Source organism: Gymnogyps californianus, chromosome 1, assembly GCF_018139145.2.
Source record: "Gymnogyps californianus isolate 813 chromosome 1, ASM1813914v2, whole genome shotgun sequence".
Lineage (NCBI taxonomy): Eukaryota > Metazoa > Chordata > Aves > Accipitriformes > Cathartidae > Gymnogyps > Gymnogyps californianus.
Genome location: NC_059471.1, coordinates 53,829,967 through 53,902,055, shown reverse-complemented (window position 1 = coordinate 53,902,055; position 72,089 = coordinate 53,829,967).

Sequence of the window (72,089 nt, the reverse complement as noted above, 5' to 3'; positions counted from 1 at the left end):
TACGTTGTTTATATCTTTGGTTTTTATTTTAATCATCAAGACACTTCCTATCTAATATTTATCTGTACATCTGGAGGAGCACCTATTTTCTGTGAACATATTCAGTGGAGATGATATAGAATACACACACTGACAGCTAGAATAATGCTGTCACTCTCTTTTTTAAACCACTGATGCTTCTATTTTTTCTGCTTATCTTTAGAATTTCCCCTTCTGATACAGTGCATAATACATTGTGCTTCTCCTCAACAGTCCATCTCGTCTCTGGCTTTGGTAAAGGTTGCTTGGTTCTCAACAGTAGTAGTGTTAAATTTAAGTAGGTTGACACTGTGATTCAGGCCTTACCGAAAGCTCTGATTTATTCATTAAAATTAAAACTTCTGTTGTAGGTATTTGGAATGGGAGGCAGGGAAGAAGGGTGGAAAGGGAAGAGTTTGCTAAATGGATATTTTTCAGTGTATAGAATAACTGAATAGGCTAATTTTAAGCCTTTTAATTTCTCTGAGCTTCAAGAACTCTTTTTCTGAATGAGAACATCTGTTCCAGCACCATTTCTGCCCCTTCTAGCTCAAATCATTCCATGACTGTGGCTAACAGAAGAAGTATTTTCCTCTGCTGTTTCCCATCAAACTTTTAAAAAAAAAAAAAATCACACAATTTGTATATTGATTCTCCCACCTCCAAACCAAGATCTAATTTTGAGTGAAGCTAACTCATGGCAACAGATATATAAAACCCCCACCCTCACTAACTATTCAAATTAGGTTTTTTAATATTCAGTTAATGAGAAGATTTTATTTAATTATAGTTATTGTTAATAGTTGAAAATTAAAGTGGAGTTCTGCTAGTCATTCAGGACCTTAAATCAATTGCTAATTATCTATGGCTTTCTTTAGCTTAACTGGCGAAAGAAACGCCAAAAGGTATGCTTGAGCTTAAGACTGTTACTCTGTTTAGTAAAGCCTCATCTTTATATCATAAAAGTATTTCCTAGAGGGACTAATTACAAGACACTATTCTTTGAGAATACTTTTCCCCTCACAGAATTAAGCCCTAATAGGCCTTATACATTACATTTATTCAAAACATATGCATTTTCCAGGAAGCGCTGACTACGAACTGTGTTAAAGACTGTTTTTTGTTTATTTAACTGTGTTCCCAAGGAAAACAAATTTTAATGATTATTTTATCTGTGTTTGTTCCCCCATCAGTAATCTCTGAATCATTTTTTTCTCATTCCAGGCAGAACTGGGAGTGAGTTAGGGCTCTCTGAGAGCGTTAGCTTCTCTGGAGCGTCACAGAAGTCAGTAGCTGTTAGGGAAGATACAAGCTATTGTGCATGAATAAGTTTTTTGAATACTTTTTGGCACTGTAATCCAATTACTCCTGCTGAGCACCGTAGTGTACATGACACCGTTAAAACAATCTTGAGTAAAGACGATATCAGTATATAGAAATATTACTAGAATTCTCTTGAAAAAAACCAAACCAAACAACAACAACAAAAAGCCAGCCATCAGATGCTTAGATGTAAGAAACTATTAGCTCCATTGCTCATAAAACTACCGAAGTGCTTGGTATACTGTAACTGTAACAAGTTCTGAGCTTGAAGCACCCTTACTATAAAATGGAAGGGGAAAAAAAGTTCTTTAAAAACATTTTGCAGCTAGAATTTTCAGGGCCAAATACGATTCATAAATCTTATGTCATTAAATAAGCCCAGAGCATCAAGAGCCCCTGGTGGCCCTTCTGGTAGGAACCAGAAATGTTACCTTTAATTAGCCTCTGCCTTTGTCTTGCCTACCCGTTTTTCTCCCCACATGGTTTCCTTCAAAAAAATACCCCACTTGAACATTTCTGTTCTGTTTTATAATATGAGAAATAAATACTTTATGTGAACTACACGGAGTTGGTTAGAACTGGTTGGAGCCAATTGGAGCCTGTTCCCCCACCCTGCACTCCTGCGACTGTCACTGCGTGGCAGGAGCTGCCGCTGGCTCGGGGAGCACCGCCAACCAGCCGGGGCAGTGGCCTGACTGACCTGGGGTGGGAGCAACAACAGCCCTTTGTGTCATGGGATGGGGGGGCACCTGCTGCCTCCCCCATGGGGCCCCTAGAAGGCAGCCAGCTGGTGGGGGTGCGGGAAGCCACAGAAAGGTGTCACCAACTTGAGCAGGAATTGAGGAAGAAGGGCCCTGGCCGCGAAGATCAGGCTGCTCCCCGATGAGCCCTGCCATGGCACTGGCAGCTCAGCACAGCTCTCCCCTGCTGCCTGGGGATGCGGGAGGAGCCAGTCATAGCACCCAGAGAAACCATCCTAACATCAGAGAGAGGCTGTAAATACCTGTTGGGGGGAGGGGGGTCGTATAACAATTTTAACTGTCTTATTCATGAGGCATTGCTGTATTAATCTGGACTAGAACTTTTCTTATTGTTACAACTGGACTATAAACGTGTTGTATTTCAATTACATTGTAAAGTTTTCATGTAGTCTAACAATTAGTTCTTTTTCCACGTATGTTTAGTATTTTTCTTTTTGCCCATGACAAAATTTGAATGCAACGGTCTGTAGTTTCCAAGATCCTCTATCTTTTCTTGCTTGAAGACAAAAGAGGCGTTGTCTTTTTCCAGGCCTCACACACCTGCCCTCTGTCTGCCACCACAACTTCTCCAAGACAGCTGAAGGCAGCAGACTCATGGTGGCTTTGGTCACCTCCTCTACTTCCTTGGATACATCCTCTTCCATCCTGAGTTCCTCTATATGCCTACTTTTCATAAATGATTCCTACTTTGATCTTTTTCCAGAACATGTGATACTTCCCTCTCCTAAGCTCTGTCACCAAACACAGCAAGTAGACTTGCTTGAGAGCTGACCTTGTCGAAGATTCAAGCAAAGAAAAGAATCACAGCTGAAAATGCGCATGTGTGTATGAGTGCATACATACATACACACATACATATGATGTTTCCGTCTCTCAACAGTCCTTAGTGCTTGGTCTCCACCCTGGATTACATACATACAAATATATAGATCTCTGAAACTTGCAAATTGCTAAAACAGGACTGTTCAGAAGACTGACAAATCAGCCCAATTTCAAACTGTTAAGCAACACTTCACTGGATTGACATCCATTAATAACACATATTTTCAGTGATCAGTTCTTACTTGTTATAAATTATTGCTACCTGTTGAAAGCAATTAGTCCTTAACACACATATCCTACAGTAGCTGTGAGCATACATGACCACAGAGACGACACTATGTGCTGATGTCTGTGGTCCTTTATCATTCTTAGTCAGTGAGGTCAGTGTGATCAGGTTGGAGGCTTCTTCCATGAGGGAAGCAGGAAGTGAAGGAGGCTTGTCTTCTTTCTCCTTCTCCATCAAATCCTCCCTCCACTTCTACTCCAGATGTTTCCATCTCTAAACAGTCCCTAGTGTTTGGCCTCCACCCTGGATTACATACTGCAGAATGTTTTCAGGGTGGGGGGTCACTTTCCCAGGACTGGGCAGGTGATTTATTCTGTTGCTTGATGATGTTTTTGTTCTTGCATAGCTGCTGCTGCTTGCCTTTTAAAAACAAAATCCCCTTAGGTCACATTTATGCAGGGACCAGCGATGGACCATCGCTGAGTTGTGTATGTTTGTATGTATGTCCTCTGTTTTCTGGCTGTGCTCATATTTTCAAGGCTTTCAGTGCTACCAAAAACTGAAACTGCACATCATAGCAAGAGGCACCTGGTTCCAAACTGTGGCTCATACAGCTGGTTCTCATAGTTAAATGCTACTCTAGTGTTTCTAATGTTTTCAGTACAACAGGCCTACTATCACAAGACTCTATCTAATTGTCTAAAGACCTCATCTTAGCTCTTCACTTCATCAGGTGGTCTGTACCAGATGCCCACCACTATGCCCTCCTTGATGGCCTCTCCTCTGATAAAGATCTCAATTGTCTGTAATTAATACATATTGTTACATTGCTGTTCTTACAATACTGTGAGACATGTATTGTTCTTATCATACATATCAACAGCTGAGGGCTGCCCCCCTTTCCCTTTGGTGTCCCAAGGAGCCAAACCTCCATGATGAGGAGGAATGTTCACAGGGCCCTTACAAAAGAATATTATTTCTAGGTATATTTTCTCCACACCTGCTTCACTCAGATGACCTTACAAATAAGAATATTAAGAGAAGATGTCCATCTTTTAAATAATAACCTGCTGGCAAGAATGTTCATACCAGCTATCAACATCCAGATTGTCAGTTCCCCCTCTGCCTGAGGAGTGAGTCAACCTCTCCTACCAAAGCTCCTTACCCTCAAGTGATATAGCACTATCAGAAATTACACTCTCCACCACAATTTTTAGCCTAGCTTATTGTTCCTCCAAGAACATAAAATGTTTTAATATTTTTTTCCATAATTTCATTTTCTTTCTATTTCCATTTCTCTTGCTTTGCTATATCAAAGTAATATGAATGGGTGTAACTAGTATGAATATCTGTCACTTTCTTTACTGGTAAAATGATTACAGTTTATATACTATAAAAAGGTAACATATATCATGTAGTAATATGTTGAAATGGTTATCTTTTCATTTTCTCAAGTAGCATACACATTTAAGTTTCCATCAACACAGTAAGTTTCTAATACCGTAGAGAATACAACTGGGAAAAGGTTGTAGGTCCCAAAAATGTGGAACTTTCCATAAGCATGTTTTATAAACTAAGATACATTTTGTGTGTGAAGTTTCAAAATTCAGGTCCCTGAAGTGATTTATATTAAAACCATGAACAGGCCAAATTCAAGTAAGTATCTTCATTTAATTGTTTACTTTCACAGCTGTCTTGGTTTTAGTTTTTTGTGTGTGTGTGTTTTATAGGAGAAAATTATGTAGACCATGTTTCTATCATAATTACCAAGTATTTCTAAATATTAAACACCCTAGCAAGTTGGTTTTAAATTTCAAGCACTTAAGTTTGAAATGACTGGTACTTAGCTTTCAATCTGTTACGCAGCATATTCTGTGAATGATCACTTTAATTTCCTTGTGAAGTAAGAGTGTTTATGTAAGTGTGGGTGAGTTGTTAAACTACTTCATTAATGCTATTTTCTTCTTCCCTACAATCTTGAAAGGTATACAAACACAGATTGCAATAAACACATTTCATATCAAGGACCTGACTAGAATTCATATAAGAAACTTCCATCAAAAAGTAACATAGGTAATCTGTTAAAGAAAAATTAATTACAGATGTATGTTACCTTACTCTGACAGCACGTTGTCCATGGACACACTTAATGATAAAATGCAACTTCCCAAAAATAAATCCAAAAAAATAGCAAAAAGAGTAAAGAAGATGTGGTTTATCATAAGAAGAAAATGCTCTAAGGTAGGAACCATTATTACAAAAATGACGAGGAAGAGAACATCACCATATATGGGGAAACAAACAGGATTTTAAGGATAGCAGATTAACTGACTTCAACAGCAGGAAGGTTTGCCATTTGAAATTATTGAGTTGTCAAAGCAAGACGGCAGAGTGTAATAAACACTATTTGTACCTTTGAAAATCTTGCCCACGGATTTCACAAGTATTTAAGCCTGAGATATAACATTTAATGGAAGTAATAGGTGAATAACATATTATCAAATATTTAGCTTCATCAAGGAAGCAGGCATTTGAACATTTAAGGGATAATTAAAGATAATAAGCGAACTAGCTTCAGCATATATACTTTTGATACAAATCTGCAGGTATGTTTCAAGGAATATTCTGAAAGTTACTACTATTCCTCATGACATTGATACCATTCCTTATGTTGTTTACAGCAAAATATTAGCTAATACACTTCTGTTTTGAAATGACACCACATGTAAATTGACATTTACATATAGACTCCTAGGTATAAAGTCATAAAAGGAAATGAAATATTAATTGGCATTGAGAAACTTTCTCAACACATGGAACACATGGAACTTTCTTTGACGTACAAGATTAAGACCTGGGAAATCTGTCTCTTTAGTCCTTGCTGTGAAGCAGATTTCCTAATGTGTTATGTGTCCTTGACTGCAAAACAAGTATAATAATATCATTTCATAAAGTTTCATAGAAGTTTGGTATTTTTATCAAGCATATTTCATAGTATATTTCATACTTTTATGATATAAGCAGCCAGAAAGGCAACCTGGTTAGAAGGGAAAATTACTGAGAAAACAAAAATGTCTGCTGAAAAATACTGACAGAGAAATGGCCTGCCAGACTGGGAGCTGTGAGCTCGGGAACTAGACCTTGGAACCAGAACCGTCCTTGAGAAGGGCAGTGGGCCTCTTCGAAGTACAGACAGGTTACCTAGAAACTGGAGACATCCTGAGAGGCTATCAATAAGTGCAAAACCAGGAAACTGTAACAGCAGCTTATAATCTGAAAAGGTATAAAACAGTCTGGGAAAATAAAATTGGTCTGAAAGAACAGAAAACATAATCATCTATTCACTGTTGCAGGTGAAAAATAGAAATTAACAACATCTATTGGCTGCTCAAAATGGTGGTGTCCTATGTCCTCTTATGTCTCCACTATATAAAAAGGACTTAATTTTTATCCAAAATGGAGCCTCTCTCTCACAGAATTTTCCAAGCTGCACATACTTTCCCTTTTCTAAAAAGGGAATTCTCCACACAAACTATCTACAAGATCTTGGACTCTCCCTGGGGACACATGGATGACTCCAGACTTTGTGACACAGATCATCTTTGAAGTGAGACTCTGTCTGCTATCTTACTGTTCCTCCTTTGGGCCCACTTTTGGAGTCAGTTTGGTTTGCTTTCACACTTGCGGGATGGTTGCGTCCCCTTCTGAGACTGGTTTGTCCTTCCCTTTCAGATGATTTGGCCACTCCTGAAATCTGTCTAATTCATTTGATACTGGTATTATAAGCAAGTAGATGGACATTCCATTTAAACTTTGGAAAAGAAAATCAATATTGCTAATAAATACTATAGGAATCATCGCTAAAGTCTTTACTGAGATCACCTATTCCCCATCCCTAAGGAATGCTGTATTGGGTTTGCATGGCAAGGTTTTGGTAGCAGGGGGCTACAGAGGTGGCTTCTGTGAGAAGCTGCTAGAAGCTTCCCCTATGTCCGATAAAGTCAATGCCAGCAGGCTCCAAGACGCACCTGCTGCTAGCCAAGGCCGAGCCCATCAGCAATGGTGGTTGCGCCTCTGGGATAACATATTTAAGAAGGGGGAAAAGTTACCGCACAGCAGCAATTGCAGCGAGAGAGAGGAGTGAGAAGATGTGAGAGAAACAACTCCGCAGACACCAAGGTCAGTGAAGAAGGAGGGGGAGGAGGTGCTCCAGGCACCAGAGCAGATATTTCCCTGCAGCCCGTGGTGAAGACCATGGTGAGGCCGGCTGTCCCCCTGCAGCCCATGGAGGTCCACAGTGGAGCAGATATCCACCTGCAGCCCGTGGAGGACCCCGTGCTGGAGCAGGTGGATGTCCGAAGGAGGCTGTGACCCCATGGGAAGCCCACGCTGGAGCAGGCTCCTGGCAGGACATGTGGACCCATGAAGAGAGCAGCCCACAGTGGAGCAGGTTTGCTGGCAGGACTTGTGACCCTGTGGGGACCCACGCTGGAGCAGTCTGTTCCTGAAGGACTGCACCCTGTGGATGGGACCCATGCTGGAACAGTTCGTGAAGAACTGTAGCCCATGGGAAGGACTCATGTTGGAGAATTTTGTGGAGGACCGTCTCTTGTGGGAGGGACCCCACGCTGGTGCAGGGGAAGAGTGTGAGGAGTCCTCCCTCTGAGGAGGAAGGAGCGGCAGAAATAACGTGTGATGAACTGACCACAACCCCCATTCCCTGTCCCCCTGTGCTGCTGAGGGGGAGGAGGTAGAGAAAATCAGGAGTACAGTTAAGCCCGGGAAGAAGGAAGGGGTGGGGGGAAGGTGTTTTTAAGATTTGGTTTTATTTCTCATTATCCTACTCTGATTTGACTGGTAAAGTAAATTATTTTTTTTCCCCAAGTCGAGTCCATTTTGCCCATGACAGTAATTGGTGAGTGATCTCTCCCTGTCCTTATCTTGACCCATAAGCCTTTTGTTATATTTTCTCTCCCCTGTCCAGATGACAAGGGGAGTGATAGAATGGCTTTGGTGGGCACCTGGTGTCCGGCCAGGGTCAACCCACCACAAATGTTTAGCATCTTTACAGAATATATCAGATTTAAAAAAAAAAAATCAACTGTTTCTCTTCCTTCTTTTTTTTTTTTTTAAGTTGAAATTAGGCCTTAGAGGTTAATATATAAAAAAACCCAAACATTTTATGTATTTTATGATAACAGTACTGGGAGGCACACAGCTAAATTCCCAAGAATTTTATTGTGAGTGTATCTTATCCTGAAGGAAGATTGAAATAAAATGATATAGTGAGGAAAACAAAATTATAGATTTAGCATGGTTTTTTGTTTCTGTGCATACATATATAATATACCTCTGATTCTGTGATATGTGTCTTTTGGAATAAACTTAATACTGATAAATTAACAGAGAAACAATAATGCCCAATGGTGTGATTAGCAATTTAATATGCAATACTAGCACAGTACAGCTGTAAAAATTATATGCAGTGAGCTAACAGATGAAATAGCAGAAAGTGTTGATTCAGAAGTCCTAAAACTATTCAGGCATTTATGTATAAGGCTTGCCACAGACTTCTATGGAATTATTATCAGAAAACCATAAAGCCCAGTAAAGGAAAAGGTTGAATTATGAGAAAGTGAATGAGAAATGCATAAAAATAAAAGATAAATATATTCTACCTAACTCTACAGATACTGGTTTCACCTCAAACAAATTAAAGTCAGTCAGTTCCTTAGTGTTTAAGCATACCTTTTTTTCTTATACGCGAGAGAGAATTATTTTAAAAAAAATAATAAATGGTTCTGTTGTTTTTAAGAGAAAGAGTACTGGGACCTAGTTGTCCGGGTGACCTCACTGACAATTTTAAATGAATGTTTTAATTCATGGATATTAATTAGTAATAAATAATACTATATTTTTTTTCACGGAACAGACTGTGGAGTGTCATTGTTTGCCATGAAACAGATACTGCATTCTGCCTTCAGTATTACCTCTTTCCAATGGAAACAGAAGCCTTTTTTTTAAATCAGCTGTGTGTAAAATCCTTGTGAATGGCTAGAGAATGTTAAGGGAATCTAGTAAGATATCACTTAAATGTGTTTGAATTCACTTCTACTCAAGAAAGAAATTCACAGGGATGCATGCCCTCAGCATTATGGCATACCACTACATGGCACAGTGCTGCATTGTTGGCTCAGTGCTTCTTTAAAAATATTGTGAGTTTGTGTATTCCAGATTCTTAAATACAGAGCAAGGACACATGTTCAAATCTTGCTAATGGTTATCAATATACAGGTGGCAGGAGTAACTGGAAGTGATGGCGCACCCTTCCCACAATTCCATGAGCGCTGTTCCTCTTCTCTATACAACTCTCTCACTCTAACCCCTGCCTAAAGGTGGTTTCCCACTTACTGGAAAATTGGATGCTCCAGTTGTCAGACTACCACATCTCAGCTCACTTTTATGAGGATCTCCATCCATTTACGTATGTTATGCATATTCTGAGAGTGCTTACTTGATGGTCTTCAGCCATTTCACTCCATTTTCTCAAACACAAATCATCTGATGAAATGTGGACAACTATATTTGAGTAGTCACAGTTGCTGAAATAAGGACTACTAGGAAGCAGTTCTTCTCATTTTAAGTTAGACGTAACTCTAACCATCAGATGAATCATTCCCTGAATACATTTCTCTCCATTTTCTTGCAAAGACAACATAGAAGGACCCAAATTTGACCCTGCCTTAAGAAGAAGATGGGAGTAGATAATATCCTGAGGTTCCTTCCAATTCAAATGATGGCAATTTCATAAAATTAGACAAATCCAATCTTCAAGAACTTCGGTTTGGTTTCCTAACCAGACTTATGAGTAAGGCAGGATGACTGGCTACTGTCTTGAGAAAATTAGGCACCTGAGACTTCTAAAAGAAAAAAAGATTGATTGGTTACTATCTGGGCTGTACCAGGCCCAGCTCTGGTACAGCCCAGCTATGTAAAGGGGGCTTGGGCTGCTGAGACTGAGCAGTGAGAAAGTCTGCGTAAAGATGAGAAAGTCACAGGTACACTTGGTGGTGGGACTGATGAGATGGGATCATTAGTACCTCAAGAACTCACGAGGGAAAATAACAGAAAGAAAGGTGTAAAACCCTAAAAACCCAAAGCCAATGAGGCCAGGCAGGTGGCTTGGTCCTGTCCAGAACTGGTTGGGTATCGCTGGTGTCAGGTTGGGCCTGGCCATCAGCATCCATAGCATTGACAGTGCTGGGGCAAATAGGGATGTTTTTCAAAGTACAATTTCGTTTTTTACTAAAGGTAAATTACTGATAACAAGAATTAACTTTGTTTAATAAAGGAAAATAAAGTTACCCTTTAAAAGAATATTGAGACTGTTTTCTTTAGAGGAATTACTGTTTTAAGATTAAGTCATTTTGTAGTCCCAGTATTAGAAAATCCTGCATCACAATGTCAAACTTGTTCTGCTGGTTTTGCCTAAAGAAGAAGAGTTTAATTTAGATTAAAGATATTCCCTTCCTTGGGTTTTTTTCAACAATTCCACCTCAGGTATATAAATGCCTTCAAAAATTAACTTAATATACTAAATTTTGTAATGTTTGTTTATTCACAAGTAAATTTAATTTTTATTTGTTTATAAATCCGGTGTTATTTTAGAAAGGTGTTTTTTTCTTTGTAATTTTCTTTTTCTTGTGTTAATGGTATAAATCACACTGCAAAATATGCAGCTCTTTTCCAAATATCCATCTATTTAGTTGGTCATATTGTTTTAAAGGACTTTTGTTAAGAATGAGACCAGAGTGCATTTTTGAGTGAACAGCTACTTTTAGTTAAAAAAATAAAAAGTGAGTTATGTTTGGTTTTCATCTTTTCAGGGAGAATTGTTTAAAGAACCAAGACATGCAAAATCGATCCTGAAACAACGGTATTAAGCATTATCCAGTTACTAATACATAATAATGACTGCTTTCTCAGCCACATCTGCTTAAATAAATCTTTTTCTTTAGATTTATTCTATGCAGTATATCTAAGATTGGAAAAACTACATAAAATTATTTTGTGATTGATACCGCTCATAAGTGGTTTTACTTCCTTTTTTTTATTATCACCTCATTTTTCAAAATACTGATTATCCTGTCTTTTGTATCAATCTGTTCTCTCTTCTATACTCTTTTCTCTGTTGCTAGCTCTACGAGGCAAAAAGTCCAGATTTATACAATTAGTGTATCCATCTTCTGCTCTAGCACTTCTACTCCAGGTTTAGACAGCCATTCACAAGGCCATATGAAGACATGCATTATTCATTCTTTCTTTATGTGATAATTTCCTTTAAACTCAGATTTAGGCACATTAATGCATACTAGACTTTTACCAGTGACTAAGAATCTTACCCTACTTATTTAACCAGTAGACTATGTAAATACTTAGTTCTATTGGAAGGCTTACATTTCACACTTATTTTTGTGGACATTCGTCTATTTTCTGTTATTGTAGTTGTTGTAGATAATTTGTTCTTTCACTAAAAAATATGCTGTAAGTTGTTGTTTCAAATTGTTTACACAAAATTTCACTGCACTCAATGTAAATAAATGAAAATTTGTTAATAACAATCACTTGGCTTTTTTTTTTTAACAAAACAAGAAATTGAACTGATTTGTCAGAGTAGAATGAAAGAAAGCAGTTATTCCTAACTGAAAGTTGTTGCTGAGAAAGCGTTTAATAAATTGCATTTTATTAAAGTGAAACTATTTTTAGGTTGATACAAATGTGTTACTTTAAATGTAAATGTTTAGGTTTTCTTGGGTTTGTTTGTTTGGTTTTTTGTTTGTTTTCTCTAGGTAAAAAAGTCTGTAATCCGTAAGTGCAATCCATTTACTTGTTCTATGTTCCATGTTTTGGACTTGATAGCTTCTGAAAACATTTTCAAATTAATTTTAATTAACTAGTTTTGCAAGGGATTTCTTGGTAGAAACTTAAGGTTTTTTACCTAACCAATGGCTTAAATTTCATGTAAAATTTCTTCTGATAGTGTTATATTACCGTCTGTCACAGATAATTTTAAGGGCAAAATATCCTCAAGAATAGAAACACACCATCTAGTGACATAAAATCTACTATTTTTCTTTTAAAGTTGGATGGGCGTAGTGGGTGGGTAGCAATTTCTGTTCTACAAAACACACATACATGCAGACACACACACACAGAGTCTGCACAGAACATGCTCACATCAGCCAAGGCCTCTGGTCCCGGTACAACTGGTACTCTGGTCTCCAGGGAACAGGATGCTCACTCCAGCTGGTCAAAGTGTAGTCTGGTGCCTGGCCTTTACATGGCTGAGTTCCTCCTCGGACTCAGCCTTCAGCATGGTGCTGGATATTCATGGATGTATTTCCCACCAAGAGGCTATTGTTTTCACTATTTACCATTTTCTGTCTTAGATATTCAGCATAAATGGACAATGGCCTTGTTGGCCATATCACCCCAGGCCAAAGTCTCTTACTTTCTTGATATCTAAACCCAATTAGCAGTCAATAGTCTAAAGTGTATTATCACCTTTTGACTTTCCTGCCCCCAATGTGTTAGAAGGAAATAAAGTTAGTAAGAGTTTCTCTCTCATTTGTTTCTTTCACAGGCATACTTAAATCATTAGAGTGCAGCAGATGAAGTCCAGAGCTTTTGGACACCCCCCCCCCCCCCCCCAAAAAAAAAAAAGTATCTGTGTTTGTTTGTTTGTTTGTTTGTTAGCACATACCAGAATCATTTAATGATTTAAAGCTGGGCAGATGCAGTAAAAATCTTATTTGTCTGAGCATGCTTCTAGGTAATCTTCACCATATGACAATTTTTAAATATAACCAAACACCAAAAAATGTTGTATAATATTTATGACCTATTTATCATACCTTTATATAACAGCAGCTGTGTTCAGTTTGTTAATATTATCTAGTATAGTTTAATGTAATTTTTTAGTTTTGCTAAATAATAAATATCTGTGAGCCTGTAGCTAGTATTTGACAAAGAATGAAATACACTTCACCTGAATAGATTATGAAGTACACAACTTACTTGAGTTCCAGTGAACTACCAGTGTACAGTATTTTAGCTGGAATAAGCAGCCTGCAGGAATATCTATTTGTACCCAAAGGTAAAAACTACAATCCTCCTTTTTCATTTTTTATATGATTAGGAAGCTCTGTTTTCCATTTAATCTTCGAAGCAGCCTCAGAAATGAGGTCATGTTTTGTGCTTCATTTCAGAACACCCTTCTTAAAAAAAAAAAAAAAAGTTTAAAATATTTCGTTTCAATTCAGGAGCAATTTCATGCAGTACTTTTAGTTCCACTGCACTAGGTTCCAACCTTTGCGTTACTTATGTATCCAATATTCCCACATTAATTTATTTTCATCAGATCCTGCCTTACTTTGCTTTTTTTTTTTTTACTTTTTTTTTCTTTTTTTCTTTCCCACGTCTTTGCTAGTTTTACAAATAAATCAAAGCACAAATGCACCCACGAAGTCAAGCAAGACACAGTGGAACTCTATTCCATGTTTACAAACTAATATCCTAATATTCACGCTGTGTTAAATTTCTTCCAGTTCTTATGCCTGTTCATTTTAGCAATATTCACAAAAGATTTTGACATGCAAGACAGTAATGAATATTAAGATTCATATTAATTAACATGTGTTAACACTGCAGAAGGCATATATTGTTATTAGAATCCATTGTTTAAGATTATTATTTATTTGAAGTTTTGATATAACTTTCATAAGGATTTATGGTTTCTCATCTATCTGTTGTGCAATTTCATACTTCTTCCTCAGATTACTGTAGTAATTTGACTTCAAGGTCATTTCTGCTATAATTCCACATTCTTTTTTTTTTTTTTTCTTTTCTTTTTTTTCCTGGTTGGTATGCATCATGATTCTTCCAGTTAATAAGTACCTTCTATTCTGGATTGGAATATCAAAACTTGAAAGAACTCTATGCATGCCAAATAGAAGCTACAGTAGAAGCTCATAGTAGTACAGCTGCCCCTGAAGGTCTAGTTCCGGTTAAAAAAATCCATGGCCAAAACTACTTGTTACCTATTTTTATATTCTATTGAACTGAAGAATAGTTAGTATAACCAAACTATAATCCTGGAAGGCTAAATTTTGTAATTTCTAGGAGTTAATGCACATTTTCCTTTAGCTAGGCAAGTCCTTTAAAGCTGAACTGTTGTGAGTCTACTTCCATTACCTATCTGACAGGGTATATTTAATTTTAATAACAGCAAACTCTCCTGCCATAAATGAAAAGTAACATTCAAATTGCATACAGCTTTTACTGGTAAAACTCGCCTTAAAACAAATCTGTCTTTTTCGTTATGATGCATTGTTATTACTATTACTTTTAGCCTCATTCTTCCCATTCTTTCTGTTCTTCTTATCCTTCCTTGAAAAAAAGATAGTCAGTCAGTTTGGGGCCAGCCTCAGCTATTCACAAATTCACCTTCCGGTTTTCTTCCACATAAGACTTAAGTGTTTTTAGGGCACATTTAATAAAAGGCAAAACCAAAAAGAGACAGTGCTGTCTCTATGCCAGTTCAACACATTACTCAGTCATTAGAGCACTCTTAAATCTTACTTAAATACTTTGTCGAACTGAATGGATTTTATAATACATTCCCTGCCTTCTGACATGAGTCACATTCAGTCTTTCCACTTGACGCTGTTCCACTTGGCATTCTGTGACCTGAATGCAGAGCAGCATTACACCATGGTGGTGAGGTCACTAAGACAGTAACTTATTTTAAATCTGCTTCATATTTGATTCAGAACAGAGACCTAAAAATGCAAAAGGTTATTTCATGGAGTAAAGCATAGATAGAATATATAGAGAGGAGTCCATTGTTGTTTATCTCTACTGTAGTAGGGCTTAGCCTTAGTAAAGCGTTTGACACTGTCTCCCATAATATCTTAATAGGCAAGCTGGCAAAATACAGGTTAGGTAAGTGCATGGTGAGGTGGATTGAAAAATGGCTGAATGGCCTGGGCCGAGAGGGTTGTGATCAGTGGTATAGTCCAGCTGGAGGCAAGTCATCAATTTTGTACTCTGTGGTCAGTGCTAGGACCAATGCTGCTTCACATCTGCATTAATGACCTGTATGCTGGGACAGAGTGCATGCTCAGCAAGTTTTTGCAGATGGTATAAAACTGGGAGGAGAGCTTGATATGCTAGAGGGTTGTTCTGCCATCAGAGGGACCTCAACAGTCTGGAGAACTGGGCTGAGAAGAATGTCCTGAAGTTCAACAAGAGGAAATGTAAAATTCTGCACACTGGGAGAAGTGACCCCAGGCACTGGTACATGCTGGGGGCTTGCTGGGGGCTGACTGGATGGAAAGCAGCTCTGCTGAGAAAGACCTGGGATTCCTGTCAGACAGCGACCTGACCATGGGCCAGCAGTGCACCTTTGTGGCAAAAAAGGCCAACAGAATCCTGATCTACATTAGAAAAAGCATTGCCAGTAGGTCAAGGGAGGTGATCCTTCCCCTCTACTCAGCACTGGTGAGGGCACAGCTGGAGTGCTGTGTCCAGTTCTGGGTGCCCCAGTACAAGAAAGATATGGATTTACTGGAAAAATCCAGAAGAAGGCCACAAAGATAATTAAGGGATTAGAGCACCATGGGAAAACTCACCCAGCCTGGACACAGACAGGATTGACAGACTGAGAGCTCTTTCTCAGTTCCATGGGTGGTAGTGCCTGGCCATTCTTGGTGGAGCGATTTGTCTGGTTAATTCCAATAACAAACAAGACTCTGGCATGCTAACTAGTTATGCGACTCCCCAGTGGCCGACATCGGACTTCTTTAAGGGACCAGTGGCATTCAGCAACATGAGATAGAGCAACAACAGGTCTGTGACGCCCTTTACTGTGAGAGTAACCAGTCACTGGAACAGGTTGCCCAGAGAGGCTGTGGAATCTCCATCCTTGGTGAAATTCAAAAGCCATCTGGACATGGTCTTGGGCAGCTAAGAAGCGGGGGTTGGACCAAATGACCTGCAAAGGTCCCTTCCAACCTCAGCCATTCTGTGATTCTGTGGTCCTTCATATGAGGAAAGGCTGAGAGAGCTGAGACTGTTCAGCCTGGAGAAGAGAATGCTCAGGGGGGATTTTACCAATGTGTAAAAATGGCTGGTGAGAGGGAATGAAGATGAGGAAGCCAGACTATACTCAGTAGTGCCATCTAACAGGACAAGAGGCAATAAGCACAAGCTGACATGCAAGAAATTCCATTTAAACATACCAACCCACTTTTATCATGGAATAGTCAAACCCTGGAAGAAGTTGCCAGAAAAGTTGTGGAGTGTCCATCCCTGGAGACGGTAACAGATAACTTAGGTTAGGAGAGATGGCTTGAGATCGAGTCCAACCCCCTTGCTCCAAGCATGGTCAGCTAGAGCAGATTCTCCCGGTCTATGCCCAGTTGCATTTTGAATATCTCCCAATCACCATGACCATTCCAAGATAATTGAGAGTGGCCTTACAGTAACATCAGCCAACTCCCTCAGCACTTATGGATGCAATCTGTCAGACACCATGGACTTATGTGTGTCAAGTTTATTGAAGTGCTCCCTCACCTAGTTCTTGTCCACTGAGAGTAAGTTTTCCTTGTTCCAGACTTTTCCTCTGATCTCAGGGGCCTTGGATTCCTGAAGGCCGTTTTTCATGGTAAAGACTGACGCAAAGAAGGAATTGAGTACCTCGGCTTTCTCCATATCGTTTTTCACCAGGTCTCCTGCCCCATTCAGCATCAGGCTCATATCTTCCCTAGTCTTCTTTTGGCTCTTTATGTACTTGTAGAATCCTTTGTTGCTGCCTTTCATGTCCCTTGCCAGATTAAGCTGCAGGTCACCTTTGGCTTTCTTTAATCCTATCTCAGCAAGATCAGACAGTAACTTTAAACTCCTCTTGGCTTGCCTACCCTTGCTTCCACCTATTGTACACTTCTTTTTTACATCTGAGTTCAGTTAGGAGCTCCTGCCACCTTCGCTTGATATCCTACTTGTCAGGATGGACCTTTCTTGAGCTTGGAGGAGATGATCTTTGAACATCATCCAGCTGTCCTGGACCACTCTTCCTCTCCAGGGACGAATCCAATGGGATATGATCCCAAGCAAATCCCTGAAGTGATTGTAGTCTGCTTTCCTGAAATCCCAGGCTGCGCTCCTTCTTTTTGCCCTGTTCCCTCCTCTTAGTATCCTAAAGTCCACCATCTTTTGGTCTCTGCAACCAAGGCTGCCTCTGACTTTCATATCCATGACCAGTTCTTCCTTGTTCATAAACACCATATCCAACAAAGCACCTTTTCTTACTGGTTCCTCAAATACCTGTATTTGGTAACATGGGTTGGGTTGTTTTGGGGTTGTTTTGGGGTTTTTTTGTTTGTTTGTTTGATATTCTTATCAAAGGTTTGTGGGGACTGGATATGGTTTACTTGTTTATTTTATAGACTCACCCTTGAAATACAAAGAAATAAGGAGCAAACACCATATATGAACATGCTTATTTCTTCATAAGAAAACAAATGAAAAATGGAGTCAAGTGAGGAATCAAGCAAGTCAGAGCCACAGGCACTGTATTGAAATGTGAAGTCTACTTTTTACTATGGTAGCCAAACACATGCTTTTGATTTCTTGGGGGGTGGTAGAACACTGTAGGATGTTAAACCTCCTCATTTTACTGGTGATGTAGTTGCTGTTTTTCACACAGTGATTCAGTTCCGCTAGCACAGTTTTGAAATCCATTCATGTTTTCACTGAGACCTTTATGTATTTTCCATTGCTTCTGGGTTCTGAAAAACACAAAAGAAAATAGGGAATATCAGAAATATCAGTATGTGAGGGAAAAAAAATCAGTTTATAAAGAATACTTGAACTATCAGCTGCTGGATTCAACGGACATACGATAATCTGTTCTAGCAGTTCATTTATTTTTTATGTCTTCAAGGTTTTATTTAACATTTTCCTTACCATGTCTACAACATAAAAACAATAGGTCCAACCAGACCAGAGGTCAATCTGTTTCATTGCCCTGTCTTTAACAGTGAGCAGTAATAGATGCTATGTGAACAGAACAAACATATATGTGTAGTGTCTTAGAATACTCTTCCAATCACCACGCTTTTGGAGGTCAGGAGCTTCCTGAACCACGTGTCCACATTTAATAGTATAATATGATCTTGTAGTTTTCTAAAGAATTCTCTATTTGTTATTTATGTAATCATTTAACAAGTATTCATAGTCAAGGTTTTCATATTCAAAATTCAAAAATATTCATATTCAAAAGCTTTTGTTTTATTTTGTTCATAATTCCAAAGACGAGCATTCAGTTATTAAAAACCCTCCAAAATCAATCCAAAACCAAACAAGTTTGCAAATGTCCTAAGTGTTTGAGGTTTCTTCCATTTCTGAGACTGATAAAGTATACTTCAAGTGTCTTGACAGATATTCATTACCCTCCCCTTAAATACAGCAGCAATAGATATTCAAAGTAAGGAACACTCAAAAATTCTTGTGCTTAGAAGGTTTTCTAACTGTTTAATTTCCAACTCCCTGATAATTACACACATTATTTCTTGACCTATCCATTCCTGCAAAAATAAATAATTGCAGTCAAAAGAAAAGTGTTAAGACTTTCTTTAATCATCCCTTTAAAATATCACTTTCAATAATTTCCTACACCTCATCACTTCTAAATTTGGTAAGTATACATTGGTATACAATCATCTCTTCCAGAATTTATTTAAATACTGAAACTAAAATTTCCGCTGAAAGTTTAACAGTCTTCTTTCTTACATATGATAGTCTTTTAAATATACATAATAATGAGATTTGACTTTTGTGCAACAGGATCACACTGTTGACTCGATTCAGTTTATCACCCATCATATTCCTTGAGCATTTCCTCCAATCAGTTATTTCCCATTTTCCACTTACGTCTTTGATTTTTATTGCTTAAACACAGTACTTTGCCCTTGTCTTTACTGAATTTCATCTTATTGATTTTAAACCATTCCTCCAATTTATCAAGATAATTTAAATTCTCGTTTTGTCCTCAGAAATTGCAACCATTTCCAGCTCTGAGTCACCAATAGATTTTATATGCACCCTTTTTATTGTGTTATCTAAATCATTCATGAAATTGTTTAATTGAACCTGTTAGATGTACTGGACTCCATCTGAAATATTACAATAGCTTTCTTGTGAGGCACTGTTAACTACTCTTTAAGGCACAGGTTTTTAGTGAGCTGTACAGTCATCTTACTGCCACTTAGACCTCATTTTCTAAGTTTACTTATGAGGATGCCATGAAAAACAAAACCAACCAACCAACCAACCAAACCAAGTATGTTACCTTTCTCTTTTTCCTCTTATCCACTAAACCAGAAATTGTGTTGAGGAAAGAATTTAAAATTGTTTGCCTTGATTTGTTCTTGACAAATCTATCAGTATGAGTATTACTACAACACTAAAAAAGCCCAATCTTGTATCAGGATCTTGCAGTGAAAACAGCCATGCAAGCAGAAAACAGATGGATGATCCCTGCTTCATGACATTTACGAGTTAAATATAGTACAGGAGATAACAGATGCACTCAGACAAGGGAATATTCAGAAAAAAGAAGGCAATATAGGTCAGTGAGAGAAGGAATGATCTGTGCACAATAGCAGTCTAAACATCATTGTACTTTTTTCTGATTATAGATATATCTTCATTTTATAATACATATTCTTGCATTTATTCAAAAATATCTGCATATATTTTTCAGTCTTCTTTCTTTAAACATACTCCCAGATCTCTGCAGTCCAAAAAGCTGCTGCCAGAATAATTTCTCTTATCTGAGGTTCTGCCCAGCTCCCTCCCCATACCATTTGAAAAATTTCAGTAGTTTCCAATTACTCTCCAAGTCAAATTCATATCAGTTACTTGGTTAGCTTACTCCACATTTCTTAACACCTTGTCTTTACTTCCCACAATTCTATTCAAAGGATGGCAGCCTTTATTGCATCTCTATGTTTCTATAACAAGTGTCACTTGACAGGATCTAGATTTCTAAATAGATCTTGAAAAAAGCCAAAAAGTTAAATACTTGCTTTTAGAAGAATGATCCAAACTGCCTAAATTTTTTATGTATTTAGTGGAAAAGGGCTGCAGCTCCTCGGTGCCTCCAGAGGATATTACTTAGATTTCTGCTTCTTGTCTGTGTGGGAACCTATATTTCTCTGAACTCCTGCTCACTAAGATGGAAAACTTTTGGATCACTGAAATTATTTTCTGGTGGTCTAATATAAATAGTTTTTGTGGTTTAACCCTGTGTTCTGGTTTCGGCTGGGATAAAGTTAATTTTCTTCTTAGGAGCTGGTACAGTGCTGTGTTTTGGATTTAGTATGAGAATAATGTTGAGAACATGCTCATGTTTTAGTTGTTGTTAAGTAGCACTTATCCTAAGTCAAGGATTTTTTCAGTTTCCCATGCTCTGCCAGCAAGCAGGTGTGCAAGAAGCTGGGAGGGAGCATGGCCAGAACAGCTGACCCGAACTAGCCAAAGGGATATTCCATACCATGGAACGTCATGCCCAGTATATAAACAGGGGGGAGTTGGCTGGGAGGGCAGATCGCAGCTCTGGCATCGGTCAGCAGATGGTGAGCAAGTGCATTGTGCATCACTGGTTTTTTTTTCCTTTTTTCCCTCCCTTTTTTTTTTTGTTATATTCCTTTTCATTACTATTATTAGTAGTAGTATATTTCATTATTACTATTGTTAGTATTATATTTTACTTTAGTTATTAAACTGTTCTTATCTCAACGCACGTGTTTTACCTTCTTTCCCGATTCTCCTCCCCATCCCACTGGGAGCAGGGGGGAGTGAGGGAGCAGCTGCGTGGTGCTTAGCTGCTGGCTGGGGTTAAACCATGACACCCTGGTAGGCAGCTAACACACAGCAACTCGTTCACTCCCCCTCCTGGGGGATGGGGGAGAGAATCGGAAGAGTAAAAGTGAGAAAACTCTCTTTCTGGCTTGAGATAGACAGTTTAATAGGTAAAGCAAAAGCTGCATGAGCAAGCAAAACAAAATAAGGAATTTGTTCACTGCTTCCCATCGGCAGACAGGTATTGGCCATCTCCAGGAAAGCAGGGCTCCATCACGCCTAACGGTTGCTTGGGAAGACAAATGTCACTACCTCAGACATCCCCCCTTCCTTCTTCTTCCCCCAGCTTTTATTGCTGAGCACGATGTCCTATGGTATGGAATATCCTTTGGTCAGTTGAGGTCAGCTGTCCCAGCTGTGTACCCTCCCAGCTTCTTGTGCACCCCCAGCCTACTCGCGGGTGGGGTGGGGTGAGAAGTAGAAAAGGCCTTGATGCTGTGTAAGCACTGCTCAGCAATAACTAAAACACGGGTGTTTTGGTCACAAATCCAAAGCATAGCGCCATAAAAGCTATGAAGAAAATTAACTCTATCCCAGCCAAAACCAGTACACTACTATCTCATCCGTTAATCTTCAAACCATGTGCAGAAGCCAAAGTCAAATTCTTTCATGTCTCTTCCTTCTGAATTTTTCACATAATTCTTGTATTCCCAAAAGGGTAAATCGCACTTTAAAACCTTATAGATTATATATTCTCTCCCAATATAATAAATTCTAAGCCATGTCTTCACATTCGTGAGCAAGGCATCTAATCTCCTGGCTCACATAAGACTGGAATCCACCTTCATATGGATTTGAATGCAGCTGGAATATGTTACACATAGTCTAACTCGATATTATTTTTCAGCTTCTCTAGGGACTTCTTGTTCGCTCTCATCATTAGGATACTTGTATACTGTGCACATCTAGTGCTGAAAGCACTTTGGAGGGAGAATTGGAGGCTTTGAAACTCTACAGTTTATCTTTCTACTGCTCAAAATATGAAGAAGCCAAAGAAGGACAATGCATGAAGTGATAATGCAGGCAAACTGCAGTGAAAGTTCATCCTGCTGAAGTATAGTAGAACTGGGAAAGACTTTTGGCATTTTGTAATTTTTACTCCTGTGCCTTGCTTTAGAATAGAGGTTTCTATGTTAGTTCTTTATTCTGTCAGAACCAATACATTTAGTCTTCTTTTTTTTTTTTTCTTTTTAAGCTCTGAACCTCTACATTTATTGGACTTTCTTTTTTTCACTTTTGCTATTAGGTGTCTGTCTTAATGAGAATAATGATTTCCCTAGTTCGGACCATATGAACAGTTTCATACAGAAGCCCATTTTCTGTATGTTGCACTGATGATGTCAAATCTTCCTAGAACAAAGAAAACCAAACAAAAATGCATGAATTATAATGAATTGTAAAATACTAAAATATTTTGCAAAGCTATGTCTATAATGTTAAATAAAAGATGGCCTAGGACCAAACTCTGACCCTGCAGCTAAATGGCCCTCTTTGGCTTACACCCATTCCATTAAGAAGTACCTCAAAAGCAGATTTATTCTGGATAGTTAGTTGGAAATTTCCTGAAGACAGCCAAGGATTGAGATAACATTGAAGAATTGTGGATAAGGAGGTGACTGAGTTCTTGAACTCAGCCCTTGGATGTCTGATAATGAGCAGAACAGAAGTATCATTTTATGCAGTAAAAATATGAATAATTAAAATATTATCCTGGAAAAAGTGTCTACTAATGTAGTGAACTTGTCTTTTTTTTAATAGAAGGATTTTATGTATAACAAAACTGAAAAAATAAAGCTCATATTCATGAAAGCTTCAGGTTTTTTTTTTTTTTAAGAAAGGATCTCTGAAGACTATTTTTGTTGCTTTTTCTTGAACACTGCTATCTGTTCTGCCTGGTTCCCTTGGTATCCCTTCAAGCAAACACACCGTGAGAAACTATTTCAGCATGGGGACTGTAGGTACTGAATACCTCTGCATATTTCTCAGAAAGGAATTTAAAAAATTATCTGACAATACAAAATGTTTCTCCTTTCTTATACAACTTTTAAAATAAATATTATGTTTATATACCTGTAAGTATTCAGAACAGATGAGGGCAACGTGTAACACCACAGAGCCTGCCCACAGTATGTCCAGTAATGGAATATAAATGTATAACTTACTGCCACTTTACGTTTTTGTTGGACTTTGGTAGTTTATGAAGAGAAAAGAGATAGACACCAAAAGCAAGCAAACAAACAAAAAAATTCCCTTTATTTCTCTGCTTTTGCATACTATCAGTTCACTAAATAAAAATGTACTCTAAAATTTTGTTAAGATAAGACCTGGCTTAAAGCTGTGCATCAAACACTTTTTGTAATGTTAACATTACAAAATACTCATATGACACTTCTTTGTGCAGTTAGTTCCATATATACAATTAAATGTCAGAGAGAGATGGTCTTTCACAATACTATGAGTTAGGAGTAAATTGAAAGTTACACAATTTCATTTTGTTTCAAATAGAGGGATGCTTAGTTTCTGCATTTCCTTTCTGTGTTTCAGGTTTTAGTAAGCCAAAGTCCAACCTCCTGCTCAAAGCAGTTCAGCTATGAGATCAGACTAGATTGCTCAGGACTTTATTCAGTTGGGTCTTTAAAATGTCCAGGGTTCATTTGTATTGTCAAATGGGTGGTTTATGCGTAATTTTTTAAAAGTCTTGTCATGTACTCATGTACAATGATTGCTGTGACTATAATTCATTTGCTACCCCTATGTATGGCTCTGGCCTTCTTTTCAGTACAATCTTTTCACCAGGTTATCAGCACTACGAGGAAATTGAATTGGTGTCTATAGTGATACGGACAGAAGATTCCTAAATCTTATTAAAACCTACTAAAAAAGTGCAGGAAATATCACCTCTTCTCTGGACTTCAAAGCCTATCAAATTGACCTCTATGTATTTCTAATCCTAGTGTGTGATAAATGCCATTGAACCTGTGGCTGCATTGTGGCTGTGGGGAATCTCATAAAATACCTGTTGTGAGGGACTGACACATCCAGAACGCATTCAGCTTGCCTAGGTAAAAGGTACTAGAAACATTTAATATTTATTTAAATGGTTTGGAATCCACAATATTAAAGAAGGTGAGGTGGATTTTTTTTTCCATCTAACTTAACTGATACTTAATGGAGGCATTAGGCTGTAGGGTCCCAAATTCAGCAAGGATCTTAAGCATGCCTATTCTCATTTTTAAGTGTGAAAGCATTTAAATATCCATGTTAGGTACTTTTGTGGCCCCTAGGATTGCAGTATCTGAAAATGTCCCAATCTAAAGCAGATTGATCTTTCCTGTAGCATGTTTCATATCGAAATACTATTTTCTGAATAGCCTGCTTCAGGTCAGTTCAAGTATCCTTAGGTTGGTCAGGGGATTGTTAAAATATACAGTATGATTAAGGCTCTGTTTACACTGGAAAATAGTGTAGTGTGATAGGAGTGGATTGGTAGAGTATAAGCCTTTCAAAGGGTTTTATCTGAGACTAGCTTGATCCAAATAAAAGAATGATTGGAGCCCATTCAGTTTAGTCCTGGTTTATTTTCAACGGAAAGAAATGCAATTTGCAGGCTCCAAGATCAGCCTGCAGTGCAAATCAAAGCACAGTAGCACAGTAAATGAGAAAATGTGGGAGATTTGCTTCAGAAACTATGTTCTGATTCAAACTAAAAGAAATTGATGTAAAACTCTGAATATATACAAAAATCCTCTCTGTTGGAGGAAGGAAATGAGTTGCCTTAATGTTCTCACTCCTTGAACAAGATGCTTACAGATGACCAATAGAATGCAATAGATGAACCCACCTAGAATCCAGTCTGCTTCTTAGTTTAGACATTGTTGTGACGGTGTTAGAGTTCATCCTTTTAGTAACTTTTCAATAGAACTATTTAGATGCATAGTAATTATTTCTTTTCAGACTACGTTTTCAGGAAGTGGGAGTTGAAACTTCATAGTCCTTTTCAGATTAGAACCTGTTTCATGAGAGGACCTTCTCTCTAGGTTCACTCTCCATCCTTCACCTTTAAATTTTAATACTGTGTATGTAAGACTATATGTTTCATAGGAGCTGGAGAAGAACAAACATGGAAATTCTAATGATAACCTAAATGTTGTGCTCAGCTAGTGTCCTGGGCTTGGCTGGGATAGGGTTAATTTTCACAAGAAGCTGGGAGGGGGCACAGCCAGGATAGCTGACCTGAACTAGCTAAGGGGATATTCAATACCATAGTGACGTCATGCTGTCATGGTTTAACCCCAGTCGGCAGCTAAGCACCACGCAGCTGCTCGCTCACTCCCCCACCACCCCTGGGATGGGGCAGAGAATCAGGAAAAAAACCTCGTGAGTTGAGATAAAGACAGTTTAATAGGACAGAAAGGAATGAAAAACAATGATAATGATAATAATAATATGACAATAGTAATACTAAAAGAATTAAACTATACAAAGCAAGTGGTGCACAATGCAATTGCTCACCACTCACCAACCAATGCCCAGTTAGTTCCCGAGCCGCGATCCGCCCCTCCCAGCCAGCTCCCCCAGTTTATATACTGGGCATGATGTCATATGGTATGGAATAGCTCTTTGGCCAGTTTGGGTCAGCTGTCCTGGCTGTGTCTCCTCCCAACTTCTTGTGCCCCTCCAGCCTTCTTGCTGGCTGGGCATGAGAAGCTGAAAAATCCTTGACTTAGTATAAACACTACTTAGCTACAACTGAAAACATCAGTGTGTTACCAACATTATTTTCCTACTAAATCCAAAACACAGCACTATACCAGCTACTAGGAAGAAAATTAACTCTGTCCTAGCTGAAACCAGGACACATGCTCAGTATAGAACTGGGGGAGCTGGCCGGGTGGAGCGCTATCGCGGCTCAAGAAGGAGCTGAGCATAGTGTTCCGGGTGGTGAGCAATTGCATTGTGCAACACTCGCTTTACATACTCTTTTGTTAGTATATTGTTATTATTATTCCTTCTCTCCTTGTGTTGTTCTATTAAACTGTTCTTTTCTCAACCCATGAGGTTTTACCTTTTTCTTTCGATTCTCCTCCCCATCCCACCATGGGGGTGGGGGGGAGTGAGCCAGCAGCCACGTGGTGCTTAGTTGCTAGTTGGGCCTAAACCACGACAGCTAGGATGACAGTGTGAAGTTTGGCCCCTGCTTCTTTTATCTAACTGTTGTGCAATTTGGTATACTACTTACATAGAACTTGCTTAGCATAACTTGCTTAGCATTAGAAACTAAATTTGCTGAAACCTTAGGCCTCAAGCTGTGAACTTTTACTTAGATACGTTGAACTTTTACCTAGTTAAGTAAAAGAAGGCCCCAGAGCCAGTTCAAGCCAGAAGATAAGGAAGATACAATCATCAGCAGAAGCTGCAACCTTAGACATAAGAAAAGAAATGGCCCACCTGGAGACAATGAAAGGACCCAATGAAGAACAGGAAAACACCAGACCCTAATATTACTTTTGGTCTGAACTGTCATGTGAGGGGTAGGGAACTTAGATTGTAAGGGTATAATAGCTGAGGGATTTCTTTGTTCAAGGTCCCTCTTCGGAGGCACCCAGCTCCAGCTGTAGAGCTATTAATAAATAAAAAGCACTTTTATAGAGGAATCCATCTTTTGGCTTATTGATTCAGCGGAAACCCGAGAGTGGCATGTGTAATTTCCATAACGTAATGTTGGTCTAATCTAAGACAAAAATACTCCAGTGACAGAACTGGAGTATCTCACCCCATCCCTTCTTCTTCCCCATTCCAGCTGAGTTTGTTATCCTCCTAGTTTCTTGCTTTTTCTTTTTTTTTTTTTTCCATAGCTATACACATGCATCCCTCACCCAGTCGCAAAACTGGGCAAGAAGCAAATACAAATTATTCTGAAACACTGGCTTCTGACCATGTGTGGATAACTAAAGTGGAACCATGTGGACAGACAGGTAAATCAGGAAAGTATCTTGTAAGATTTAGTCACATTGTTTGGAGATTCTGGTGTGCAGTGAGTTTGGTGGAGCAGGGCGCTTAAAAAGATGTGTTAACATAACTCACACTAAAGGGCTGTATTTTTCTAAAACTAAATATGGGAACTGAAATCAAAGAATTTCAAGAATACGACCATGCTAGGAAATTTAGGAAGTATCAGGACTCAGAACTTCATCAAACACAGGAACTCCACGTTTCTGAATGCTTACTGTACTAACATCTGTACCCTGAGACAATGAAAAGTCAATGATACTGAACATTCTATGCACAAAAGTTTCATTCTTGTCAGTAAAGACCACAGGATCAAATTCCTAAAAAAACCCCTACTAAAATAAAAAAGTAACTTTCTAGTAACGAACATATGAATGTCCAAGTAATATCTTGTCTTGCAAAGTTTGTACAAGTGTTCTTCATACATTTACATAGTCTATTTGTTCTGAATGGGACAGCTTATTTGAATTAAAGTTACTGTAGTTGTAGCCTGTAATTTACAGACTTTATAGATTCTTGGAGTTTCGTGCGAAAAGGATAATCAGAACATATGGGTGAGCCTCCTATATACCACTGAGTTTCACCAACTTAAGTTATGAACTTGACTGCATGCAAAGTTTGCAAAAAAGTACATTAATAATTCTTTCAGGTGCATTTTAGGGAATGTTGATGAAGTTCAATTATTCTCTAAATATTTGACAAGGTAAGGAAAGCTATGAATAATCAGCATGGAGTAGCATACCTTGTACTTGCCAGGCAGATCCTCAGCAGTGTTACTGACAGTCAGGTAGACTTTTTTTCCCCATGTTACACAACATCAATTTTTGTATTTCTTTAATATCACTAGTCACATTTTGGTGATATAATGATATTTTTATTTGTTATTACTGGAATGATTAGCAGAAAATGTAGGAGAACCTTATCGATTAAGTTTGCAAAATCCTACAACGCATGTTGATTGCAGTTACTTTGTAGTAATTTTGCTAATAAAGTTTCAACCATCTATGAAGTTTGGATTACAATAATTCTCAGAAAGTTATTGACTTTTTGTCTCCAAATGTAAAAAATGTCAGCCCATCAACTGAATAATAGGAACATATATTGCAACCCACATTCTAGGGTGCATCAAACACAGTATAGCCAGCCAGTCAAGAGAGGTGATTAGCCCACTATATTCAGCGTTGGTGCGGCCTCACCTTGAGTACTGTGTGCAGTTCTGGGCCCCACAATTTAAGAAGGATATTGAGGCACTCGAATGCACCCGAAGGAGGGCAACAAAGCTGGCAAAAGGGCTGGAAGGAATGTCTTATGAGGAGTGGCTAAGGACTTTGGGCTTGTCTAGTTTGCAGAAAAGGAGGCTGAATGGTAACCTCATTGGTCTCTACAGCTTCCTGAAGAGGGGAAGTGGAGAGGGAGGTGCTGATCTCTTCTCCCACGTATCCAGTGATGGGACATGTGGGAATGGTTCAAAGCTGCACCAGGGGAGGTTTAGACTGGACATTAGGAAGCATTTCTTTACCAAGAGGGTGGTCAAACACTGGAACAGGCCTCCTAGAGAGTTGATCGATGCCCCAAGCCTGTCAGTGTTTGAGAGGCATTTGGGCAATGCCCTTAATAACATGCTTTAACTTTTGGTCAGCCCCAAATTGGTCAGGCAGTTGGACTAAATGATCATTGTAGGTCCCTTCCAACTGAAATTATTCTATTCTATTCTATTCTATTCTATTCTATTCTATTCTGTTCTGTTCTGTTCTGTTCTGTTCTGTTCTATTCTATTCTATTCTTGTCCTTTTTAGATTTCACCTTCTTGATTTCAGACCATTTCTCCATATTACTAAGATAATTTAGAATTCTAAAACTACATTCCAGAGTGCTTGCACTCCCTACTGCTTCAGGTCATTTGGAAACTTTTAAGTGCACTCTAATTCTATCCAGACTACAGCTGAAAATACCAAACAGAACAAGTTCCAGCATAGGTCCCAGTGAATCCCCACTAGAAATGCAGTCTGATAGCATAACTACACTTCAGGTAAAGCTGTTCAGTTGATTATACACCCACCTTTTTGTTATTTCATCTACTTCATCAGGGGGTTTTATGAAAATGTCATTTGGAAGTAAAGTTCCACTACAGTCAAAGTGAATCAGTTTTATTATTTCTTTTATGAGCTCTGCCAGGTTTTCTATGAAAGGACTAAATTACATTAGTTTGACACAGTCAATTCCTGACAAATCCCTACTTGATAACTCCCAACAACTGTATTTTTATCCTCTCTGTATATTTTTATTAAGTTTAGATATTTAACGGAATATTCACAGGCTTTTTCTTATTTTCTGCAGTGTTGAAGCTAAAGTAACTTGTTATTAATTCCAGAGTCCTCTTTTTCTTACTTTTACATATAAGTCTAATGCTTCTCCTTCTAAACCTGTAACATCAGCAAAAGCTGAACAATATCATTGGTGGTTCAAAGATTATTTTAGTTAGGTCTTTACATGCTGGAATTTCACCAAGGCATTTTACAATCTAATTTATATAGTTATTCTCTAACTTCTTCCTGCCTTATTCAGGTCTATGCTACTATCCTACTGTTCAGTCACAACTCAACTATTATGTTCTAGAGATCAGAACATCATGGCTGATTCAATGATCTTTCCTGTATCACCTATTTTTTTTTATACTTCCCGGTTAATTAAGGTACCTATAGTTTCTTTTATCTTCTTCTTACTTATGTTTTTCTGTTGATTTTATGTTCCTCACAAGTTGTAGCTCATCTTTGAACTTCTAAACTTCATTCCTACGTGCTTGATTGCTACTTCAAATTTATTTATTTACTATAATCTTATTTATATTTTTCTATGACTATGTTTTATGTTCAGGCTATTAAGAGTTTGTGGTATACAAAATTTTCTTACCACACTTCCTAACTTTATTTAACACTGAGAAAAGCTACTGTGTTCTGTTTTCAGTAATTCTTAGCTCTCTTTTTATTTGGGTGTAAGCCAAGGAACAAGTTATTGATGTGTAAGTTTGCAAGAAAAATAACAGTTACTGAATAGCCACTGTGCATCTCCATGGCTATGGTTGTCCTTGATAAATATGAAGAAAAGCAACAAAGTGTTCAGAGAACAAAAGAATAGGAGACTTACTGTAAGGGATGAAGATAACAAATAATTCAAAAACCACAAAGGAGCTGTCATGTCACAAAACGAAATTTATATTTATTTAGTGGTATGGGTTTTGTATTTCTATATCCTCAGAATGATTTCTCAGGTGACCTTTTTTAAATATCGCAGTGAGATTTTCAATCATTCAGCTATTTCTTATTCCACTGTTAAAACCTCATGCCAGACAGAGATATTTCATATATATAACTTTTTTATTTATGTTCTCTGGCATACACTTATACAGTTATCCCAATTCACTGATATTTCTACAAGGCAGAGCTACAAGGAAAGCATGTTCTAAAACAAATGTTAAAGGTGTACCATGTTGTGTAGAGGAAAATTTATTGGTTTTGGCTAGTTCTTCTAAGTCAGGAAATGGTCATTGGGATATACAGTCATGTTTTCTATTGTTCTAAAGGGCATAGATGTATTATGATTTAGGTTATTCATCGTATCTTTGCCTTTTATTTATTTTTGGTTCTTTGAATTGAGGAGATTTTTATCATCTCTTTGCAGCATGGCATTCAACTCTCAAAGGCTGGGATGTGGAACAGTCTCTAAAAATGCTCCATTTTAGTCTAAAATTGACACTTAGTCAACTGAATAGGTCTCCAGACTCCACTGACTGTGCTGATTAGAGCACCATTGACTGTGAAAGGGAACTTCAGCACCATGCTCATGTCTGAATTATGGAAACTTGCATTTGGATGTATAGAACTGGAGCTGAATCAGTGTCTTCTTTGGTGGTGCCTTAGAAACTATACATATTTTTTATGACATGATTATAATAGCATTTTCTGAGACTCTAATGCCATGAATGAATAAGATAATGAAGTTGGCATGGCAGTGTTTCCATCTCCTACCTAATTAAATTAAGCATAACGATGTAGTGATGTTCTAGTTTTGTTTAGTTTTGAAACTCTCACTACAGAATAGATTCCTCTATTGTCCAGTCTTTTACAAGTGTGAGCAATTTCTGGATAAAGTAGTTAGACATCTATCTTTCACCTCTTTCTTTCTTTCCCTTCATTGCCTCATAAATATGTCTTATCCTTTCTAGGTAATAAAATATTTAACACAAACTTGGTAGAGTGCCCAGATTTTCTGCAGGTCCTATATGTTTGCTTGTGTATGTGTATCTATGTACATATAATAAAGTGCCAGTTAATAACCGATCTAATTTTCTAACAATTCTCCTGTGTTTCTAATTAGTCTTTAAGGCTATACAAAGGCTGAGGCTTTGTTCTCTTCTTTCTTCCTTCAGCATAAAGACAAGAATTACAATACAGTGGGACTGAACTTAGTGTTTTCTCTTTCCATTGTCTGTTTTTCACTCCTTATCTGTAACAGGAAAGTGAAATGCATCCTATTTACTAAATTAACGCTCCTTGTAGCTCTGACAGGGAACTACAGAACAGGGAAGTCTTAAAAAAAAAAACTTTTCTTTTTCTCCAAACTGTCTCCAGCTCACCAACTATTAGTAGGTATGTATATGCATATTATACGTTAATTTAAAAGACACACAAAAAAAGAAAGGTACAAATCTCACAAATCTCACAAATCCACCTTTTTCTCCATAAAAAATCTTTGTGGTCTAGGCTCTAAATAAGGTTGTTCAGTATGAAAAGTGAATGGTTAAGATAGGAGAAATGTCAGCTATCTTCTGTTTGTGATAACTCACTTATTCTTAGGTATATACAAGGTACAGATTTTGGAAGGCCAAATGTTTTTGTTCGTATTTATTCATATTACTCAGATCTAAGGTGCAAGAGGGGAAGCAGAAGACTTGTGAATGAAAAAACTTTTTTGTGCATCTCCATCATGTCCTACTCGAGAACATTTTTTTGCATTTTTCACTTAAGGATTAGCATGAAACCTTCTCAGAAATTATGAACTTAACCTTACCCTCACACCACCATTACTACACACCATGCAGTTTGAGCATGTGATTCAGCTAGACAACACTCAGACTTTAGAGAGTCCAAGCAGAGGTAGGAAAAGAGGAAAAAAGACAAAGAAATAAAAATCCTTAAAAGTCTTTTTGGTTTTCTTGAGGGGCATCTCTATATATTCAGTTATATGGACCTACATACATTACAAATGTAGAATATTTTATATAGGGTTTCTTTCTTCCTGATTTGAGAGCAAAAAGATTCAGAAAACCAATTTTTTTCCCTCGGGTTAGAAATTATTTCTGAATGAAGCAAAAATTTTAAATGAGCGGAAAGAAAATTATTGTGTGAGTTGTTTTGGCAACAGAAACACAGCACTTAATGTAAATACTAATAAGCCACTTCACACAGAGAAAGCTATTACAGCAAATAGAAAGGGTCTTAGACTTGTTAGCAACAAAAAGGTTTCTTTAAGTAAGTGCTCTTCAACTATAATAGTTCCATTTGGTCTCAAAAAGAGGAAAATGAGAACTTGGTTTATTTTTAAAGAATAAATAAAATATTAAATCCAGAATAATGACATTTTCCAGAAAAGCAAATAAATTGTAAAATAGGAAAATGTAATATTTGTTTTAAATGTGGCTTGAGTGTATCTCAAACTCCATCGTAAAATCAAATTCCAAAATATAGATGCCTCAATTTTTAACCTTATAAGTCAGTCACATCGATTTCATAGGGATCAAACTTTGTATGTTCTGTTAAGTGAAAGAAACAAAGGAGAAAAATTTCAAATAACTGCATGAAACAAAACATTTTTTAGCATCCATGCTTTACTGTAATAATAAGTGTTAGAAAAGAAATAAATTAATAAGAGCTAGGTAAACAGAGTAATGAGCAAATTTCATTACTTTTTCTTGGATTTGTTTTTTCTGTCAAGATAATCTCCTCTTGTTTAATTTCTTTCTCCTGTAGATGAAATAATTTGCAATGTTCTATTACTATTATGAAAAGGTCTTTTAAATTATTATTGTTGTTATTGTTCCCTTACTATTACTGAAATTTTGCTCTGTTTCTGTGTAACCAAAATTAAATATTTCTGTTATTATCACATGGGTGTTTTTTGAATTATGATCACTGAAAGCTAAACTGAAGGTTTTAGTGCATATTTCAATGTTAATTCTCTTCTGTATTTTGCTAGGAAACATTTTTTGGAAAAAAAAAATCTGCAAGATATGTAACTAAGTGTTCATACACAAATGAAGTATAAATCTGTTGTAGTTCAATATTATCTTTTAAGAAGAATAGCTTCTTGAAGTGTTAGTTTTAAATATGGTTGTGCTGGGGTTTTAATTTATTGTTATTTTAAGAATTAAACAGGTAATAAATAAGAAAAAGTCCATCACAAAGTATGAAATTAATTTAAGATAAATTTTGGTATTGGCAATACAAAAAAAGCTGATTACTTGTCACTCATCAGAGCTATGATACTTTATTTTTACCCTGATATGTCCAAATTAGGAGTACAGATGCTTCAGTTCTTTTTGTAATTGTTTTCAGATTGATAAACATCTGGTTCAGCTCACCTAAGATACACACGGGAAGGACCCTGAAGATGTGCGTTGCCTTGCTTCAGCTATCGAGGAGTCTAGCGAGACAATGGCATTAACCTAGGCAAGTCAGTCAGAGGGCTGAATTTTGATGGGACAAAACTGGTTTGAATGGCTACGTTTGGGTATATCTTTTCTGTATTCTATGAGACATGGACCAGACATTACCTCCACTTCACATGCCAGTTTATCATCTAGGCTCACACAAGCATTTTAGCCAGAGCTCAGCCTACTGCTCTGTGTCTCTGCTCTGTGCCACTGGAGTTAGACCCACAAGGATGGAAACACAAGCCAATGTACTTGACCTAAGTCTGTGATGAGACTTAGGTCAGGTAAGTTCCTGACGTAAGTCGGGAACAGACACTATGGGCAGTGCCTGATGATCAAGTTCACCCATGCTGTAAAGAGGCTAACTATAGACCTTAAACCTATCCATCCTGCAGTACTCCTGTAAGCCTTACAGAAGTATGGGTTTCCGTAAAAATGTCAGCAGCAGGTGAATTTGGGCTCAGTTACAAAGTATAGCACATACTTGCCTGAAAAAGGCAAATGGGGGAGAGACTTGAAGAAGTTATTAAACATAGTTTTCCTGTTCTTTTTTTGCATAATGTGAGTAGCACAAAAAAGTAGTTTTCAGTTGAAAATAAGGTAAGTCTAGACCATCAACAAAAGAATGATTTTCATGCTGTTTAACAGGCATCTTTTTTTAGAATCCTGTCTCCCTCCAGTAGCATTAGATGAGAACTTCTTAAGTAAACTCCTCAACGAATCCAAACTGTGAAAAATGACACTAGTAATATTATACTACTTTCAGTTTATAAATATATATAAAAAACTTCATGTATTTAAATCTCTACTGTAAATTAAGCTTTCTTAATGCTGAAAGAAGTTGGAAATAAAACTGTTTCCTCTGATTAAAGCATTAGGCTAAGGTATCTGCACATTTCTTTTATTCCAGATTTATTCACAGCTGAGTAGCTTAAGTATGCTAATGAAAGCTGATGCTGAAACACTTCTCTAAGTTCAGCTAGGTTTGTGGAAAAACAACAATGCAATTGTCATATACAAGCAAAAAGACAAAACCCACATTCTTACAAAATTCTGCATAAAAATAAATTATATTTTATATAATGTTTAAACCAGATTTCGTATTCAATTAATTAACTACCTATATAGTATTATAACTTTGTTTTGGTTTTAAATTGATCATATAATAATCTGTAACTTATATAATTTTGCCCTGGAGTATGTAAAAATCAGTATTCATAAGGGATTCAAGTTATTTCTAGTCCTCTTGAAAATAGCTTTTTTATTGAAAAATGTATAATTATTTAGATAGTTAATCCAAAGTACTAGCTTCCTATCTCATCCAGATCAATATGTCTATTCAGAAAAAATTGCTCCAAAGTAAACCAATGAAGATTTAACCAAAAAAGTCACAAAATTAAATATTTTTAAATAATTAACAAGAGTATCAACTGTAAGTCTCCCAATTTTTGCAGCTTATGACTGTGCTTGTTTTCATTTGTCCCTGTCAAATTAGAGCAATTGTCTATTTTTATATTATTATGTGTAGATTTCTCTTAGGCTGTGAACTAATGTAGCCAATATCAAAGCTACTAGGACTCCTTCAGTATGTGAAACATTTCATTTTAATTATAGTATTAGACTCGTTAGTTTCTATGGAAACAGTTACTGGTTTATAAAAGATGAAAGACTATGTATTTACAGAAACACCAGAAACAAATGTAGAATAATGTGAACTTGACGATTCAGAAAGGATACTTTTGTCAGAAAGATGCTGGAACATCCTTTTATATCATAAAGAATGTACATCACAATCATGGTAGCTGAGTGGATAGGCAAAGAAGGCTGAAAGAATAATGGAAGATATGGAACAATTCAAGCTTAGAGATTTGTAGTGATGACTGTAAGGCCAACATTTCATAAAACTGAAGTGGCAGTTTCTTGTTAAACTGCAGAAACTGGATTCTCATCTTAATTCATAAGATGTTCATAAGATGTTTCACTGACTACAGCAGTCCAGTGCCTAATAATTATAATTCTGGCAGTCAGAATAGGATTCACAAAAGTGAGATTTCTTGCCTAAAGACGTTCTTTTGCTTGTTCATTTGCTCATTTGCCACCTCTCTCTCCCTTTAGAAATGTTCCATGCTTTTGTATAGTTTAATGATTGGAGCACTTACTTGGAAAGTGGAGAGCAAGGTTCCAGGCTCTCCTCCTGAGAGGAAACCCCAGAAATGGTTTTCAGGAAAATCCCCTCAGAAAGTAGGAGCTGTTGGTCTAAACCATCAAACTGAGAAGGGTTTAGAAATCAGGAGTTATTCTCCTTGAGCAGACATTTTAAACATCAAGCTATTATTCAAAAAGTGTATACTACTTTTCACTCCACTATGTGTTCAGGAAAATTTCTGTACCTGCAGGCAACTTCCTGCTCAACTGTTTATTTGAAATTCAATGATGTTAATGTGATTGGATGTGCATACTGTATTGAGTCTCTCAGGGAATGTAGCTGAGATGGGTATCTTTCTGTTTAAGGTAATCTGAGATTTACAGTCAAGATTTTTCCAAGTCTCCTGAGATGGTAGTGCTTTTCAACTTATGTTGCAGCAGCACCATGTGCAAAGTACATTTCTGCCAAAAAATTACAGTATTTACAGGCACAAAGGCTCATAAGAGAATAGACAATTTCAATCTTTTTTAATTTCTCAGAAGTACTCATTCAAAACCCTATTTCCACTGAAGATTAAAAAGACTGTTTACGTACATGAAATTGAATTTGTTCCTACGGTCACAGGTATTTTGAGAAAACCATTCATGCAACACAGAGAGTAATCAGTTTATCAAACCTAAAATCTATTCAAAATTAATGTAGTCAAATGTTTTAATTACTTTCTGATTTAGTTCTTTTATTGTAGCCATATAGTTATGCTTCTTACATTCAATAGTTATTTTTATTATTTAAATGCAAATCCTTGTCTTACCATATTTTGAAATTTCTGCCCTAACTCCCATTGTGTTATAAATAATTTTCTAAAAACTTTTTTTTTAATCTCAAACTGAATTGAATTATTTATATATTGCTTAAAATATAATCTCTGGGTTTTTTTGTTTGAAGCTGTATCTCAGTTCAGTTATCTTGATGTAATATGTATAAATAAATAACAATGCTGGGCCAACATCCAGAAATATACATTGAGAAAAACAAGCTATCAGCTCTTCTTGACCACTTCTCATTATTTTCTAAGTTGTCATGGGAGTTGCTGTGGTATTCACTGTAGTTTTCCCCACTGGTTTTACGTTATCTAGTTTTATTTTCAGGTCAGACTATGAAATCTTTAGGCAGTCATTTCTCATGTAGATCTCTTATACCAGTCAAAAATGGTATAATACTTTCACAGTTCATAGGAGTATTAGAAGATATGATTAATTCAAATTACATTTCAAAAATGAGAGCCTAAAATTACATTAAAAGACCATTTTGAAATCTAAATATATGGGCTACCATTAAAGCAGATAAACGTTTAGCCACTGATTCCTATTTATATGAATCTGGATCCAATATTTGTGATTCCATTCCCACTTCAATCTTACAAAAATGCAGGTAAAGGGAAGTTCCTCTTAACCCGCTACCTCCCTTCTGCTACTGCTAGCATTTGTGCAGCTGCTTCATGATCTAGATCTGTAAGTACATGGCATATGAGAACTGACTTTTTTATTTAATTTGTTTTATTTGTTATTAGGTTAGTTTTTGAAACAAATTCCCTAGCTGCAGGAGAAATGCTATAGCCAGAAAAATGAAGGTAAAAGATGGGAGGACTGAAGAGCAGTTTTCAGTTATGCCATACTAAGGAGAGCAGGGAACTGCAGCATAATTCTACGTACATATATTCTTAGGGAAAAATCTTGGTCTCATTAACCTTCAAAACTAGGGAGTAATTGTTTGTAATTATTGCATGGATCAATCCCACCTTCATGTTCTAGCAACTAGAACATTCAACAACTTATAAGTGAAGCTATGGGAATTTTTTCTGCAAGTATAGGATACAACACTTCAAACTAACCACATGTAGAAGGAATTTCCTAGAAACAAATAGGAATGATGGTCATAGACAACAGATTAAAATAAGCAGAAGAATTGTTCAACAAGGGGAGCAAGCATAGCTTTAACCTTTTAGTTTTTGTTTAAAATAATGACAAAAAAAATATTCAGACATTTTTCTTCCCTTTACCCTTTTTCTATTACTCAGATAGGGAATGTTCTACTCATGCATTCAGAGTTTTTGTGTCTGGGTCTTTTTTTCCCCCAACTCACTTTTTAAATCAAAGAAAGGGTAGAGAAACCTGACATTTTCATAACAGTGAATTTGGTTTTGTAATATTGCAGAAATCAAACCTGAAGTACAGTAAAGTCAGAATTCCTCAAATGAATAGGGTTACAGCAGCCTCAAGCCCATTAGTCACTAGAAATCCTAATTCTGTGTGTACTCTTCTCCTACAAACATTAATTCTCCTGGGCAAAATATTAGGTTAACTCATCCTCAATGTTCACTGTAATTCAATATGAATAGACTATTTGTCTAATACATCAAATTCTATCAGCCTTCAGGATCCATCCTCTTTTAAAGATGGCCTTCCTTATTTTTCTAAACCATCATGATGCATTCCTTCTCCTTTTTCTGTCTTCAGCTCATAACTCATATTCTACTGTCATTGCCTCAATATTTCATATTCCTTCTCTGTCTTTACACTTCATACAACATGTTCTTATACATCAGGATGCTTCTCTTTAAAGGAGGAAAATTTTGTATCTTCTTCATGGAGGAAAGCTTCAGCCTCTGGAACTGTTTTCATCAATTGCTGATCTCTGGTTCAGAGGACTGCATTCCTATCTGGCTGCAGATATGAGACAGAGGCTAAAAAATCTGAATATTTTTTAAAGCACTGAATATTTGCTGAATGTAAGAAAATCTTAAAAGCTGGAAGTGTGAGTTTTATTCAGAATCTGTGTGATTCATCACATCTCACATCAGCTATACATCTATGCTACAAATATCTACAGATGATCTAATAACGATAGATTTATTTTCCATTGTATGGCTCTGTGTTTTAAATAAATCATGTGAATACATTTATAAACATGTAGAACATATAAAAACATGTATAACAACTATGTACAGCAAGACAAGTTATTTTTTGTCTAAAGAATGATCACACAAGTTATTTTAGGCTCGTAGCTCTAATTCTTTAAATTTTTGTTTCCTACTGTTTTCTGACACTTGGGGTTTTGCTTTCTTTTCTTATTATTTAAGTGTTATTCATGTCTAAATTATTCATGAACCTGTTGTTCTGAAAATACTTCTGTGCCTGGCCATTCAAACTGTTTCTTGTTTGTTTCCTTGTTTGTCTGAAGTCCTGCAGTGGTAGTCAAGTAAATAACCCCTTTATTTCAACAAAAATTTAGAAACTACAAGTTGACTTTTCATCATCCTGACAAAAATATAATTGCCCAGGAATAACAATCATACATAGCTTTTGCACATGCAAGATGAAAAGAGCATTAAAGTTGAGAAATCAAGCACTGAATAATTAGGAATGCCTATATTAAACTTTCCCGGGTAATTTCATATGGCTCCACTGTAAAACTACATATTACTTAGTCTTTATTACAGTGCTGCTATGCTACTCTTTTACTGCACTGTCACCACAATATTTTTAGGTGTTTTGTGTGCACTTTCTTCACAAGAAAATTGATGTAGAACTTTAAGAACAGGAAGTGTTTTTGAGCTTGGAATCCCACCTTCACAGTGCCAGCTACCTACACAGTAATCTGTTTTAAACGAGAAAGAAAGTATTCCCTCACTAAATTTCCTTGTATATATGTCCTCCTTAGACAATCATGCAATGTATCCAATACTCCTAGCTCTTAGGTTGTAAGGCAAGGTCAATGTTGCTTTTACTATTTTGAATGAAAATAGTAATCCATTCATAAGATTTGTTTTGGAATAGGACACTTACAGTTAGGTGCCTAAAGTATTTACATGTAAACTAAGTGTACAAATTCTTATTATAGTCACTGTAGGTTTAGTAAATACAGTTGTTGGATCAGAAAAGTAATTTCACCTGAAAGTTTAAGGCTTGACTCCGTTGCTCCTATATAGGATGTAGTGTGAGATACCCTTGGGCACCTTACCTGACAGTCAGCTGATGCTTCAAGAGCATGACAGTTTTCTATAGCATCTTTGTTGTATCTGCCAGATCAGCAAAGATTTCTCAGATACTCCAGGGCAGCTCAAAATGGCAATACCTGTTCAGGCAGCTAAATCCTTCCCCTAATAGCTGTTAAGCTGATCAGTCTGTGAACGTTTTCTACTAAATTGATCCTCAGCACAATTTCAGAGTGGACTGAAATTTTCAATCCTGGTTTCAGAAGAGTCGTTATGACAGAGACACCCAAGATCATATTGTGTTTGCTGTGTATTGACTAAACTATCTCACTTTATGTAATGGATTGGCCATAGTGAATCCCAGAATCTCAGCAATCTCAAATCACATGTTTACTCTAAGGAGACTATTATGGGGATCTATATTAGATTTACAAATTCTATTTCACAGAATGGGGTCTTTAATTTAGGCAATTTGTGCCAATGTTTTAGATACCTATTGAAACATTCCTGCTAAATTAGCTGTTTTGTACAGTTGATGGAATAGATTTAGATGCTATTGATTTAGGGGGAGGCCCTTCTGCCTAACTTAGGTATCAATGTATGTATATGGAATATCCTACTGAGTCCATTAAATATTATATACATATACATATACATATACATATGTATATATATTCTTCTCTCAATATGTAGAAACCTAGGTATTGCCTTTAGAAGAAATAATTAATTCACAAAGCACTCTGAATTCGGGATCGTTAAGGAACTTCATTTTACTTGGATCTCACTCTGATGCTTCACAAAGCTTAAGTTCTACTTAATCCACACCCTTCTTTTATTAATGTCAGAATATCTTCATGTCTAGAGATCTAGTCTTGAGGACCTGAAGATTTAAATTTCAAGTTTGAAGCATTCAGAATAAATTTTAAAACACAGTTGGCACATGCATTTTTAGTATTTTAAGAACCAAATTATGGAAAAAATAAATTAAAAGTTCTAAAATGAGAAAACATGTTTTCCACAAAGCTGCACAAAATATTTGAATTCTTCCCCAGCACTAGTGCTATGATGTTGTTGTAAATATCAAGCACCTTCATAACTAGCATATAGATAAAAATATTCTTTTACAGTCTATTTAGATGAGGCAATCTTAGTGTGTAAGATTTTGTAGCTGGTTCAAAATAGGTAAATTTGGTGCACATTTTCATAAAAATGTTTTATAAAATGTAATAGAAAAATATACATTTTCCTCATATAATAATTCTTTTGAATTACAAGAGAGTTTAAATCCTTATATCTGTATGGAAAAATATTTTTTCTATCAAATTATGTAGCTTTAAAGAATGCATCAGTTCTATTTATTATACATATTCTACGTATTTCTATTCTAGTCAGTATTTTTCTGCAGAAATTTCTGCTATGTTACAAACAGGAAACATCTTTTTATAAGATTTGACCAAAAAGAATCAAATTGGGCATTTCCCATTGTTAGCCTATCACACAGAAGAAAACAACATACAGCTGATTAAAATAGAAAAACATGCTCAAAACATTGACTTAGGTAAAAGTTAGGACAGAAGGATATACTGCTAGCACTGTCACCTCTAGATAATAATGGAAATAACAGTTTTCATGAGCAGTTGTCATGAGCAGATGAGTGTAAGAAAAATGGTTGTCAGTTCTCACTATACAAATAAAACAAAACTGCCAGCAAATTATCTGCCACTGTGACATCAGATCTATTAATCTCATGCTACAAACCCCACAATTTTTAGTGATCTACTTTTTTAATGTTAATATTTTCATAGGAAATAATACACTTCAAGCTCACTCCTAAGCAACCTGTGTAAATACAGAATATATTGGGATCCACAGATTGCATAGCCATTACCTTACATGCATGCAGCTGCCCACATGCAACTAACTCCATACGAAGAAATTAATATGTCACAACTGTCATGCCTAATCGTAATAATGCATGATAGTTATTATATAAGTATCTTAAAATAACCATTTATAATTTATATAAATTATAAATATTTATATACTGTATGTTGTGCATGTAAATATAGTTAAACAAACTATATAGTACATGATATAGACAAATACGTATTATATAGATTAAATTATATAAACAACCCTAAAAAATTCCATTATAAGTTTTAGCCATCTCAAACTTATGTGCCAGCCCTGCATCTCACAGTAAGTTCATGTGGCATGGCAGCTGAGCCTCACTGGCGGCAGCGTTAGCATATGAACTTTACCTAACCCTATCGGATAAGGGAGTAACATAGTTATACGAATAGAGGAGTACCTTGACCTTAAACGACCTCTCAATCACTGTGAAGTTGCAGACTCCCAAGAACCCCCCAGATGGGCAGATTGTGAGTATGAGTGACAGTGACAGACAGTTGTTATGTTCTGGGTGACACAGAAAAAGCCCTTCAGGAACTGGGTGTTCTCTGCTGCATCCTTGCCCTGATGGTGCCCAGTGTGACTCCAGGAGAGCCATCAGGGGCAGGAGAGCAAGATCTAAGAGATTGCAGAAGCACCCAAGACACACCCCAGGGACCCCCGGCCCGGCCCAAGGACTGTGCACCCCACAGTTGGAACCACCTCACTGACCCCCTTGATTTTTCTTCTGAACCCTGCCATCTCCCCTGTGGGACAGGGGGACTGTGTAATTCTTAAAAATTGCATATATCTGTGATTAAAGTGTTTTGGTGTCAAGGTCCATTTAGTCTCCACACTGTCAATTTCATCTTAAACCACAATGGTCCTATACCCCTTGAGGCAATAATGCCCTTTAGTTTGTGTGGTCTCCCAGAGTATTTTAGTTGAGTCAACTTGACAGGTTTCACATCAAGGACAATGATCTAATCTTTCTTCTTTAATCATCTAAGGGAGTAGCTAATTCAAGGCGCTGGGTTTGCACGGACTGGGTTACTAGGGTTTCTCAGCTGTCACTGTTCCCTTGATTCTCACTGGTCTTTGTGTTTATTCTGATTAGCCTTAATCAGATGACTTAAAAACACATCCCTCATAGGAAAAAGGAGTGTAGACACAAGAAATCTTCTTTGACTTTAAATGCTCTAAGTTTATTGTTAATTACTACAGTACCGGGACCACTACTCAGGATTCTGTCAGAATCACATAAGTTTTCTTTATCAGCTTTTAAAAATAGTTTTTGGTAAACATTCAACTCTGCCTTTCACAAAAGCCATGCCTTATGTGCTCAGAACAGTGGATGGCTCCTCTCCCCTCCCACATATGGTTAAATATATCGCTCCCTACTTTCTTTGTGGAAGGATTCAGATCATAACGAACTCAACCCAATCCCACAGTTATGGATTTTAATACTCACATCTAATGGATAGTCCTACACTCCAAGAAGGAATTTCCTTCTATAGAGGTACAGTAGCTTCCAACATCTTCCTTCTTTCATGGAATTAGAGAGACTTTTTCTTGTGATTCGTTTGGATTACTTGAACATGATTCCTGTTACAAGTCCTCCTTGGTAAGACGTATCATCACAGAACGTGCTAATATTTGTTCACTGTGCTAACTTCCAGTATGAAATGCATTTTATGAAGAGCAATTGTTTCTTGTCTGCTGTGAATTCCAATTTGTGATTGAAGGCATGGCAACCACAGATCATTTTACATAGAGGCATCTCCACAATGTCTCAGGGTGAGGTACTGCTGTAACATGAAGTAAATTCTGGTGTCGCTTCATTGTAACTTGGCTCCCTATACGGAATGTTAGGTTTTGTGACTAAAAGCTAATCCAGCTAAACACAGAGACCCAGCTAGGATCAGATGAACAATGACAGATCATGAACCCTAGGAACTGAATCAGCTACTCCTAAAACCATCAAAGGACAATAATTAGACCATTATCCCTGGTGCGAAGCTCACCAAAGGGTCAAGGAAAGAAAGTCTCTCTTTGAAACACCACGCAACCTAAATGGGATTACTGCCTAAAGGGTTATAGGATTTATTATGAAAAGCAGTGAGGAAATGAATTTTGGTACTGTACAAAACTTAAAATGGAATGTCTCAGGTAAGGACCAAAGGCAGGGAAAAGGATTAAGGTGGAACAGGGCAGAACAACCATGGGAAAACAGAAGGAAAAGGGTTAAAAGGAATGGGTTGACTGCAAGCAGGGTCTGATCAGTACACCTATTTGACAGAGCCTTATGTTTAATTGGCACAATCTGTCCTGTCTTCTCATTGAATCATATTTTGAACTTTTTTCTGTATGGCTGAGCTCCCTGCTCTGAGTGTGTATGTATGACAGCTAGCAAACTTCAAGTTGGACTATTCAGGGAGCAGGATATGAACCACAGTTACCGACATCTGGAGAGAGAGAGCCCCCGACAAAGGGTCCAACTGCCCTGGAGGAAACCAGGGACTGGGGAAACTGGAGGAGACCACAGTCTGGAGACCAGCTACAGGATAGACACAAACTTGTATGTGTCACCACTAATAAGCTTGATATGGTGAGAGAAAGTGACTGCATAAGGGGCCTATGGTCTGCGCATAGATATTGGACAGACTTAAAGTTTGTCCTAGTATCTGAGACATCTATGAATGTGGGAGTGCTTGTGAATCAAGAAAATGAGGGTGATCGATCCTGGTCAGCCTAAAAATAAGCCCAACATTGGATCCCATTGTTCATGTTTATGCGAGCGCTATCTGTGTTTACGTGGGTGCTGGTAAGGATGTGTTATTTGCTGTGTTCTCTGTTATTTGTGGGACTTTGTTATGACCCAGAGCGGACAGAGCAGAGGGTTGTAGAGGTTCTGGGATCCCCCCGGGCTAAATTAAGGTGAAACGACACCAAACGATCACTTTGAATGCTTTATTTGAACAATCCAAACTCTGGAAGGTGTAACGGTGGGCAGCGTGGGTTGCAGCAAAACATTCACAAAAAGAGAGAAAAGAGAGGGAAAAAAAAGAAAGAGGAGGAAAAGAAAAGAGATAGTCACCACCCTTGGATCCCGCGGCATCGGCGACGAGCGTGGTAATCCTCCAGTGATGGGCGCGCACAACGTGGCTCTTTGCAGTTGTGTCTTTTATAGTCTAAATCCCGTCCCCAGTCACGCCTCCTGAAGACTTATATGGGTTCATTCTAGACAGTTCTCAACATATATGGTAGTGTTCCAGAGGGTTCTTTATCTACTGAGCATGTGCGGCTTATTGGGGTGGTGGTCTTAGGGACTTTCCAAGGCGCTACAAGCCTCCTTCTCAAATAAACTTTGTGTGGCCTCTGGCCATCTGTGGTGGGTTACCAGGCTGGTTCTGCCAGAACAGGGGACTGCACACCCTCCGGCACGGCCCCTGTGTCCATGCCAACCAACTTCTTGCTAATGGCCCTCCCTCTTTGTTATGCAGACCGCACCTTGGTTGCTACAATGTTTGAGACATTGACAGACGTTAACTCTTTCAGTCCCTCACAGACTTGCCATGCATGCATGTGTATGTGTGTTTATCAGGAATACATCCTCAGCCTCACCACCAACTGCACCTAGGAGTACAGAAACATATACATCCATTGTGCTGTGATGGAGTAACCTGCTGTGCCTTAAAGTCCACCCAATTTGACTCTATTTTCTGCTGTAGTGGGCTGTGAAGGAGAAATCCTCTGAGTCCTGAAGTCCTCCAGATTCAGCTACCCTTAATAAAACTTGTTTCTTGTCTGCTGTGAATTCCAACTTACGATTGCAGGAACTACAGATGCAGAGACCATTTGACATGGAGGAATCTCCACGGTGTCTCAGGGTGAGGTGATCACATAACATGGAACAAAAGCTGGTGTCACTTCACTATAGACTTGACTTCCTACCCTGTCCTGTTGTGTTACCATCTGTCCAGTACAGTCAAGAGTTACACATGCCAAAGCTCATTCTAGCCAAAGCTGAAAGGCCTTTTATAGCCTAAATAAAGATTCTGTTAGTTTTGGTTTTTGTGGTTCTTATTCAATAAAAGAGAAATTGTTACAAGAAAAGTTTGAGGCAAGAAACTATGAAAATGTATTGTGAAAAAAAATCAGGATTGTTGAAATGTTCTTTCTTGTTGTTTCTGAATCTTTTTAGTAAACCACTCGTTATATGTAATGTAGTCCAATTATTTTAAAACATGGCTAAAAAGTAAAGAATAATTTTGTGATTAAATATTGAAACAGCTTGATTAATATAAACTGCTTATTTTCCCTCAGATTGTATTTTATGAATAATGTATTTTTTTTAAAAAAATCTTGACTCAAAATGGGGACTATTTTTACATTAAAAAACCCAAACAACAAGACCACAACCCAACCCAAACCAAATATTTCTAACGCAGGAAAAGTTTCTTTATCAGCAAAACTTTTAGTCTAGCCTAGTAATACCACTCTACTGTATATCCTTCTCCTTTAGATAACTTCAGTGGTATGTAGCAAGGTATAAATATATTTTTAAAGTGCATATGCTTATGTGAATACTCTAATTTTGTTATTTTTAAATTTATTTTTAGATAGTTTAGAATTTGTCCTGAACAATGACTTACAATGAATGGAAGTTAAACAGTACTGTATTACTTTGCATTTTCTAGGAACAGACACATGACAGTTATCACAGCTTAGATGACATGAAGCAATTTGGTTGTCAGTCTGAACCTTTAGGTCAATTAAGATGAACAAACAAGGGAATTCAAATCTCTGTAGGAACAGCCATAGAGCCTACCTTTTTTTTTTTTATTTATTTGTCTGGATTCCAGATGCATTAGTGGATGTGCTTTTACACATAAACTCTTATTTGCATTTGTTCATATATTTATGCTGCCAGCCTTCATAAATATCTGTATTTACTGTGTAAATTATGCATTGTATATATGCAATGGAGGGTTTGCTTGTGTGCAATGCAAGTTTGTTTCTTCACTGAAGTAGAATCTCCAAGGAGATAAAAGTCCGTACAAAAGTAAGGACTCAGTTTAAAAAGCTTTATTACAGAAAGCTTCAAATAACTCCACTTTTGGTGACTTAAAGGTCATAGAATCACAGAATGGTTTGGGTTGGAAGGAATCTTTAAAGATCATCTCGTCCAAACCCCCCCACCATAGGCAGGGACATCTTTCACTGCTCAAAGCCCTGTCCAGCCTGACTTTGAACAATTCCAATGATAGGATATTCACAGCTTCTCTGGGCAACCTGTTCCAGTGTCTCGCCACCCTCACCATAAAAAAATTTCTTCCTTATGTCCAACCTAAACCTACCCTCTCTCAGTTTAAAACCATTGCCCCTTGTCTTGTCACCACAGACCTTGGTAAAGTCTCTCTCTGTCTTTCTTATAAGCCCCCTCAAAGTATTGAAAGGCTGCAATAAAGTGTCCCTGTAGCCTTGTCTTCTCCAGGCTGAACAACCCCAACTCTCTCAGCCTCTCTCCATAGGAGAGATATTCCAGCCCTCTGATCATTTTTGTGGCCCTCCTCTGGACCCGCTCCAACAGGTCCATATCGTTCTTATACTGGGGGCCCCAGAGCTGGATACAGTACTCCAGGTGGGGTCTCACAAGAGCAGAGTAGAGGGGGAGAATCACCTCCCTTGACCTGCTGGCCACACTTCTTTTTATGCAGCCCAGAATATGAGTTGGTTTCTGGGCTGCGAGTCCACATTGCTGGCTCTTGTTCAATTTTTCATCTACCAGTACTCCCAAGTCCTTCTCCACAGGGCTGCTCTCAATCCATCCATCCCCCAGCCTGTTTTGATATTGGGGATTGCCCCGATCCAGGCGCAGGACCTTGCATTTGGCCTTGTTGGACTTCATGACGTTCACATGGGCCCACTCCTCAAGCCTGTCAAGGTCGCTCTGGATGGCATCCCTTCTCTCTAGTGAATCAACTGCACCACTCAGCTTCGTGTCATCTGCAGACTTGCTGAGGGTGCACTCAGTCCCCCTGTCTATGTCATGGATGAACATATTTAATATTATTGGTCCCAGTACGGACTCTTGAGGGACACCACTTGTTCCTGGTTTCCACATGGTCATTGAGCCGTTGACTGTAACTCTTTAGACACAGCCATACAGTCAATTCCTTATCCATCTATCAGTCCATCCACCAAATCCATATCTCTGCAATTTAGAGAGAAGGATGTTGGGTGGGATGCTATCAAATGCCTTACAGAAGTCTAGGTAGATGGTATCTGTAGTTCTTCACTTGTCAACTGATGCAGTGACTCCATTGTAGAAGGCCACTGGCTTAGCCAGGTATGATTTGCCCTTGGTGAAGCCATGTTGGCTGTATCTAATCACCTTCCTGTCTTCCATATGCCTTGACATGTCTTCCAGGAAGATCTGTTCCATGATCTTACCGGGCACAGAGGTGAGGCTGACTAGTCAGTAGTTCCCACAGTCCTCCTTTTTACTCTTTTTAAAAACTTGTGATAGTTCAGTTCATAGCCAGATCAAGTTTTTAATCAATGCCTCCAACAGTGAAAAACAAATAGACCTGATCTCTAAATACTTAGATCAACAACACTGAAGACATCACTTCTTTCTACTTTGGTTTCTTTTATGCAATACATTCACAGGGCTGTAATTCATGTTCACGAATTGATTACTAACAATATGTCTAATGGTGAAAAATAAGAGAGAATACAGAGGCATAAAATAGTAATTCTTGTATTTGTTGTCTAATTTTGACAGAGAAAGCAATTCCATGAAGTAATAGAAACCCAACCAAGACCAATGTATTAATTACATTTTATTTAAGTGGAGAGGAGAACATAATATTAATCCTTCTTGTCTCTTTTTAGCTAACATTTAAGATTTCTTATTATTGAAAATGAAAGAAAAGTTTGTTGCAGGAACAATGGCTTGGAATGTTTTATAAGTAAAAATATTAATTCTCATTGCCCATCTCAAACTTCTTTTTGGGGGGTTTATTTTGAGGTGTTAACACCTATGGGCATCAACAGATGCACAGAACTCATAAGGGAGGCACTGATGAAAAATACTACCAAGTTAAATTTTTCAGTAAATCATCCTGCAACACAGAGATTAACTCTATGTAATTCATCATGGATAAATATTATTTCAGAGGATTGGATGTTAGGAGCATGTGAAAAACATATCATATTTGTTTTCCGTTTGCACATCAGAACTCTAGTAGCTGATTGTGTGACTAATAATTGTCCTCTTCTATAATGCGATAATAATGGCAAATGCCGTTTTCTTTCTTCATTTTTTTCTCCATTCTGATTTCTTAAGCTCACTGAGGTTAACAGATTGCTCATAAGTTTTTAAGTCTTCACCTCATGCCTGTGCAACTGAACAACAACTGTTAGTGGAGGCACAGGTAGATGTAAAAACCCTAAATCCTATCAGTTGGACTGATACCTCATATACAAAGAACTTCTAGGTTCTGAACCACATTCTGCATTCAACTACGGTAGAAGAAGGTGGGACCAATTTCACCAGTGTTAGCCATCTAAAAGCTAATCAGCTAGCCAGAACTAATTGCTCATTCTGCTTTTACAGCAGTAGGACAGAAACAGCCGGCTCTGAAAGTCAGCTTGTTCACTTAGCTGTTCACTTGAATCACCACTGCAGGCATCTGTATCAATTTCTCTCTCAAGATGGGGAGCCTAGCTGATCAGCTTAGAACAGCCACTTAACTCTTAGATGGTTATGGTTGGATAAAATCAATCCTACCATTAATAAATGTCAGACTTTACTGTATCATCATGAAACGGTAAATCTCAGCAAATAATAAGTAGCATAGTTTCCATATGCAAAAAAGTTCTGGGCTTCATTAATTTTATTACATATTCTTACTTGCTAAGGATCAAACCCTTGGTACATTGAAGTTAATGATAAAGATCCAGATTGTTTCCTGGAACTAGGACTACAATTGCCAAGTATCTTGAGCAGTCACTTAATTTTCTGTATTGTCTTCAGATTACTTATTGACTTTAAGTTAATACACATGTCCTATTATATTTCCAATTTGATGAGGTCCAGTATCATACTACCTGATTACCTACTGAGGCAAATTGCACTCAGCTCCAAGTTTTTCCAATAACTCCTATTTTTAAACTACACTACTGCTATTACCTGACTTATATACCTGGTTTTCCTCCTTTAGAAAGCAAAAGATCAGATGGTGGGTTTTTTTCACCACAATCTGAAATCAGGAGACAGTTGCTATATGTGCCCAAATCCAGGAAATACTACTGGGTTCAGTGGTAAACCATGTGCCTTGATACCATCATCTGGGGATAAAATTACTGCCTGTATGATTTTTTCTTTTCTTTGTAGGAATTTGCACAACATAATGTAGCTCAAAATCAGGCTCCATTTCAACAAGTTCAAGGTGTGAAATGAATGTTTCACACAGCTCTGCTCCTTAGCTCTGGTGTAAGAGACTGGGAAGCACAGTGTTAATCGCAGTGAGAAGCAGCTGCAAAATCAAATTGTTATTTGTATGAAAGCTGTTTCTGTAGAGAAATATCTTCATATAATGGACCCCTCTTTTCAAAAAAGCCTGATTGTTGTAATATTCTAGGACTTCTAGATTTCATTTCTTTTTTTATGCCACCTACAGTGAATGCAGAGACATATTAAAAAAGCAGAGCATTATGGAAGGCGCATTAAGAGTCAGCAAGAAAAACTGGATCACTGAGTGAATCACAAAATCCTTGAGGTATTTTTTTGTTGAAGATGATGACATTTATATTTTAACATAACTTTTGCTATCACCTTCTTGATCAATGGCAATTGAGGCCAACCTTTTCCCTGAAAGAGTTGTATATGGAAAACCATATCTGGAAATGTACAATTATGTCTGACTCACAAAATTAAATGAATCATCTTAGGACTCTTCAGGTGCAACTGCAGCTCAATAGCCAACTCTTCCTTAAAGGACAAGAGTGTTTCGAGATAAGGGAAAAAGTATTGGTCATGATAAAAAAGTGTATGTTTACTTGACTAAAAGAGTAACAAAAAGCAGAGTACTTTCTTGACAATTCTCAGAGCCTTTCATCTTCGTAACCAACTTATGCTTCAAATAAACTAAAGTAAGACATCTGCAATTTCATAATATGCATTTAGATATTTCTCAGGAACACAAATTAAGAATGGTTCAGTTTTACAAGGTTTTTTTAAATTGATGTTGTCTTTTCCTTGGAAGTAATGTACCCTTTTGTTACCCCCGTCTCCCCCCTCCCCACCAGTGGCACAGCCCCAGCAGGGGCAGGGCAGGTCTCTCTCAGGGGGATGGTGCACCCTTGGACGGTTGGAGCTGGTTGGAGCTGGTTGGAGCTGGTTGGAAGCAGCTAGCTGGAACTGCCATGCTCACATGACTGCCACTGGCTTGAGGAGTGCAATCAGCTGGCCAGGGACAATGGCCTGACAGACCCCAAGGGTGAGGGAGGAAAGCCCTTTGTGTCAAGGGGAAAGGGAGAAGTGCACCTTCAGAGCCCCGGGGGAGCCCCAGGAAGAGGTGGCCACACCTGCCGTGGGCACCCTGTTCCTGCTGGTGGGGACCACAGGGCACCAAGTTGTTGTATCCTCCCCTTCCAACAGGCACATTCACCTGGGGAAAGTCTGAAACTGTCAATGAGTGCCTCTGAAGGACATTGGAAGGGCAACCACAATACCAGAGTAAAAGAGAAAGGTGATGGGAAGGGGGCATTGCAGAACAATTTTAAATATGCTATTAATGAAGCTTTTCTGTATTGATTTGTATATGACTGTTACTGTCCTTGTAACCAGACTAGTAATAGCGGTTGACTGTATTTTTGATTGGACTGTGAAAACATTAATTGGACTAACAATAAATCCTGGTTCCATAAATATCGTGCATTCTCTTTTGCCCGCAACAAGATTTTGATCAGCACCAATACTAGCTGGTGATGTCCTTGGCATCTGAAGCCAAGGACCCTGTCAGAGCTCTAGAGAGATGATGACATTGTCCAGGCCTTGGACTGGAGGGAGGGCAAGTGCCTATGCCTGGTGTTGGGGCAAGGGTGGCCTCACCTGTAGGAGGTGAGCTGTGGTCCAAACAAGCACACAGTCACCAGGAGTAGGAGCTGTGGGAGGATGTGGACAAGCAGCGTAGCCCCAAGGAGGGAGAACAGGTGACTGATGGGGTCTACCCAGAGATGCTGCAGAGGCAAGAGCCTGAACCATACAGTGCAGAGAAGGAAGATAGTGAGAGACTACAGTCAGAAGAAAAGAGCATGGAGACTCCCAAGATGGGTTATGCTGGAAACTTGTGGCTTCTGGAAACAGAGGAAAGGTTCCTTCTTTGTCTCCAGAACTGCAGTTACCAAAGGGATATAGTGTCGTGGCAACAGGTTAGGCAAGACTAGTCAGAGCCATCATCAGACCCACCTAAGTCTCAATCAAGTATATCACACTAAGAGGGAGAGGCAGATGACCACTCTCACTTGCAGGGTACAGTCTTACCCATTTGCTGACCTGACTTGGTGTCTTGGGAAGTATCGGGAGCAAAGCTGAGCCCAGGAAGAAGGGAGGGGTGGGGGGAAGGTGTGTTTCTAAGATAAGGTTCTATTTCTCATCATCCTACTCTGATTTAGTTGTTAATAAATTAAATTGGTTTATTTTTCCCCAAAAATCGAGTCTGTTTTGCCTGTGACTATAAGTCGTGAGTGATCCGTCAATGTCCTTGTCTTGACCCACGAGCTTTTTGTTGTATTTTCTCCTCCCCATCCCGCCAGGGGGGAAGTAGTGAGCGAGAAGCTGCGTGGTGCTTTGTTGCTGTCTGGGCTTAAACCATGACAGGCTACCACCTCATCGGGATCGTAGAGACATGGTGGTATATCTCAGGTGACTGGAGAGCTGTTGTGCATGGATACTGGCTAAGGAAAATGAGGGAATTCTTTATGTGAGAGAGCAGCAGGAAAGTATGGAGCTCTTTCTTGGGATGGATGATGAGCCAATTGAGAGTTTATGGCTCAGGATTAAAAGACAGACCAACTTAGGCAATCTTGTGGTGGGTGTCTGCTACAGACTGCCTCATCAGGAAGAAGGAGATGACAGCTGGCTGAAACATCATATTTGCAAGCTCTGGTTGTCATGACGGATTTGACCCACCGCTATATCTGCTGAAAGGGCAATGCAGCAGGGCACAAAAAATCCAGGGGATTTATGGAGTGCATTGATGGCAACCTCCTGGTGCAGGTGATCAAGAAGTCAGCAAGGAGAGATGTTCAGACTTACAGGTGAGGAAGAACTGGTTCAGAATGTGAAGACTGGGAGCAACTTTGGCAGCAGTAACCATGAGGAAGACAGTGGAGTTCAAGATCAGCAAGATTATGACCCTGGATTTAAGAGAGCAGTCTTCAGCCTGTTCAAGGACCTGCTCAGAATGATCTCATAGAAGATGGTCCTTTAGAGAAGTGGGGACCAAGAGAGCTTGTTGATTTTCAAGGATCAGCTTTTACAAGTTCACAAATGGTCCATACCAATGAGCTGGAAGTCAGGCAACGCTGTCAGGAGGTGTGCATGAATGAACAACATGCTCCTGATAAACCTCCAACTCTCCTGATAAACCTCCAATGCTAAAAGGAAGTGTACAAGAGATGGAAGAAGGATCAGGTGACACAGGAGTACTATAGAGACATTTTCTAAGTGTTTAAGGAAAAGGGCTTAGGAAAGCCAAAGCCCCTCTGGAATTGAATCTGGCAAGGGACATGAAGGGCAGCATGATGGGCTTCTACAAGCATAGCAGCAGCAAAAGAAAGCCTAAGGAAAATGTAGGTCCATGTGCTGGTTTTGGCTGGGATAGAGTTAATTTTCTTCATAGTAGCTAGTATCGGGCTATGTTTTGGATTTGTGCTGAAAACAGTGTTGATAATACAGGAATGTTTTTGTTATTGCTGAGCAGTGCTTACACAGACTCAAGGCCTTTCCTGCTTCTCACACCACCCCACCAGTGAGTAGTCTGGGCATGCACAAGTTGGGAGGGGACACGTCTGGGACAGCTGACCCTTACTGACCAAAGGGGTATTCCATGCCATATGACATCATGCTCAGCATATAAAGCTGGGGGAAGAAGAAGGAAGGGGGGGATGTTCAGAGTGATGACGTTTGTCTTCCCAAGTAACTGTTATGCGTGATGGAGCCCTGCTTTCCTGGAGATGGCTGAACCCCTGCCTGCTGATGGGAAGAAGTGAATGAATTCCTTGTTTTGCTTTGTTTGCGCACGCGGCTTTTGCTTTACCTATTAAACTGTCTTTATCTGAACGCACAAGTTTTCTCACTTTTACCCTTCTGATTCTCTCCCCATCCCACTGGGGTGGGGAGTGAGTGAGCAGCTGTGTGGTGCTTTGTTGCCGTCTGGGGATAAACCAGGACTGTCCACTAGTGAATGGGAAAGGGAATTTGATGACAGAGGACTTGGGGAAGTCTGAGGTACTCGATGCCTTCTTTGCCTCAGTCTTTATTGGTAAGATTTGCTTTCAGGAATCTCAGGCCCTTGAGACAAGTTAAAAAAATGTGAAGCAATGGACTTGACCTTGGTGGAGAACTATCAGTTTAGGGAAAATTTAAATAAACTGGGCATATACAAGTTCACTGAACCTGACAGGATACATCCATGAGTCCTGAGGGAGTTGGCTGACGTCACTGCAAGGCCACTCTTGTTTATCTTTGAAAGGTCATAATGATCAGGGGATGTTCCTGAAGACTGGAAGAAAGAAAAAATCCCTTTTGTCTTCAAGAAGGGCAAGAAGTAGGACCTGAGGTTCTTCAGGCTGGTCAGCCTCATCTTAAGCCCTGGAAACATGACAGAGCAAATAATCCTGGGAGCTGTTTCCAAACATAAAGGATAAGAAGATGATCAAGAATAGTCGGCATGGATTTATTAATAGCTTTGTACTCTAGCTAGTAGTACATGAGGGGAGAGCAGTGGATGCTGCTCTCATCTTTATCATTATCTTAACTTCAACGCGGCTTTTGACACTGTCTTCCATAAAATCCTCAGAGACAAACTGAGGAAACATGGAGATAAATAGACAGAGAGATGGAGTGGCAAATGGCTGACCTGCCAGGTTCAGAAGGCTGTGATTAGTGGCACTGAGTTCAGTTGGAAGCCAGTCACTAGCAATGTACACCAGGGATTGATATTGGGGCCAATACTGTTTGATATCTTCATTACTGACCTGGCTGATAGGACAGCATCAATGGGACAAGCCCTCAGAAAGTTTGCAGATGATACAAAACTGGGAGGAGTGGTTGATACACTGGATAGTTGTGATACCATTCAGAGGGAACTTGACAGGCTGGAGAATGGGCAGTGAGGAACCTCATAAAGTTCAGCAAAGGTAAATACAAAGTCCTGCATGTGGGAAGGAATAACACCAGTACATCAGTTATGCACCAGTTATGCACGCTGGAGGAACAAGCAGTTGATTCTTCCCCTCTACTCGGCACTGGTGAGACCACATCTTGAGTACTATGGTCTTGAGTACTTGAGTTCAGGGCTCGTCAATAAGAGCCCTGAGAGACATGGGCACACTTGAGTGGGTCTAGAGAAAGACCACAAAGATGCGTAAGATGCTGGAGTGTCTGACATACGAGGAGAGGCTGAGAGAGCTGGGATTGTCTGTTCTGGAGAAGAGAAGGCTCAGAGGAAGCTTATCAACATGTGTCAATACTTGATTGGAGTGAGTAAAGAAGATAGAGCCAGACTCTTCTCAGTGGTGCCAGGGGAAATGTTAAGATGGGATGGCTACAGATTGAAATACAGGAAATTCCACTTAAGCACAAGAAAAAAAGAAAAAAAATACCCTGAGGGTGATTGGAACCTGGAACAGATTGGCCAAAGAGCTTGCAGAGTTTTCATTCCTGGAGATATGCAAAATGCATTGAGCGAGGTCCTGAGCAACCTCTGACTCTGCTTTGATGGGGTGGGGGAATTAGAATAGATGATCTCCAGAGGTTCCTTCCAGTCTCAACTATTTTGTGATTCTGTGTTTCTGTGATTTTGTAAATGCATAAAATGTTAATTCTATACATCTGTACACATATATATAATAAGTATGTAGTGCTAGAATTTAGTGCAAAGTTTGCAACTACCATGCTATAAATATTACAAATAAGAAGGAAACGGCAGCCTTTTAATTGAATATCTCTATCTCAATAATACACATTTGAAAATAAAAGATCAGTAACAACTCTATGATCAAATTTTGTAAAAGCTTACAAATCCCTCTAAGGTTTTCTAAGGTAACATATTGGTCTGTAGTAACAAGATCTGTTTAAGGTCCTAGAGTGTTATACAGCTAGGAAAATTATTTGTCTGTGTATATATATCTATAATTATAGTATATTATTACTATAGTAGATTTCAGGAGCATAGAATTACCTTTAGTGAATTCCCCAGGACAAAATCACAAAATCTTCAAATTTCCCATTATTTTAAAAAACATTTTAGATAACATTTTCAAACTATTTGGAATTCTTTGTTGTACAGAGTTATTAGTCTGTAGAGCATGTAATGTACGTATATTACAGGTGGATATGTATCTTCTAATATATCAGTTTTTCAAATTGCTTACTTGGCTCCTCTGGAAACAATAATCACTGTTTATTAGATTTTGTTCCTATAATCAAAGAACAAAGTAGTGTCATACATTTGAGTGTCTCACAAATACATGGCAAGATAAAAATAATAAGAAATGAGAATGAAATTTAATTAAGCATATATATAAAAGCATTGAAATGTGGGTTTTACTGTAATTGCTCATGCTAATAAGCCTTTATAACTTCCTCATTTATAGAAAATAAATAAATCGAAAGAATTCTGATTCTGCACCAGAATTCAGTTTTCCACTTAAATAAATATTTGGTGTTTCATTAAAATTAACTGTCTCACATTTTTATAAATACATCAGTATAAATTCACACAGATTCTTTTGCATGAATGCAAGAGTGTATCTAATTCTGCATATATGATCTAAATTTGTTCCAGGATTATGATGTTGCGGCAGCCTTCTTCGTGCAATATAAATTTCTCAGGGCCAAAGATAAAATATAAAAATACTTCAGGAATATGACTTGTACAAGGGAAAGAAAATGAACTCTGAATGAAAAGGTTAATAATATTTGTATATGACTTGTATTTTTGAGGAGAAAGGCTGAATAGGGTAAAAATATTGTTTTGATTAGGTTTTCATATATTTTAATTTTTAATGCAAAAATAACATCGTAATTTATTGGTCTGTGACGTAGTTGTATGGCGAAACAATGAAAGGTGTGCCAGAAAACCCTCAGCCAAATTTTTTCACCTACCTGTTTCAGACAAGGAGGTTTTTATCTTTAAACTGTGTAGGTTATTGTGTTCTCAGTCAAGAAAGAATTTCCCATTTCTGTATTCTCGAACTGGCTCATTGTTTTTTCCTAGTGTGTTTACTTTCATATGCTTCCAAAAAGTCTTCCTCTGTTTTATAAGTTTCCTTTTTCTTTCACTGTGACTATACAGAAGTTGCACTAAAACAGAATTGTTCTGGGGAAAGCAAGAGAAAGAGACAAAAGTCCACAGGACAGACAGGCCTTATAAAGGGTCAGCTCTGGTATAAGATTATTTGTCTGAATACGTATGAATAGAAGCAGTTTGTCAACTTACTAGACAAATTACTAGTAAATACTTCATGTATATACTCACATTTTCCACTGAATACTTAGGATGACTGGTTAAGGGATCAGAAGCACAAGTAGCGTTCTCCTCTGTCCTTGCTGTTGCAGGGAATGATGAGGGAAGAAACAGGAAGACCCAACAGATCAATACCTCGCTCTGAGCCTGGTGTCACCAGCAGAATTTTTGTTTTTTTGATCATGGATTGGTCTACACAACACCAGGCCTGCTGGCGACAGATGGGGTACACCTGTCTCAAAGGAGGAAGAGGATCTTTGCACACGAGTTAGCAGGGGTCATTGAAAGAGCTTTAGATTTGAAGGGGGAAAGGGATAAAACCAGGCTCACTAGAGATAAGCCTGGGGGTGGCGCACCAATATTTGAGGGACAGTGTGCTAGCGAGGTCCTTCAGTCTGCTCCATGATGTGCTGAGTACACTGGAGCACATTTGAAATGTCTTTATACTAATGCACGCAGCATGAGGAATAAGAAAGAGGAGCTAGAAGCTTTGGCCCAGTCCCAGAGCTATGACATCATCAGCATAAGCGAAACCTGGTGGGATGAGTCCTGTGACTGGGGTGCCATGATGGATGGTTATAGGCTCTTCAGGAGGGATAGGCAGCGCAGGAGAGGTGGGGCAGTGGTGCTATATGTAAGGGAGGAGTTGGACTGTATGATGCTTACAGCTGGCGACGACAAGGTTGAGACCCTCTGGGTAAGGATGAAGGTGAAAGCAAATAAAGCAGATGTTGCTGTGGGAGGCTGCTATTGACCACCTGTCATGGTTTAACCCCAGCCAGCAACTAAGCACCATGCAGCCGCTTTCCCCTCTCCCCTCCCAGTGGGGTGGGGAGGCTGAAAAAAAAGTAAAACTCATGGGTTGAGATAAGAACAGTTTAATAACTAAAGTAAAATAAAATACACTACTAACTAATAATAATGATAAAATAATAATAATAATTGTAATGAAAAGGAATATAACAAAAAAAAGAAATAACACCCAAGAAAAGACAAGTGATGCACAATGCAATTGCTCACCACCTGCTGACCGATGCCAGAGCTGCGATCCGTCCCTCCTGGCCAACTCCCCCCTGTTTATATACTGGGCATGACGTTCCATGGTATGGAATATCCCTTTGGCTAGTTCGGGTCAGCTGCCCCAGCTATGCTCCCTCCCAGCTTCTTGCACACCTGCTTGCTGGCAGAGCATGGGAAACTGAAAAATCCTTGGCTTAAGATAAGCGCTACTTAGCAACAACTAAAACCTCAGAGTGTTATCAACATCATTCTCACACTAAATCCAAACCACAGCACTGTACCAGCTACTAAGAAGAAAATTAACTCTATCCCAGCCAAACCCAGGACACCACCCAGCCAGGATGATGACACTGATGAATTATTCTATAAGGAATTAAGGGATATCACTAGATCAACTGCCCTTGCCCTTATGGCTGATTTTAACTTCCCAGACATCAACTGGGAATGGCATATAGTGGACACAAACAGGTCCAGGAAATTTCTGAAGCACATTGAAGGTAACTTCTTGGTGCAGGTACTAAGGGAATCAACTAGGAAAGGTGCCCTCCTAGATTTTTGTTTGTAAACAGAGAGAGACTTGTGGGTGAAGTGGTGATTGGTGGTTGTCTTGGTCACAGTGACCACAAAGCAGTTGAGTTTCAAATAGTTGGTGATAGAGGATAACTGCCAGCAAAACTTCGCCCCTGGATATGGGGAGAGCAGAATTTGGGATGCTGAAGGAGCTAGTTAGTAAGGTCCCCTGGGGATCTGCTTTTGAAGTATTGGTGTCCATGAATGATGGTCACTTTTTAAGAGCCATCTTTAAAAGCACAGGAGCAGGCAATTCCAAAGTGTCAAAAGTCAAGCAAGCAGGGCAGAAGGGCAGCTTGGCTGAGCAGGGATCTTCTTCTAGAACTTAGGTGGAAAGGGAAAGTGTACAGATATTGGAAGCAAGGACAGATGACATGGGAGGACTACAGAGATGCTGTTTGCCACTGTAGGGGAAAAATTAGTGTGGCCAAAGCTCAATTATAGTTCAAGCTGGCCAGCACTGTGAAGGACAATAAAAAGGGCTTTTTAAAATATGTTAACAGGAAAAGGAGAATCAGAGATAACATTGGTCTGTTGCTTGACAAGGTCGGTCACCTCACAAATAGGGACGTAGACAAAACGGGGACGTTTAATGCCTTCTTCACCTCTGTCTTTAACACCAATGATGGGCCCTGGGGCCCCCAGAGCCCTGTGTTGGAAGACTGTGACTGGAGGAATGATAAACTCCCAGCCAACCCTGAACTTGTTTGAGACTTGCTGCTCCAGCTGGATGTGCAGAAATCTATGGTGCCAGATGGGATTCATCCCAGGGTACTGAAAGAGCTGGCTGATGTCATTGCGGGACCCCTCTCCATTATTTTTCAATGGTCTTGGGAGTCTGGAGAGGTCCCAGTCGACTGAAAGCTGGCAAATGTCCCAATTTTCAAGAAGGGTAAGAAGGAAGACCTTGGTAATTACAGGCCTGTCAGTCTCACTTCAGTGCCTGGTAAAATTATGGAGAAGGTTATTCTGGGAGTTATTGAAAAACACTTGAGAGACAACACAGTCATTGGTCGTAGCCAACACAGGTACACGAGAGGAAAGTCCTGCTTAACCAACTTAATTTCCTTTTATGACAAGGTCACCCATCTAGCTGACCAAGGGAAGCCAGTAGAAGTCTTGGGTTTTTTTTTTTATTTTAGCAAAGCTTTTGATACTGTCTCTCACAGTATCCTTCTGGACAAAATGTCCAGCACACAGCTAGACAAGTCCGTAACATGTTGGGTGAGCAATTGGCTGATGCGTTGGGCTCAAAGAGTTATAGTAAATGGGGTTACATCATGGTGGCGTCCAGTCACCAGTGGGCTTCCCCAGGGCTCAATTTAGGGCCAGTGCTCTTCAATGTTTTTATAAATGACCTGGACACAGGAATTGACTGTACATTAAGGAAGTTTGCTGATGATACTAAACTAGGAGGAGCTGTGGAGTTCCTCAAGGGTAGAGAGGGCTTACAGAGAGATCTGGATAGACTAGAGAACTGGGCAATCACCAAGCCTATGAAATTTAACAAGAGCAAGTGCCGGATTCTGCAGCTGGGATGGGGTTAATCCTGGTTATACGTACAAATTAAGGGACAAGAGGCTGGAGAGCAGCCCCATGGAAAGAGGTCTGGGGGTTTGGGTTGATGGCAAGTTGACTATGAGTTAACAGTGTGCCCTGGCAGCCAAAAGGGCCAACCATGTCCTGGGGTGCGTCAAGCACAGCATAGCTAGCCAGTCAAGGGGGGTGATTGTCCCACTCTACACTGCACTGGTGCGGCCCCACCTCGAGTACTGTGTGCAGTTTTGGGCGCCTCAATATAAGAAGGGTATCAAACTATTAGTGTCCAGAGGAGGGCAACCAAGATGGTGAAAGGCCTTGAGGGCAAAACTTACAAGGAGTGGCTGAGGTCACTAGGTTTGTTCAGCTTGGAGAAGAGAAGGGGTGACCTCATTGCAGTCTACAACTTCCTGAAGTGGAGCAGCAGAGGGGGAGGTGCTGATCTCCTCTCTCTGGTGACCAGCGATAGGACACAAGGAAATGGAACGAAGCTGCATCAGGGGAAGTTCAGACTGGACATTAGGAAAAGGTTCTTCAGTGAGAGGGTGGTCGGTCACTGGAACAGGCTCCCCAGGGAAGTGGTCATGGCACCAAGCGTTTCAGAGTTCAAGGAATGTCTGGACGACGCTCTTAGACATATGGTTTAGTTTTAGGTAGCCCTGCAAGGAGCAGGGAGTTGGACTCCATGATCCTTATGGGTCCCTTCCAACTCGAGGGATTCTATGATTCTATGAATTTCAGTGCTTATATCAAAGCTATTAAAAATACCTCCTCTAAATACTTTTGGAGGAAATATTTTGACTTTTTGTCATGTTAATACCTGATCACAAATTTTAAAATATGAAAAAAAAATGAAAAGAAAGATACATATAGAGCTTGTAGAGTGTGTTTCATGTTTTCATGGCCGCTACAAATTTTTAGAGGTGTCATGGAAACAAGGAGGAGAAAGAATGGTCATGGTTGTGCCATTACTATCCAATAGCCATTTTCCTTGTTGGGGATCACTAGTTGAATTGATGGAGCTGCCATAGATGCTAGCTGTACAATAGCTCAGCTGTTATTCAATGGCACGCAAGAAAGGCAATGAAATGATTCCTAGCCTTGTTAATCAACTCTGATTTGTGGGCAATGTTTGCTGCAGAGCGCGCCACATTCTCTTTTTGTTGTTGTTGTTGTTTTTGTTGTTGTTTTTCATTTTTGCAGTGTAACTAGATCTAATAACCAATCAGCATGTGGACTCCTGCCAGTTTTTAGCTATGTACATGAAGGACACTGCAAAGAGCCATTTGTTCTTCCTGCAGCACTGTTCTGCATGTTGCAATTCCAGAGTCTTCAAACTAAATTCTGCTGGAAACCTTTAGCATATTTCTTACTGTGTGCACACCTCTTTTCAAAAGTGATTAAATTAACTGTTTAATTTCTGTGTTTCTAAAAGCATTAATCCTGAATGAATCTGAATAATGAGCCCTTTGGAGAGGTCTGGGACAGAGCCCCAGCTTGCATCTGTAAAATGGAAGTGTTGATCTGGGAGTAAATCCATGTGCGTTTACCAAGCGCTCAGATATCATGGTAACAAACACCATTAAAAGTCTAAAACAAAAACAACAATGGCATCTAATGGAGAAGGGGTTTACAGGAAAATATAAATCTTGTTGACTCAGAAAAGAAACTGGAAAAAATACCCAAATAGCATTTGTTGAAAGAAAGCATCTTTATGAAAATTTGTAGAGTAGACAGCTGTTGACAAAAAGAAACACTAGTGACATTATATAGTCTATATTGTGTAGAACTGGCTTGAAAACAGTGGTAATATGAACATTAAATACAACCAGAAAGCTTCTTAAATATAAAATTTTCAGAAAAAAAATGAGTGCTAAACCAATAAAAGAATAGAAAGAAAGAGCAAGAAAGACTATATAAACTTATCTTTTTGTGCTTTCATATATTTATGATGTCATAATTACATAGGAGAGAAAATCTCATAAGCCAATCACATTCTTTTGTTTGTCCCAATTCATTTAATTAGTGAAGTCGGGGAATGTTCTTGAGACTCTGAGTGTTGGTGTGTAACAAGTTTTTGGAAAACAATTGCAATTGTAAAAAAAATGATAACAGTTTAATATAGTCATAGTATGTGTAATTTTGTTAGTTCATTTTTTAAAATAACTAAAGTTTAGATTGATTTTAAGATGTTTTAATTGTTAAGCTGTTTATATGAAGAAAAGTAGAATATATTATGAAATTTATGGACTCGTCATGAACCTCTAATTTAAAGACCTTCTGTAAGAACAAATATTTAAATTTCAGTGCTCACTTCGGAGTTGTTAAAAATGCCTGACTAAATATTTTGAGGGAAATATTTTTACTTTTAAGCAACTTTTCTCTTAATACCCAATCATAACCTTGAAAAAAATTATTTTGTCAAGAATGAAAACAAGCAGAATGGCTGCAAAGCCATATAACAGTTAAAACTGAGTGCTTCAGGTTTACCTCATAACTAGATATCCCAGGAGGACACTTACATATGTGGGAGCTTGCAGAAAAAAAACACAGTGCAGAAGAAACTGTTACTTTAGGGCAGGTGTATATATAGTCAGTTAGCTTACAGGAGTGCTACCTCCCCACTTTTGGTTCTGTTTGTTCTTGCATCTTCAGCTGAGTATAAAGAGCCTGGAAAGCAGAACCCCGGGGTTACTGCATTTATTTTCTCAAAACAGCAAATACATGTTAAAATACACATTTTAATGCTTGTATGATATATTGGTTGTACATTAAAAATATTCTTCAAAAGAATAGTATACCTTAAAGAAAACACTTTTTTCGGGGCGGGGGGGGGAGATAGAGTAATTACACAAATAGTCTTTAGCACTGGCTTAGCTCTGCTATCACTGAAATTAGTGGATATACTCTTGCACTGGTATGTCTTTATTAGCGTGATCAGGAAAAAATGTTTCCTTTATTTCTATAAATATATTGTGTGAAGATCATCATTAAATTCTTGCTGTTCCTGCTGATTTCTGAACAGCAACAAGCAAAATGTAACTGCTGAGTTCCAGGGAAGTAAGTACAATTTTTAACACCAGTACTGTGGGATACATTCTAGCTTATTTGGGAAAGTTGGGGTTTTTTTGTTGTTTGTTTTTTTTTTTTTAATCTGGGCATAATATAGTCAGGGTGCCCTCTAAACATTTCCCATCACACAAAGTAATTTTTCAAGCTTTTTCAGTCCCCAGGGCTTGAGCATTTAACTTAGCACTTTCTTTTTATTCTTTCTCTTACATGTATTGTAATTTTCACAAGAGTAACTGAATCAGTTTCTCCCCTTGTTTCTCTCTGTTGTACATTATGAGGCTCACTCTAGGAGCATCAGTTAAGGTGCCCAGCTTGTAGAGTTCCTAGAACTTGACAACTACTTCTCCGGTCTCTGCTTTTCACTCTTCTTCCTGTGGAGACAGCTCGTACTTCCACTGGGGCACTTACGTGCTCAGTTACTCTGTGCTGGTTGCTCAGAGAGCCATACACCTTTTCAGAGGAGATGATGGCTGGGTGACAGCAGTTTGTTGGGCCACAGTGCTCTATGCTAAGATAAGTTAATTCGCAGCAAATGAAAGTGAAATGTAAAGGGTATGGCAGGAACTCATTTCACCATATTCTTGTTACTTCTTTGGCAATTGAAATCAATGAGTTCAGAAGCAGAAGGCATATAAGATTTTGATCAAATTAAGATATTCTTGCATTTCTCTGACTATACAAGTAAGCCTTGAAATGGGCACAAATTTCACTTAAACTCTCTGATAACAGTCCCCAACTTTCTGAAAGTCATTACCAAGGTAAGTAATGAGCTGTGGGCAACATTATGACTTGCTCTCCATTTTGATCTAAACTTCTTATTTGCCTTTGGCCATGAGAAATATTGCCCTTGTGATGTGTGATCTGCAGACCACTGTACTGAGAATCCTTTGTATTGTCAGAATGATGCAAAGAGGACTTCATACGAATGAGTAAGACCGATACATATTTTTGAGAAATTATATTGCTTTGCCACAATATCTGGTATACAGTAAAAACATACATAAAGCTACCAGTCATAAAGAAGAGTTAATATCATAACATTCCTATAAGATGGTTAATTAAAGAAGCAGAAGAAATGATGGCAGAGGATTTGTTAACTATACATAAGCATCTGTGATAGCAAGTTCTGCTTCCAGATTGACTTACTTTCTTACATCCCTAGCTGACCTTTCAAAAAATGGGGAAATTTTCATTTTTGGAACAAGCTTGGAATAAAGAATGATCTAGAAATTTTTACAAAAACTCACATATTACAAAATAAAAGCTGTGGGTGCTAGAACTTTTGTTTAAGAATATTGCTAATATTTACTGCAATATGCAATCTTTTTATTTTTTTATATTCTAATCAGGTGCTTATGTTTCTGTTTTCCCCAATGAACTCTATAAAACTTAAACAGAAACCTGAAGTCTGAACTTGCTAAGAAAACCTAGCTGTCATTTCGTCCACCCCCCTGCTCAAAGCAGAATCAACTAGAGCAAGTTGCTCACATCCATGTGCAGTTGGGTTTTGAACAGTAGCAAGGACAGACTCTCCAGACTTTCTGGACAACCTGTTCCAGTGTTTGACAATCCCCACGGTGAAAAACAGTTTTTCTTCTGTTGACTAACAAGCTTTTTTACATTATTTTATTTGGGATTTTAAATTCATTTTCATTTTACTGCAGTGAGCCTCTCACTTTGGAGAGCGGGAGGGGTCTTTTTGTCTTGAATTGTTTGGAAGTCAGAAAAGAGGAATAAGTTATGCTCTCTCTTCAGCTATCCTTCCCTCCACCTGAGATACCTATCTTATCGAAGTTTCTCTGAGATCTAAGATTGAAAAAAATTTTACAGTATTTTCAAGTGAAAGGCTTCAGTGAATAGGGGTTTTATGTGTTTGAAGGCTTTCTGGAATCAGGGCCTAAAACCAAGAAAATACCTAGGGACATTTTTTCTTGTCCTTCAGTGAAGTTTTCAACAAGAATCCTAAGTCACAGTCTTAAGTCACAGAGAACAAGCATCTACTTCTTGAACCAAAGGAACAGCCTCAGTAATAGGCAGTTCTAGCAGATTGCCACATTTTCTAGAGATCAGGCACTAGAGGGGAATGCAACATCAAATCTTTGTTTATGTATTGTACATGTGCTTATATATACAATGAAAGAGCCAGCCACAAAAAAAAAACCCAAAAACACAACAAAACTCAAAAACCAAAATGACAAAAAAAACCCCCTTCAACATTTGAAATTAACTTCACACTGTTAAACATGCTTTTAAAACACTGATATAAATAACAACAAATCAATATCCTCTAGTACTGAGAATATGACCTTATTCCATCAGGCCTTGTAGCACTGCACAAGTAATGGAAAGGCTTTTATTCAACTCTGAGTGTACTTAGATAAATGGGAGGTCACCCAGGATCTGTTCCCTACCAGTCCGTGGTTTCTATTAGAATAATGTAGCTTCTCCAATTTAGTTGCTGACTAATGGATCTCTCAACTTTTAGAATGTACCTTTCACAAAACATATCAACTTGCTAAGTAAATTTTGTTTTGTCTGATATTATCAAATATGAAATAAATGACTGCAATTTCTTTTTGCCTTTCTTGTTTTAAAGCAGGATTTTTTCTGTTGTCTAAAAAGATGAAAGCTATTTTATGTACAGGGTTATTTCAATGATGTATGAGACATCCTACAAAAATGCTATCCTGTGTGTGAGGATGCACCGTAATATTTTAAGTGATGTAATTTAAGTCTTAGAGTTTGTTTTCCTCCTAAGAGAGGAAGGGCTTTTACAGTTGAAAACTTCTCAAGTATTTAATCTAGTATTGGAGTCTCTCAAAAAGACACATGAACATTTTTCAATCTTAGAAAATAAGAATATTAAATAAAATCATTTATATTGCCAGGATAAAATTTAAAATAGTTTACATCCTAAATCTGCCATCCTTATTCTCACTGAATAGAACCTGTTCTCACTGAATAGTTACCTATTTTCACTGAATAGAACCTGCAGTCTGTTAAACTGGCTTGGATCAGTTTCATCTAACTTTTAGTACTAAAATAGAATATTTGAGCTACGAATGTGGTTGCCATAAACTCACTACAGAGTAAATGGAAAGAGGTAATTCTTATTTATCTGAATTATCCTCTACAACTGCCCATCTCCCAGCATAAACTAAACTCGCTATATAAAGATCTCATTCATAAGCCTAAAAATAGGTGGAATAAATCTGGATCGAAATAGTTCACTACTTTCTGTGCTTATTGTAGCAAAATCTTACAGTAGTGTTTATTAGAAAGAAAGCAAGAAAGCAAGGAAGGGAAAAAAAAAAAAAAAGGAACAGCTCCACAAACTTTTAATAAGTAAAACTCACCAGTAATGTGAAGGTGAATTTCAACATAAAACATGGTGGTTGATAATAGAAGCATATGTTCAATGTTTTACCTATAAAAGAAAGCCAACACTAGCTGCTTTAATTTTACACGTAAACTTCCAATAGTAAAAATGTTAGGGGAAGAAGACAAGTAGAAATTAAATATCAGTTATTCTTGTAGTTTTAGTTCTCCAGAGACAAACATTGTGTTGATTTTTCATGAAGGTGTGACTTACTAGATTACTCTTTTCATAAGTTTTAGCAAATATGAGCTACCAATATTTATATGTTGGTAGGAGTGGAAAAATAGAAAAAAATCATATTTTTTAGTTGAAAAGACTGTTAAAGAATATGGTATGTGGGTGCTTTATTATGTACATGTCTACAGTAAGCAAAAAGGGATAATGATAGAGGATGGAACATGTTACATGGACATGCTACTATGTATTTTCATTTGAAAGCATTTAAGAGTAGTTTTGCAATAAAAGTGTTATAAATATCCATGTCGTCACAAAAGGAGCACTGAGAAGTGGTAATGGGAACACAGCATATGCCTCTTTCTGTTCCTTTTCCAGTAGATTAGTTCCCTGCAACAATGTGTTGCAGAAGTATCTGTTTTTTCCTGAGACCAGAGGGCTGCAACTGAATCAGATCCTTATACAGCTAATGCCTTGTTTCAGGACCTTACCTAGAATACCAGTTTGTTACTATTGTTTATATGCTTGCGTATTTTCTTCTGCATTCAAAAGGATTTTTGCCTTATAATTTTGAAATCACATATGTTCTTCATCTAAATAATCAGTGGGCACTATTCATTACTGTCTTCATAATAAATATTTTAAGGAATTGTCTAATAGTCTGTTATTTTTAGGACTATTAGGTTTCTCAAAAATTACTGCAGTATGAGATCATAATGTGTCTAAAAAATGCTCCCTCTGAGCATTTACAGCAGGTCAAGCTTATACTGAGTTCCATAATGGAATGAGATCATTACACAGAGTTTACACTGAAGAAAATGGCCATGGCTACTACGTGTTCATGATAATGATATTAGTAAATGCCATCAATACAGCTTGTTCTTTGAATTATGGCAAAATACTCAGATATGAATCAGAAATATGAAGCCTACAAAGAGAATAAAAGCCCAATTTTGTTAAATGAGTAGAACTAGCCTAATTAATGATTTTGGACTAACTTCTTAAGGCAATGACTTGCGTGAGTTCAAACAGAAAGCTAGTTTGCATAAATTAATTCTAAGTGATGCTTACCTATTAGAAATGTTTTTTACAGAATAAAATGATGTTTTTTGCATTCCTTGGCAAATTTCCCCCCCTAGCAGTAGAGAGAAAATAATATTTATGAGGAATTACTAAAATGTAATATTAGTTGATACCTGCCATGCAGGGAGAAACATGTTGTTCAATAAAGGCAGGTTGCTCAACAAAAGGTTTATCTTTTCTCATATTCTACTTCTGTAAGAGCTTTGCACATAAGATTGTCCTTACCAGAATATTGTTTCAAACAGAGTGGCTGTTAATGTGGTTCAAATCCCTTTAATGTTATGAGAACTAAATGCAAGGATGATAAAGGGAACTACCCATTAAATATCTTGAATTTGAAACTGAAAATTCTCAAGAATACAGTGCATTATATCTATTCTATCTCATTCTGAATAACTATGGAATGTATGATGTTAGCAGTTGTCCCCAGTCATTACATGGAGAACAGATTTCATAAAATTGAGTACCATAAAATAATTCAAAACACTGGCTAGAGAAAAGAGTGGAGAAAAAGAGAGAAAATAAAATTAAACCAAAACCAATTTGTGTGTCATCTGGTACATCTAATTTAGGTATCTTATTTAGTGTCTAATGTACAAAAGATGTACTCTTGGACCCAGAGGACCATCCCATCAACTGAAATTATACTTCTTGCATTGACTGATAAATCAGTCTCTTGACTTGAAAAAAGATAAATGATCCTTAGTGTAAAGCCATAATGAAAAGATATTCTTAGTACCCTATATTGGGTTTCTGTGGCAAAGTTTTGGTAGTGGTGGGGCTACAGGGGTTGCAATGAACTGACCACAACCCCCATTCCCCGTCCCCCTGTGCCGCTGAGGGGGAGGAGGTAGAGAAAATTGGGAGTAAAGTTAAGCCCGGGAAGAAGGGAGGGGCAGGGGGAAGGTGTTTTTAAGATTTGGTTTTATTTCTCATTATCCTACTCAGATTTGACTGGCAAAGTAGATCAATTTTTTTGCCCAAGTCGAGTCTGTTTTGCCTGTGACAGTAATTGTCCTTATCTCGACCCATGAGCCTTTTGTTATATTTTCTCTCCCCTGTCCAGCAGAGGAGAGGAATGATAGAGCAGTTTTGGTGGGCACCTGGCATCCAGCCAGGGTCAACCCACCACATACCCTCATGTTGCACAAATCTGATGGTTAGAGCAGCCAAAGAAGAGTTGGAATATGTAAATCCTAGACTTTTCTTAGCCAAAATGGATTGAACCTGTGCCTGCCACAGCTGAGGAAAGTTCTCTAAGTACTAAACGAGGTAGATGAGACTACCTGAGGATCCACGTAACTGTCTTCTCCATTCCTTATACTGGCACACGGCTACTGTGGATTCAGGAAGACATAACTCCATTCAGGAATGCAAGAAAAAGCTGAAGAAGCTTTACTTTAGAGAGCATTTATCTGGAAAGTTCTTTCTGTTCCTCTGATTTCAAGACTGGATTTTTTCAATCTGCCAGGGGTTTTAGGATTTTCCAATTTAGGATGGAGTGAAGCTTGTTAACATCAAGCTTTTAATAGCTTTTTAAAGGGAATGATGGCATGGCAGAAAATTTAAGACTGAAGAAAAACCAATTAATAGCTCTAATGCAAATGTCACTGATCTCTCAAAAAATGTCCAGAAATGAAAATTCAAATCTTCCTGTTAAAGTCTGTCATGGGCAAAAGGGAACACACAATACATATGTGGAGCTAACATTTATTGTTAGACCAAATAATGCTTTAACAGTTTAATAGTCCAAATTATCTATTTGTACAGAGAAGCTTCATTAGAAAGGCAGCTAAAATAATTTAAAAAAAACAAAAACAAAAAACCCAGCAAACAAAACCAAGAGTACTTATTATTTATTCTCTTTCTTTGCATTGTGCTCTTCCTTCTAATGTCCTGCTGTGCCAACAGATCTAAGGGGAAGCAGAAGGTAATCACTGAAATCACGGGTGCAGCCTCCTCGTCCCAGGGCCCCACTCAAGGCTTTGGGGTGGCATTTCTTCTTCCCTAGCCTGTTGTCGGCTCCTCTGGGGGCCCTGTGGGGGAGGCGGCAGGTGCCCCCTGCCCCATGACACAAAGGGCTGTTGTTTCCCCACCCCGGGTCTGTCAGGCCATTGCCCCCGGCCAGCCAGAGGCACTCCCAAGCCAGCAGTAGCTCCCACTGGGCAGCAACAGTCAGGTGAGCACAGGAGAGGGGGAATCAGCTCCAACCGGCTCCAACCAGCTTTAACCAGCTCCAGCTGGCTCCAGCTGGCTCCAACTGGCTAACCGCCCCGGCCCCTGAGAGAGACCTGCATTGCCTGTGCTGGGGCTGCAGCAGGTCCACAGTACATTTCATCATTTGCTGAATTTTCTTTCAAGTAGTATGTTAAATGTATTACATGTCCTCTCCAAATATGAACACACTTATAAACAATTGAACCCCTTAACCACTACCTTCATTCATCCTGTTTTTTAGCCACCTGGTTGTTCTCCCATCCACACCGTAATGCCCTAACTAGGATGCAGGAATGGGAAGCTGCTGAAGTCAAAGTCGGGGGCTCTCACTGTGTGCTCTCCCCTTCTCCACAGACCTAGTTATTTTACCACAGAAGACAATCAGATTGTCTAGGCCTAGTTTAGCCTTTAGCTTTGGACTATTCCCAAAGTCTTCTCCTTCATGTACCCAGAAACGTGCCCCAAGGGAGGTCACACAAAGATTTTCCCTGGGACTGAATTCAGCCTAAAAGCAGTGCCCCAGTGACTACAGGGGAGGCCACTGAGAGGCGGGAGCCAGGCTCTCCAGAGATGTGCTTGGTGGCAGGATGAGGGCATAAGTTGAAAGAGGGTAGGTTCTGACTGGAAATGAGACTTCTGAAGGCAATCAAAGTGTCCACAGAAGTTGTGTAGACTCCGTCCTTGGAGGTTTAAAAGATCCACCTGGATAAATCCCTAAGCATCCTGGTCTGACCTCAGAGCTGAGCCTGCTCTGAGCAGGAAGCTGGACTGGAGACCTCTCGAGGTCCTTTCCAACCTGAATTTTCTTGTGATCATATGATCCTAATTGCCTTTCTCTCAAATATAGTGCTTTTTAATTCTTTCTTTTGGGAAAAAATACATTATATACAAGCAGAAATGAGGATAGCTACACCAAAGGGCTTTTAGACATCTTGCTGGAAATGCCTTTTGCTTTCCATTCACAGGAGAAAGATGGTTGTTCTTCCTATAATAACCTGAAATCCAGCCTTATGGGCATCTGTAAGCTTGCTTTAGCACAAGCTTTTTGCTTATTCACTTGTTTTTTTTGCATGGGCTTAATATGATCGTTTAATATTTATAGAAAACTGAAGCACTTGCTAATAATAATACAGTGTTGTATCTTTGAAGTGCTTCTTGCTTTCATGTAATAGATACTATGAGAATTTATTGCCAATTCAAATTTTAAACTAGATCTGGTCAGATTTACTCTGGCTAACACTCAGGAATCATTCAAATGAAAACAGTGGTCTAAAGTGTAGCCCTACAAGACATCACATAATTCCAAATAATTTCAAATAATCAAGAGGAGGTTTTTTGCATTTTCACAGTCAGTTTCTTTCCTGCTTCTCCTTGCTTCAGAAGAATAA